We start from the raw sequence: 69,989 nt of genomic DNA on the forward strand, positions 1-69,989 counted from the left end.
TACTACTTATGGTATCTAAACCTTCTTAGTAGGAATAGCCCTGCTGCTGCCACGGAAAATGCTGTCGATATCTCTGGTTGGTACAAACCTCTCATGAGATTTCATTCTTGCCGTTTATAGCAGATTCTAAGTTGCTGATAGATGAACGCTATGCCTATTTTTCAGTGCATTCGAATTCTTCGCCTCGTCAACAGTCTATCGTAGCCAACAACAATCCTGCACAAGCTAGACCTACACCGCTGAAAGGTGTGCCCAACTCTTGTCCATGTTTGCTTAAAGAATCATGGTTTTTATTCTCCCTTTCAAGAACAGTATATATTGGTTATGTAATGTATCCTGTCATTTGAACTAAAAAAACACGCATTCATCTGTTCCACAGCTGGCAAAAACATTATCGGATCAAAGAAGGTGAGAACAGCTGTGGCCTTCCCGTTTGAGCTTATCAAGCCGTGCAGCTTCAGTGGCGACCTCACCTTGAACGACATAAACAAGAAGATCCACGCTCCGCCGCCGTACAAGATCAGGCACAAGAGCGATGAGGAGCCCAACTCACTCCAAGCCTCGGCTATGATGGGGAAACCTGTTTTCCACAAGACCAAGATCCACACCGAGGGTGGAAAGGGGAGCATCACGATCACCAGAATTAGAGGCTAAGCTAACCATTTGTGACGCGAGCACAGTGGCTATGCTAATAGTTGATTCGCCTTTGCATTTCTGGCGCTCTGGGTTCGTCCCCATTTGGTTTTGTGGCCGGAGAGATGCATGACCTTAGTAAGTAGAGTGCTTGTAGCATTTCCGTGCTTGCTGTTTATGGGATAGATATTAGGTAGCTGGGTGTTCGCTCACGCTTGTAGGGGTGTCGCAGTTGTGTGTTGTTTTCTGTTGTTGGAAAGGTGAAATAGTTGGGGTAGCTTGATTAATATGGACAATATTGATTTGGTGAGATTATATAAATCCACGAGATGTGAGCTTGACAGTCAACTTGGTTCTGTTATCTGGTTGGTTTTGTTTGCCTGAGCTGTTCTAAAACTAAAACCTGAAGCCCAACTGCAGAAACAGTATGGTCCAATCTCAGAAGAGCAACAAGGATTGGACCCACGGATGCTGCCCCCGTCTTGTGGTGTCGCTGCTCATCGGCAAGAGCCCCGACTGATGATGGACCAGCGAGGCACTTAGCACTCAGCACAGCAGGTGAGAAGTTGTTGTCCTGCCTCGCATCCGTCATCGTCGTCATGGTCACGAACCCCACCCTCTTCCTGTCCTGCTGCCCGCACCCTGGTCCCTGGGCTTGCTGTCTGTGATACCTGTCAGGATCCCGCAAGTGCGCCCAGATCACATTCCGGATCCCTGCTGAAATGACGACTGATCTGCGCCCGCCACAGCCGTCGTCCGTCCGTCCGGTCCGGGAGACGACCGACGCTGTTGGATTGGATAACATGACGCACACAAACGAGCGAAGCCGGAGTTGAAGCGCAGCAGAGACGCCTTGCCGGTCCCCGACGGACGCCAGCCATGGCCGAGCCTGAACACCGCGCGGCGCGCCCGTGGTCGGCCCCGTGCTGGTCCGCGCCATCGATGCCGCGCGTCCGTGCGCGCTGCACGGAGCCGGGACCTGCCCGCTCGACAGCGGCACGGATGAGTGATGACGCGTCGCGCCGTGCGCCCGTATACACTGGGGTGCGTGTCGCTGCAGCACGGCGATACGGGTGGCGCCTGGCGGTGCGTGCCTTCTGCCTGCCCCTGCGTTCCACTGCAGCAGGTCACAGGTGCGTGCCTGCTGGCTGCCGCCGCTCCGTTCCATCCACCGCAACCAGGAGATGAGCAGGAGATTAGGGATCCAATCAGAGAAAATCTACGGAGAAAACATGCCCGTTGGCTACAGGACACAGTGCCGTCGCGTCAGTCGAAGTAGAGGTAGAGCCGCCTGTCACTGGCTGGTGGCTGCCGTTTGGGCGCAGAAACGCCACTCGCTTGATGGACATGGACATCGATGGATCGCCTCCTAGTCCTATAGTAGCGTAATAAGTGGCAGTCGCAAGTTGTTGGCGCCAACTTCCAGTGGCCGTGACCGTGAGACGCCGGTGCTCTACGTATCGACGCTACGAGGGAGCACGAGCGGGGGATCAGGCGTCCGCCGCGTCCCTGCCCTGTGCGGCTGTGCCCAGCGCAGGCACGACATCGAGCAAGCGCGCACGCACGTGGCGTCGCCGTTGCCGTCCGGGAGCAGACGGCGGCAGCGAGCCCCCACACGCGTACGGCCACAGCCAAGCGCGGGGGAGGCTGTTGGCGCGGTGCCTTCGCGCGCGGACCCACCGGCTCCGGGTGCCCGTGGCGCCCAATCACCCGTCCCGACCACCTAATCACGGCTCGTAATTGGGGAGTGTCCCAGTTGATGCTTCGCTGCTCCTCCGATCCGGCCGGCAGATCCAATCCGAATGCCAGTTTTGGCACTTCTCCGGCGCGCGAGGCCGTCCGGCCTCGTCTTGTTCCATAGCGCGTCGCATCGCATTATTGGCGTCCTCCCCCTGTTTGCAGTTGCAGCCATCGCATGATGAGCACTGACAGTCCGGTAAGTAACCGGCCTCGTGAAGCAACGGTACTGATTCCCTGTTTGCTAATCAGAACGCCCTGTTCAGTTCAGACTCTAGATCTGCAGGAGAACGGCATACCAAAATTTATCTATGGGGACTACGTACTATACTACGCTGCCTCACCTAACTATCCTTGCCTTGGAGGCTTGGACACTGACACTCCTCTCATGGAGCAGTACTGATTATTCCCGGCCCTGTGCTGTAATTAATGACCTTAATGGCTAATCATGTAGGACTCCGGTTCAGACTGCATTGCAGTTGCAGAACAGCAGGACAAGTGAAATCCCCTCAGGGATTAGATTACGCGGCCTCACCTAACAATGCACGCTCCCCAATTACGCATGAACACTGAACAGTGAGGCGCCTGCCAATCAGCTAGCTTGCATCGCGCCATCAGCGCTGCGCTGCCATTGTAGATAGGTCAACTGAAGTGGTTGCAATAGCAAGCGACAAGGCACTGTACTAATTTTATAGCTAGTGTAGAGAGGAAGAGGACTCACTCCATGGCAGAATGCAGCGGGAGTGGGGAGCCCCTACCCATTTCCCCCCCCCCCCCCCATCGTTTCGCTGATTCGTTACGAGAGCAAAAGGAATTTGCTATATTTCAGGTATCTGAAGTATAGACTTTTCTTTAGGCGATAGCCATAGAATATCACGTGTATACTATGCGAACTTCATAAAATACATCCTAGAACATTAGATGTACACTACACGAACATCACCATACGTCGCCTAAACAGCAAACACAAATTCAGGCGACTGTCGTATGTACGTGAACATCGCAAAATATATCATAGAACATCACATATATATTACGTGAACATCGTAAAATTCATCATAGAACATCGCCTGAACAACAGACACAAAATTCAAGCGACTAAAGTATAGGAAAAGTGGAGAGGAAAACACTCTTCGTTCCTTAAAAAATACTGATGGCCTGTCCAAATTGAAAGCTTCAGCATACCACCAAATGTGCGTACGTGTGCGGTGATCTGCGTACATATACAATAGCACAATACATAATGATGCAGCCTGCAGGTACCTTTTCTGTCAGTAGAGACGTCGTCGTCGTCCTCAAACCAAACACCAAACTGGACCGGTACCATAATGTTGGTGATGGAGGGCGAATGGGAAGCTTCAACGGTAGAGTGAGCCACACCAAACGTTCGTAAACTTGGATTGTACTTCGTACTATTCTAAGATCGCTTTCTAGTAACGTAGAGATGAGAGGTAGAATCACGCAGGCACCGATGTTTAGTTTGACGAAGTTTTGAGTTGAGGAAAACGTAAAAAAACTCCGCCGTAGACCGTAGCTAGTGTGGTACTGTCTGTTTTTGTTTTGTGTCGAAACGGTTACAGAAAATAGTGAAGTGTTTCGAGAGGTTCAGCGTACTCTGATGCCTGGTTAACAGTAAAGAACGGACACATGCACGCACCCACTGTCGGCCTGCCGTTGCTTGCACGCACCACGCATAACGGCAGAAGCTGTTCAAGTAGCCACTTGCACGAATGTTTACTCTTCTTTGTATTATTACTATCTGTACGTCCTGTATAACTTTGCATTGCACTTTGAAATCTAACAATTGACGGATGATTGTTCTAAATGTTACGGCAGTCCGGCACACATCAGATACATATCGCTAGGTAAAAATCACGAAAAAAAATTCCAAACTAATAGCCATCCCGTAAAACAATAACTGAACACAAAACCTAAAAAACATTTGAGTGTTTTGGAGGCATTCAACAATTGATTCTTTTTTTTTATCACAAATGTACAGAGTCATTTGACCACTCAGCAACACTAGCTAGGTTATGATTCATGATAGACACTTACAAACTACTCTCTCTGTTCCAAATTATAAGTCACTTTGACTTTTTTTGGTACATCCATTCCGCTATGCATCTAGATATAGTAATATGTATAGATACGTAACAAAATGAATGAACCAAAAAAAGTCAAAGCGACTTATAATTTGGAACGGATGGAGTACAAGACATTTCGACGATGGTGTGCTGGTGTGCAAGAGAGCAGTGGTAGAGTGTGGAGTACTAGCGGAACTATGCCACAGAAGTGTGACAGCTAGGGATGACTAGAGAAGGGAGGGGAGGGTACTGTACACCTCAAGGAATGAGGTGTTGGTGGTGGAGACTAGGGAAAAAAATTTGCAACAGTGCCCCCACTAGGTTTTTTGCGCGACTCTCCTCGGATGTGCCATGCTTGGTTGTGTATTCATAATGAGGTGTTGCACTGCATTGTATGATGCGACATTGGCCTTGTTCGCTTGTCTTATAATCCGTACTTTTCAGCTTGTTTTTTGAACCGAAACAGTGTTTTCCTCTCACAACAAATCAGCCGGACCAGTGTTTCGGCTTGTTTTTTCAGCGAAGCAAACGGGGCCATTGTCACATAGATTTTTTTTTTCCTGGAGACGGTTCTTCTCCTGTGATGATGATGAATCGATTCATTAGGAAAATGACTCCCAAGCGAGCAATACTTTGATTTGACTCCTTGATCTCTAGTGGTCTAATTCAGAAAAAAAAAACAAAAGCAACAATACAAATAAAAAAACACATTTCTGGACTTAGTTGACAAAAACCAAGTATGAAAAATAATACTTCCTCCGTTCTAAATTGTATGATATTTTAGCTTTTTTAATATAGAGTTACACTATATTTTGATATATAATCTGAAAAAGCTAAAATATCTTATAATTTTAAATGGAGCGAGTAACATCAAGGTAGTACAACACACATGTAAGGATGAGGAAGAAAAATAGAAGTTCAAGATGAGCAGTCGAACTGCTGGATACATATGGCCACAGATTATTACTAATTTCTGCAATGGACAACCCCAACTAAACAATTCTGCTCGACAAAAAACAAGACAATCAAGCACTACAAAATAGCATGTTAAGTAATCATTTTGTACGTTTATATCGTCTTGGAAATAATATTTCTCATCTTTTTTTTGACACCTAAAATTGCGCGCTACAAATAGCATGCCCCCAACTAAAAAACAGGGGCGTGAAACTCACACACAAAAATATTCCCTGCCCATAAATAGAAAGGCCGGCGATTACGCTTGCATGGCACCTAGGTAATTTGGGCCCAAGTGTCCGCACGTTGCGGTAATTGTATATACGCCAGTTTAAAAAGCCCGCGAGACCCGCTCCAAGCTCCCCCCGTGTCCAACGCCTCTCCTCCCCCGTCCCCGCGCGCGATCCAACTCGGCCATAAGACGCCACCTCCCCGCATCTACCGCAACCTTATCGCCTCGCCTCCAACTCCGACGGGAGCCAGGCACCTACCTGCGGCGGCGGCCCAGCGAGATGGACGGCCGGCGGCCGGAGATGCGGCGGACGATGACGCTGTCCGAGCAGCTGTCCACGCCCGACCCGGTCATCCGCAATTTCCTCAAGATCCCCCACGACGCCGACGTCGGCGAGGGCGATAGCCCCTCGGCCGTGGACGCGCAGGGGGCCCGCAGCGGCGGCGACAGGACGACCGGCTGGAAGCCGCTGCGGGACCGGCTCCGGCTCCGGCGCGCGGTGGGCGCCTGGCAGAAGCCTAAGCCCGGCGCGGCCGCGGCCCACGCCCCGACGAACAGCGGCGACCTCAGCAACATCAGCAGCGCCAACAACCGCAGCAACAAGTACAACTACAACCCCGGCGAGGCGGCGGCGGCGTTCTCCCGCACCTTCTCCTGCGCGCCCTCGCTTAAGGCGACGCCCACGTTCTCGCGCGTCGCGTCCACCCGGGTCGGCCCCGCCGCCTCCCGCTCCAGCTCCAGGCGCCCCGCGACGCACGACTTCCGCGACGTCGAAGAGCGACGTCACGACGACGACGGGGAAGAGGAAGAGGACGACAACGAGGAGGAGGAGGAGGAGGAGGAGGAGGAGGAAGAGAAGGAGGAGGCGCCCGCGGCGCAAATGTCTCTGATGGCGCTGCTGGGGCAGACGGACGAGTGGGATGACGACGAAGACGAGGAGGATGGCGGCGGCGGCGGCGCGCGCAAGAAAGGTGAGGGCGACGACGACGAGGACGACGGCGAGGGGCGGGAGGAGGAGATGGTGCACGTGTGCTGCGTGTGCATGGTGCGGCACAAGGGCGCCGCCTTCATCCCCTGCGGCCACACCTTCTGCCGCCTCTGCTCCCGCGAGCTCTGGGTCAGCCGCGGCAACTGCCCGCTCTGCAACGGCTTCATCCAGGAGATCCTCGACATCTTCTGACGGATCGAGCTCGCCGCCTCCATTGTTTATTTACCTACTAGGCCCCTTCACGTACGTCCATGGCATCATCGCCGTCGGCGTCGATCGTCATCTTCATGCTCTGCTTCCTATCCTCGACGAGGATGTGAGTGGCCGATGCGCCACTCCGGAATCTGTGAAGCTGAAACTCGTAGATGAATTCGTTTTCGACCTGGCCAACACCAAACTGTTACTCTGGTGTTTGCTATACTACATACGGTTTTTTTCTGGGATGTCATTGATTGTTCAAGTATGTTGTTACAGTAAGTTGCAATAAAATGGTATAGTGTTACGCAATGTGTGTGTATTTCCGTATAGTCTTTCAGAGTGGTTAAGAGCCTATGATTAAGAGGAACTCCCGCTTCTGCATCCAACTAACCGGAGCATCTTTTGTTTAGCTGAGCCTGAGGCTCATAGGAGCCAGCATGATTGTATCCCAGTTCTCACTTTTGTCTTACTTGGAAGTTGGAAGTGGACTATCGAAATCGAAATTGTTCCTGTCACCATCTGATCAGACGATAAGGTTATTTGCATGGTCCAATTTGCAAGCATAAAATCTTCTCTGCCTTTTGTTTCTGGCCCATTTGGCGTTCACGCGCGTCCGGTATACAAAGTCCTCCCTTTGGCAGGCTGGCCCGTCTTGTTTCCGGTCCACCCCGTAGTGTCCAAGCCCATGAATATGGCAGCCCATCATTTTACTGTGGAAATACTGCTCCCCCTGCATTTGTTTCTCGTCATTTCCACTTTCTGTAAGCAGGATGCTGTCTAACGTACAACGGAAACGCATCTCATATCTTGGGCCGCCGCCGCCGCCGCCACCTCCACCACTGCTGGTCTCCTCCCCCTCCTCTCCGGCATATCGTCGGAGGCGAAAGGAAGTGGGGATCCATCGTTTTTAATAAGTTTTCTCACTAGATCGAGTCATTAGAGTTAGAATCTCTCCATGTAAGTTTTTTGGTTTTATGGATTTATTTCCTCCTCTCCGGTGACGGCGAGAGGACAGGGTGGAATTATTTTTCCCATGATGGCTCTATTGAAGATGCGGTCAACAACTACGGCGTCAGCATTCTCACCGGTTTGACGACATGGAGACTTTTATTTCCGGACGACGACATCAAGGCGGAGATGGTGTCACCGCCATGTGTCGGTGTTTCGGACCGGGGGTCCTCAACCGACTAGTGAATTTGTTCTGCATGCTTCCGATTCCGGATGGTGATGCAAAGAGACACAAGGTTTATACTGGTTCGGGCAATCGGCGCCCTACGTCCAGTCTGAGGGATAGAACATGTATTCCTTGCACCGAAGTGCTCGTAGTAGGGGGTTACAAGCTAAGGGAGAGCGGGAACTTGTCACAGGTCTCGGCAGGGTGTCGTGGGGCCGTCTGAGACATTGCTCTCAAGCGGCTGGAAGGTGTGCGTGTGTGTGTGTTCTCCGGCGTCGTCTCAAAATGGCCCAAGTCCTCTCCTTTTATAGTTGAAGGGGGGACAAGGGCAGTACATGTATTACTATGCGGCGTCGTGCCGCCAGAGACGGCATGTCCAAGCCCTGTGGCCTGTTCCTGTGGCGGCGTGGTCGTCGGAGTGGCCCATCCTTAGAGTACTGGGACGGCGTGGTCGTCCCATCAGATCCTGTGCGTCGTGGGAGCCCTAGGAATGCCTCGGAGTGGACGTGGCGGCGACCATAAGCCGCTGGGGACGGACTATGCACGAGGCCGAAACTTGGTCGGGGCCGAGGCTGGTACTGCGGTGGGGGGTCTCGGCAGGCGCGGACCCCAATATTGCCGAGGCCCTGATGTACAGCGCTGAGGCCTTAGTGTACAGCGCCGAGGCCTTAAGCGGGCGGCTGATCGTGAACACAGTGGTAGGACACAGTGGCCAGTAACCCCCGCCATATCCTGTCCCAGGTGCTGACGGCGGCTGATCGTGGTCACAGTGTTTGGACACAGTGGCCGGTAATCCCCGCCATATCCTGTCCCAGGCGCTGACGGCAGCTGATCGTGGCCACAGTGTTTGGACACAGTGGCCGGTAATCCCCGCCGTGCCCTGTCCTGGCCAGTATGGTGCTGATGCGACTTCGGGTCGCGTCGGTCTTTCTGTGACGTTGAGCCGCTGTTCGGCTGAGATCACGGGGGTGGTTGAAAGCATTAATGGGACGTGACCGGCTGTCGGGAGGGTCGGCCGAAGCGGGGGCGACGGACCGCGGGCGAGCCGGCCTCGAGCGACATGGAGAATGGGGCCTCGCGCGAGATGGGGATCAGGCTCCTTGCCGAGGCTTCGCGCGATACGGAGAACGCGCCTCCTGCCGAGGCCTTCTGTGGAGAGCCTCGGGCGAGGCGGAGACGGCGTTCCCTACCGAAGCCTTCCCTAGGGAGCCTCACCAGGATGTCGAGACCTCCTTCTCGGGGCTCGAGGCGAGGAGGAGGAGGACCCAGTGGGCCTAGTCGCGACGGGGAGGGGCCCACGACTTATCTTTTTGCTTTTATCATCGTTATTTTTTAGATGGGACTGGGGCAACCCATTTGATGTTTTGCTTGGGGTACCCCATTCTAAGGTACCCGACAGTAGCCCCCGAGCCTCGAGGGGAGTGCGCGCACTCCCCCTGAGGGTTTGCCGAGGCTTGGTTCATACCTGCCCCGTAGGAATTGGGGCTTGTTTTTTGAGGTTCTGGTGGGTGCACGCGAGCGCACCCGCCGGGTGTAGCCCCCGAGCCCCTAGGGGAGTGGAGTTACTCCTCCAGGGGCTTTCTTCATTTCCGTGTCTGAATGAGTAGTTCTTATTGCATTTGCCAAGCCCCCAAGCGCAAGTTCGGGTTGCGGGGGTCTCGGCGAGGCTGCAGGGAAAAAGGCCTCTAGCCTCTGCACGGAGCAAGAGGTTCGTCAGGGGCCCCCTGACTTTGGGTATGATCCTCACGCTTCCTTTTGCTCGGAAGGAGGGGTGGAACGTGCCATGCTACCCTCGATGGGCACAAGCATGGACACTTTCGGTGAGCTGTTAGCGGGTAGTCCGAGTGGAGGCCCGAGCCCCGTTCGCTGGGGGACGGCTAGTGGTCCAGGGACGCACTCCAAGAGTACCAAGGGGTTTCTCTAGTGGGTGCCGAGGCCATTCGCAGGCCTCGGTGGCTCGGTGCCTCCCTACGGTGGGATCCCATTCGGATACTTCCCCGCCGGTCTCGGACACGACTTAGGACGCCCCGAGCGACCGTTCGCTCGGGTCTAGGCCATTCGTAGGCTCGCCCCGATGTCGTCCCTGACTCTGTTGCCTTGGGGCGGCTGTCGAAACCTTTTGGAGGCCCAGCCTTCGAACCCCTGGACCGTAACGGGCTCGGCGCCCTTTTATCGTGTTTGTAGCAAAACCTCTAGCGCGGTTTTGGACTGTTTATCTTTGCCTTGGGTGTTCTGGCCCTTTTATCTGGTCTTCACGTGTCCTTTTCGTTCGGACGGAGGGTTAGTTTGCCGAGCCCATTCTGGTCTCGGCAAGGTTGCAGGAAGAGCCCCTAGCCTCTGCGTGGGAGGGCCGTCGGGAGTTCTCCTGACTTTTTATATGCCCTCGCGCATGAGGGTTTGTTTGCCAAGGCCCCTTTGGGCGCGAGCCCGGGTCGTGAGGTCTCGACATATTTGCAGGAGGAGCCCCGTAGCCTCCGCATAGGGCGAGAAGGCCATTAGGGGTTCCCCTGACTTTTTATGCGACCCTCGCGCTTCCTTTTCGCTCGGAAGGAGGGGTGGAACGTGCCTCGCTACCCTCGATGGGCACGAGCGGTGGCACTTCCGGTGAGCTGTTATCGGGTAGTCCGAGTGGAGGTCCGAACCCCGTTCGTTAGGGGACGGCTAGCGGTCCAGAGACACACTCCAAGAGTACCAGAGGATTTCTCTAGTGGGTGCCGAGGCCATTCGTTGGACCTCGGTGGCTCGGTGCCTCCCTATGGTGGGATCCCATTCGGATACTTTCCTGCTGGTCTCGGACACAATTTTGGGCGTCCCAGGCATTTTGCTCGCTTAGGTCTCGGCCCCATATAGGCTCGCCCACAGTTGCCCCTGACTCTGTTATCCTGGGGCGGCTGTCGAAACCCTTTGGGGTCCAGCCTTCGAACCCCTGGATCGTAATGGGCTCAGAGCCCGATTCCTTCCTATGAAAGGAACAGGCCGCGGGATATGTCCTCCCTATTGGCTCGGCCGCGGGTGGCGCACCTTTTGAGGCGGTTTCACGGGGATGCAAAACGACGCCCGCTGCCGTAGTGGGCGAGCGCGATGTGATGGATGGGACATAACTGTTCACGCATTTAATACGGGAGACGTGGGCGCGTGGGCCGCCAAAATCGGCTCGTGGTTAACCGCGCCGGACGGGGAAAACCTCCCTGATTTCATCGCCCGTTCGTTTCACCTCCTCCCTGCATAAATACCCGAAGGGTCTCGCCCCTCCTTATATTACCTTGCCTGCCACCTCCGTCGAGCTGTCGCCAGAGCAGCGGGTGCCGGGAAGAAGAAGAGAGAAGAGCGAGTCTAGGGAGAAAGCGAGAAAAAAGCGAGAGCGTGGAGGGGGAGAGAAAAACTCACCGCCGCGCCCGATTCCTCCATCGCATTCATGGCCGGCAACGTCGTTGTTGTCGAGGCGGACCCCTGGGGTCCGTCGGATGTCACTGAGGAGATGCTCCAGTCGCTTGTCGACGGTGGACTCCTCCGCCCGATGACAGACCCTAGCAGGCCGGAGTAGATTGCTCCGTACGGCGAGCTAGAGCCGAGGCCCGCGATGGCTACGTCGTGAGCTTCGTTTCCTTCCACGAGCACGGCCTCGGCATTCCGGTGGACCGGTTCATGCGGGCGCTCCCGCATTACTACAGAGTGGAGCTCCACAATTTTAATCCCAACTCCATCGCTCAGGCGGCTATCTTTGTGGCCGTCTACGAGGGGTATTTGGGGATCGCTCCCCATTGGGATTTGTGGCTCCACCTGTTCTAGGCGGGGCATACTACCAAGCCGACGGGCATGTCGGGCAAGAGGAAGGCATTGAGGGTCGGAGGCTGCACTCTCCAAGTGCGTCAGGACCGCCTGCACCTCTACATCCCGGCCCAACTCGCGTCCTCCAACCGCCGGTGGTACACGAGTTGGTTCTACCTCCGCAACGACGATGGGGGACTTCCCCCTTATACTGGGCAGATTGTGGGGAGTTGCACGGAGAAATGGAAATGGGGCATCCCGAAGGTCGACCAGCCCAAGCTGGAGCCGCTCCTGGAGGGGCTGGCGAGGCTGTGGAACCATGGCCTCACCGTCGCTGTGGTCGTGGCCGCCTTCCACCGCCGGAGGGTGCTACCGCTGATGGCTTGGCGGCGGCGGCTGTTCGAGATGAGGCCGGGTGAGCCCGTCGAAGGCACCCGGATGTCTTCCTCCGCCCTCTCCGACGAGAAAATTCACCGTCGGGTGGGGAAGACGGTAGATGTGAAGTTGAGGGGCGGCAACCTGACCCCCTTCGCAATGCGACCGTCGCGGGGGTTTCTTTCGCTGGTAAGTCGAGTGCCGTTGCAGCCTCTGAGCCTCCTCAATCTCCCTTTATCCCTTGTTTCCTTATGCGTGTTTGTGGTTTGTTCAGGGGATGAGGGACGTGCGCTCCTCCCCGCCGCCCGTTCCCAAGGACGTGGGGCAGCGGGTGATTAACCACGCTCACGCCGACGCGCAGAAGAAGCGGAAGGATGCTAAGGCGGCGAAGTGCACGAAGCACATCCTTGAGCGCGAGGCGTTGGATAAGCGCCACCGTCAGTAGCGGAAGGAAGGTCTCCCGTTGGAGGAGTCCCCATCGACGTCGTTGTCGACGGAGGCCTCAGACGGGAATGACAAGGGCGAGGTGGGGCGAGGCCCCCTAGACCACCTTCCGGACGTCGAGGAGGTGGCGCCCGGGGCATCGATAAGCAGCCTGGCACCCCCGGGAAGGGGAGAGGAAGCGAACCCGGGGCCGGCGGTGGCCCCCTCCGGGGCCGTGGCCGACACGCCCGAGGCACGGGCGTTAGGCAAACGCGCCGTCAGCCCGATAAGCTCGGCGGTCGCGGTGGAGCCGGTGGCGGTGGAGGCGACGCCACCGGCCCCGCAGAGGATCGAAGGGGCACCGGGGTCCACCGAGGACTGACCGGCGCTGGTGGATACGGTCACGACGCCCCTACCGCCGCCTCCGCCGTTGCGGAGGAGGTTTGCTGTGGCGAAGCTGGGGCTGCCCCGTTCAAGGTAAGTGTGTTTTTGGCGGGGTTATGGTGTCTTCCATTCACTTTTTTGGTCTTGTGCTGACCCTGTAGGTTGATTTTCTTCAGTCGGAAGTGGCCTGCGGATGACCTCCCCTTGGCGCCCCTTAAAGCGCTTAAGGCGAGCCCCGGCTCCTCTGCCCACTGGGTGGCGGAGGCACAAGCCGCCATCCAGCGCGGCGCGGCGTCGGCGAGGGTCGACCCACAGGAACCGGCTGCCCAAGGAAGGGTCGCCGAGGCGGCCCCTACACGGTCGGATGGGGCCGTCGTGCCCTTTGTTGCTGAGGCCCCGGGGCCTCCGGGGCTAAGGCAATGGGGGCCCCGGCGCCCATGACCGCCGAGACCGCAGTGTCCGCGGCCGGCGCTTCTACGTCTGCCGAGGCTATAATGACGGAGGCCGGAGCCCCCGAGACCGCCAAGGCCGTGACTGCAGAGGCCGGAGCCCCTGAGGTCACCATGGCCGTTGTGATGGTAGCGAGGCCGTTTGTGCAGGAGGCGGAGATGTCGGCGGCAGAGGCCTTGGCCGTGCCCTTGGCTCAGGGCCCGCCGTTGTTGTGGGAGAGTGCCCGGGAGACGGAGGTCTATCCGATCTCCTCCGACGATACTTCCTGGGCACGGGAGGTGGTTGGCACCGAGGAGACTGACGCCGTGGAGCAGCCGGCGCTACTCTTAGATGAGGGAAGCTCAGCTCTTGTGCGGGTATGACCCAAGCCCCGCGGGTGGGATCACCCGCGGGTACTGTGGCGGAGCCGGGACGACCCTGAGGGGGAGCCTTTGTTCGCCCTCGAGGACACGGCCGAGGGCGGGCGCTGGAGTACCTTCGAGCAGTACCGCGAGCTAGCGGAATGGTCGCTACGGACGGCGCTGTCCGTGGTGGCCGACGAACTGCCCAGAGTCGCTCAGGTTTGTGTTTTCCTTTCTCGCGCGACGTTGTTCTTTCCTTGGTTTTGTCGCAATCGACGACCTCTGCTCTGCCTCCTCAGGAGCTCGAGACCTGGTCCCTCGGGAAGTCGGTCTTCCTCCGGCGGGAGAGGGGAATCTGGGACCAGCTTCAGAGGCAGAGGGGCCTTCTTGCTGATGCTAACGAGCTTCTGTCGGCCCGAAGCGCGGAGGTGGAGGACCTTCGCCTTCGCTGTGCCAACGCGAAGGTCGAGGCGGCCACGGCCCAGACGCAGCTCGCCCCCTTGGCGGCGCGGATCAAGGAGCTGGAGGAGGAGCTTACCCACGCCATCAGAGACCGGGATGCCTTCAGGTCCCGGGCTGAAGAAGCGACGACCTCAGGCAAGGCCCTCGCCGGGCAGCTAGGGGTAGAGGAGAGTGCGCACCGGCTAACCAAAGGCACTCTGAATGAGGCCCTTGCTGCGGCTGAGGCCTCGCAAATCGAGGCTGTGGTTTTGAGGGGGACGGTCGAGGGTGAGTTTGAGTCCCCTTGTTTTGTTTTCTTCCCCTTATGTTCGCTTCCTAACTTCCTCGTATGGCGCAGAGCTGGGGAGTGAAGCCTCCAGGGTGGCCGAGGCCTCTCGAGTCGAGGCCCAGCGGTTGAAGGCGAAAGCCGAGGCCTGCCAGGCCGAGACCCGACGCTGGGAGCTAAAGGCCAAGGGTGAGCTCCATGGGCTCCCATCCCTAACTTAGGTTGTTTTTTCTCTAGCTCGACCTTATTTCATTTTCCGTGGTGCAGAGTCAGAGGCGGAGGTCATTCGGGCCGCCGAGGCTTCCAGTGCGGTGCAGACGGTGCTCGAGACCGAGATTGGGGAGCACGAGACGCTAAAGCGTGCTGCCCTTTTCGCCTGCGAGGCCCTGGAAGTCGAGGGGGGTTCAGTCGGGTAGCTCCCTGGGGAGCCGCTTGATTGCGCTGAGCAGCCAGATGCGCGAGCGGCTCCGAGGGGCGCTGTACATGGGTGTCAAGCGGGCGATGGCCATCATCTCCTCTCACTACCTTGGCATCGACCTCCTGGCCATCAGTGATGGCTACGTTCTGCCTGATGATGACGAGGAGGCCCACGCGGCAGTCGCGAAGCTGCTGGAGGCGGTGGAAGGCCCTGGCACGGCGCTGGCGACGCTCTTTGAAGACGAAGTGGTTCCTCCCCTACCCTCTGCTGGTGCTGGGGGCCCTGAGCCTTAATCTGGGCCCCGGGGGCTATGTAAAGATAGAATATGGGTTATTTTTGTATCACAACGTTTGTGGTCGTCAAGGCTTTTATTTCTGGCATATCTGTGTTTCTTAGTTGTTTTTCTCATGTTTTCGAGCCTTTGCCCTCTATTGCTCCTGATCCGATTTCGTTTGCGAAACACCCCTTTGGGGCCTAAGCCGTCCCTTGAGCGAGAGGTAGTGAGGGAGTGCCATAGCCTGGAGGCGTAGGCCGTCTCGCGACTCACCCGGCCTCTTGCTTAGGAAACAGACCTTGGTCTGAGGAGTCTCCACAAATGATTCGTCAGAGCCTGCTAGGGACTTGGCGTAGGAATTTTTTCGAAAAACAACTAAAAAAATGGTGCATGGGACCTAGGGGAAGTCCCCCATCTAGCCCCCGAGGGAGGCTTGGTTCTGCCAAGGCAGAGCCGAGTCTCCCTTATTGTGTTTATTGTACTGCCGAGACCTACTGTGGGCTCGGGGGGTTTCTCGAAAAGTAAAGACCAACTAAAGAGCGCTTTTTAATTGCATTTCGAGAAACGATATATACAATGCTTGGAAATTTAGGGATAAAAGCGACGTAGCTGTTCTATGTTCCAAGCGTTGGTAAAGATTTCGCCCTTCTCGTTGGCCAGCTTGTAGGTCCTGGGCTTCAGGACTTGGGCAATGATGTACGGTCCTTCCCATGGTGGGGTCAGCTTGTGGCGACCCTTGTTGCTCTGTGCTAGCCTCAGCACCAGGTCGCCTACCTTCAGGTCTCAGCCTCGGACGCGTCGGGCCTGATAGCGCTGCAGGCTCTGCTGATACTTGGCCGAGTGTAGTAGCGCGACGTCTCGGGCTTCCTCCAGCTGATCGAGGGCGTCCTCTCGGGTTGTGCGGTTGTTTTGTTCGTTATAGGCTTGCAGCCTCGGGGAACCATATTCCAGGTCGGTGGGGAGGATGGCCTCGGCCCCATAGACTAGGAAGAAAGGTGTGAACCCTGTGGCTCGGCTTGGAGTGTTCCTCAGGCTCCAGATGACCGATGGGAGCTCGGCGAGCCATTTCTTGCCATACTTTTTCAACGGCCTTGTAGGATCATGCCGTTGGCACGCTCTACTTGGCCGTTGGTCCTTGGGTGTCCTACGGCCGACCAGGCCACACAGATGTGGTGGTCGTCACAAAACGTTAGGAACTTTTTGCTGGTGAACTGCGTCCCATTGTCGGTGATGATAGTGTTGGGGACCCCGAACCGGTGGATAATGTCAGTGAAGAACAGCACTGCCTGCTCGGATTTGATTCGATTGATCGGATGGGCCTCGATTCATTTGGAGAACTTGTCGATTGATACCAGTAGATGGGTGTAGCCTCCGGGGGCCTTTTGTAGAGGCCCGACCATGTCGAGCCCCCACACGGCGAACGGCCATGTGATAGGGATGGTTTGCAAGGCCAGGGCCGGGAGATGTGTCTGCCGAGCGTAGTACTGGCATCCTTCGCAGGAGCGTATTAGCTTGGTAGCGTCGGTGACCGCCGTTGGCTAGTAGAACCCTTGGCAAAAAGCATTCCCTACGAGCGTCCGAGGCGCCGCATGGTGCCCGCAGGCGCCTGCGTGTAAGTCCCAAAGCAGGGCTTGGCCTGCCTCAGAACTGATGCATCGTTGAAGGACGCCTGAGGGACTTTGCTTGTATAATTCACCATTGTAGAGGGCGTAGGTCTTGGCTCGGCGCGCAAGCCGTCGTGCTTCAGTTCGGTCGTCGGGAAGCTCCCCCCGATCAAGCCAATCGAGGAACGGGACTCGCCAATCCGCGTCCTGATCATTCTGCGGAGGCTCGGCGTTGACTTCCATGACCTCGGGCTTGGTCAGGGGGGTCTCGGCAGTAGAGGGGGTGTTTGGCTTTGCCATGGGTTCCCCAGGTGGGCCCTCCTCTGTTGTCGAGGTGCAGCCAATGGACGGTTTGTGGAGGTCTCTGGCGAAGACGTTCGGGGGGACCAGGGCCCATGCTGAGGCCATCTTTGCCAGCTCATCGGCAGCCTCGTTGTACTTTCGCGCGACATGATTTAGTTCAAGACCGTCGAACTTGTCTTCTAGGCGTCGCACCATCTTGCAGTAAGCCTCTATTTTAGGGTCGAGGCAGTTTGACTCCTTCATCACTTGGTCTATGACGAGCCGCGAGTCACCTCGGACGTCGAGGCGCCGTGCCCCAAGCTCGATGGTGACTTGTAAGCCATTGATGAGGGCCTCGTATTCGGCCATGTTGTTGGAGGCGGCGAAGTGGAGCCACACCATGTAGCGCATGTGTACTCCGAGGGGCGAAATGAAGAGCAGACCCACGCCTACCCCGGTCTTCATCAGGGATCCATCAAAGTACAGGGTCCAGCACTCCGTCTGAATCTGAGCAGGTGGCAATTGAGTATTTGTCCATTCAGCCACGAAATCGGCCAATACCTGAGACTTGATCGCTTTTCGAGGCACAAAGGTCAAGGTTTCCCCCATAAGCTCGACAGCCCACTTGGCTATCCTGCCCAAGGCCTCCCGGTTATGAACTATCTCGCCCAGGGGGAAGGATGATACCACAGTCACTAGGTGCGACTCGAAGTAGTGGCACAGTTTGCGCCGGGCCAGGACCACAGCGTAGACTAGCTTCTGAATGTGGGGGTAGCGCGCTTTGGTCTCGGAGAGCACCTCGCTGATGAAATAGACCAGTCGTTGGGTAGGCAGAGTATGCCCTTCTTCCTGCCTCTCCACTACTACGGCGGCGCTGACCACTTGGGTTGTTGCGGTGACATAGAGTAAGAGGGCCTCATCCAAGGTCGGGGGTATCAGAACAGGAGGATTGGTGAGCAGCCTCTTGAGTCTGTCGAGGGCTTCCTCGGCCTCGGGGGTCCAGGAAAAACGCTCGGACTTTCTCAAGAGTCGGTACAGAGGCAAACCTTTTTCACCAAGGCGCGAGATGAAGTGGCTCAGGGCCGCAAGGCATCCCATGACCCTCTGTACTCCCTTGAGGACTCTGATTGGTCCCATGCTGGTTATAGCCGAGACCTTCTCTAGGTTGGCCTCAATACCGCATTCCGAGACTATAAATCCCAAGAGCATGCCTCGGGGGACCCCGAACACACACTTCTCGGGGTTGAGCTTGATGCCCTTCTCTCTAAGGCATTTGAAGGTCACCCTCAAGTCATTCACGAGATTTTCAGCCTTTCTGGTTTTGACCACGATGTCGTCTACGTAGGCCTTGACGGTCTGCCCAATGTTGTCGCCAAAGACCTGGGTCATGCACCGCTGGTATGTGGCACCTGCGTTTTTGAGACCGAAGGGCATCGTGACGTAGCAGTACATGCCAAATGGTGTGATGAAAGAAGTCGCGAGCTGGTCGGACTCTTTCATCTTGATCTGATGGTAGCCAGAGTACGCATCGAGAAAAGACAGGGTCTCACACCCTGCGGTGGAATCAACGATTTGATCGATTCGAGGTAATGGGAAGGGGACCTTTGGACAGGCTTTATTCAGACCGGTGTAGTCTACACACATCCTCCATTTCCCGTTTTTCTTCTTGACTAAAATGGGGTTAGCCAACCACTCTGGGTGGGATACTTCCTTGATGAACCCGGCCGCCAAGAGTTTCTGTACCTCCTCTCCGATGGCCCTACGCTTTTCTTCGTCGAAGCAGCGCATGCGTTGCCTCACTGGTCTAGATCCAGCCCGGATGTCCAGGGCGTGCTCAGTGACTTCCCTTGGTATGCCCGGCATGTCCGAGGGACTCCATGCGAATATGTCGGCGTTCGCATGGAGAAAGTCGACGAGCACGGCTTCCTATTTGGTGTCGAGGGTGGCGCTGATCCTCAGTGCTCGGTCATCGGGGCATGCGGGGTCGACCAGGATGAGTTTGATGGTTTCAGCGGGCTCAAACGCCCCCGCGCGACGCTTGGAGTCAGGCACCTCACCACTGAGTTGGTCGAGGTGGGCGATGAGGGTCTCGGTCTCCGCAAGAGCCTCAGCATACTCGATGCACTCGACGTCGCAGTCGTATGCATGTTCATACGTGGACTCGATGGTGATGACACCATTAGGGCCTGGCATCTTGAGCTTGAGGTAGGTATAGTTGGGCACCACCATGAACTTGGCATAGCACGGTCACCCCAGAATGGCGTGGTAGGCTCCCCCAAACCCGACTACCTCGAAGGTGAGGACTTCCTTGCGGTAGTTGGAAGGGGTGCCGAAGCAGACAGGAAGGTCGATGCGCCCGAGGGGTCGCATGCGCTTCCCTGGCACGATGCCGTGGAAGGGTGCGACATCGCCTCGTAGCCTCGACCGGTCGATCTCCAAGAGCTCCAGGGTGTTGGCATAGAGGATGTTGAGGCCGCTGCCTCCGTCCATCAACACCTTGGAGAGTCGGGTGTTGCCGATGATCGGGTCAACGACCAGTGGGTACTGCCCGGGATTCGGAATACGGTCGGGGTGGTCACCTCGATCGAAGGTGATTGCCTCTCGAGACCAGTCGAGGTACTGGGGGGTGGCCACCTTGATCAAGAAGACTTCTCGGCGTTCCCTTTTGCGCTGCCGCGCCGTAAGACATGCCGAGGGCCCACCGAAGATCATGAAAGCGTTGCGTACCTCGGAGAACCCATTGTCCTTGTCTTCGTCCCGACCGCCGGTGCCTTTCTGCTTGGCGTCGTTGTCGGGGAGCCCGAGCCTAGCGTAGTAGTGCTGTAGCATGGTGCAATCCTCGAGAGCGTGCCTGACCGGGCCTTGGTGGTAAGGGCAGGGTTTCTTAAGCATGTCATCGAAGGGCCTAGGCCCTTTGGGGCCTCGAGGATTCTTGCTCTCTATGGTCACGACCAGGTCAGCCTCCAGGACCTCCTGCCTCCCGAGGCACCCCTTTTTCTTTTTCTTAGGGAGGTGGGAGGCTGAGGCCTCGGGGGCCTCTTCCCTCCGCTTACCCTTGGTATCGGCGTCGGGGAAGATGGCTCCGACAGCCTCTTCTCCTGAGGCGAAGCTGGTAGCGATGTCGAGGAGCGCGGCAGCAGAGCGCGGGACGTTGCGACCTAACTCTCGGACCAAGTCCCAACAAGTGGTGCCAGAGAGGAAAGCCTGGACGATCTCCGAGTCACCGACGCTGGGTAGCTCGGTGCATTGTTTGGAGAAGCGCCAGATGAAGTCTTGGAGAGACTCGTCCGGCTTCTGGCGACAGCTCTTAAGATCCCAGGAATTCCCAGGGCACACGTACGTGCCCTGGAAGTTCCCGACGAAGATCCTAACCAAATCGCGCCAGTCGTGGATTTACGAGGGAGGGAGATGCTCGAGCCAGGCTCGTGCCGAGTCTGACAAGAGCAAAGGGAGATTGCGGATGATGAGCAGGTCATCATCCGCGCCACCTAGCTGGCAGGCCAGGCGGTAATCGGTGAGCCAGAGCTCTGGGTTGGTCTCGCCGCTGTACTTCGCGAGATTGGCCGACTGTCGGAACCGGGCAGGAAAAGGAGCTACGCGGATGGCCCTGCTGAAGACCCGAGGGCCTAGCAGCTCAGGGGAAGGACTATGGTCCTCGCCGCTGTCGTAGCGACCGCCTCGGTGTGGGTGGTAGCCCCGAGCGGGCCCCTCGTTGTCGTGGCGTCGTCGCCTGCTGACCATCTCATGGTCTCCCTGCACCTCGCGTCGACCGCCGAGGCAGTCCAGAAGCACAGGGACCCTATGGGCTATCGGCGCTCGGTCGGGGTAGGACGAGACGGGGCTTCCCTGTCCTGCCGAGGCGGTGCCGTGAGAAGGTTCGAGGGGCCCCCGCGCCGTCGGGAGGCGGAACTCTTGGCCTGCTGAACCGCAGCGGTCTCTAGGAGATCGCGGAGCTCACCGCGGACCCACCGCCCCTCTGTGGTAGAAGGCTCGGGCATTGCGCGAACCAGCATTGCCACAGCCGCAACGTTCTGGCTGGCGCGATTGAAGACTGGGGGTTGCTCGCTCCCTTCGTCGTCATGGATGCGGTGATACACATCGCGAGCTCTTCGTCGGGCTCCCCCACCTTCGCCGCAGCCTCGTTGTTCCTGTTCGAGAGAGCCTCAAAGCTACTGCAAAAGGAGTTGGTCTTGCTCGACCTTGGCCTGGAGCTCACGGAGTTGCTCTAGGTCTGGGCGCTGAGGTCGTGCAAGAGCAACGTTCTCATTTCGTGCGGTCGGCAGGGCATTGTGTGGGGGCGTGACGGTGCCCGCCCCTGGACGAAGTGGGGAGCGGCTACCTGCCCCCTCATCCTCTTCGCCTGCCCTCGGCATCCCGAGCCCGACGTGAAAACACTCGCGAGTGGGGTCGTAAGTGCCTTCGTCGTCGGAGTCGGAGTAACCGAAGCAGTAGTCGCTTGCGGCCAAGAACTGGCGCAAAGTCCTAGGGTCGTGGAGCCCGGAGAAATCCACTCTGGGCCATGCCTTGTCCTCATCCGAGGAGTTAGCGTGGGTGCTTAGGTCGAGACCGAAGCGCTGGCAGCATTCTGAGGGACCCTCATGAGCAGCAGCGTATGCGTAGGTGTAAGAAGCGGCGGCATTTTTCAACCCACAGGGGTATGGGGATGATGTCGTTGCCAGATTCTGCTCCGCCGGGGTCGGTTCTTCAGGGAGTGGTGGAGCGGAGCTTGACGACTGGGCATCACCGCGAGCCACCGGTGATTTTCCTTTGTCCAAGCTCAGGCCAGATAGGTCCCCAGCCAGGGACCCCGTACCAACAGCTGGTCGTAGGGTATCGGTGGGGAGTGGCGTGCCGCCCTGGGTTCGCGTAGTGTCGGGGTGGTCTTGCTCGTGTCGTGCCTGGCGAGTGCGGCGAGAGCGGTCGCCCGGGCGCCGCCTGCGCCTGGGCTGCCGGTGCGTAACTTCATCGTCGGGCGGTGGGGCTCAAGGAGCGAGGAGTACCATGTCGTACTCATGCCCTAGAGACATGAACTCTAGGCTCCCGAACCAAACTACGGTGCCGAGACGCAATGGTCGCACGGGGTCTGCCATCCGAAACCTGCTGGGATGACAAAACTAACACGCAGACAACCCCTACCTGGCGCGCCAACTGTCGGTGTTTTGGACCGGGGGGTCCTCAACCGACTAGTGAATTTGTTCTGCGTGCTTCCGATTCTGGATGGTGATGCAAAGAGACACAAGGTTTATACTGGTTCGGGCAATCGGCGCCCTACGTCCAGTCTGAGGGATAGAACTTGTATTCCTTGCACTGAAGTGCTCGTAGTAGGGGGTTACAAGCTAAGGGAGAGAGGGAACTTGTCCCAGGTCTCGGCAGGGTGTCGTGGGGCTGTCTGAGACGTTGCTCTCAAGCGGCTGGAAGGTGTGCGTGTGTGTGTGTTCTCCGGCGTCGTCTCTAAATGGCCTAAGTCCTCTCCTTTTATAGTTAAAGGGGGGACAAGGGCAGTACATGTATTACTATGCGGCGTCGTGCCGCCAAGGACGGCATGTCCAAGCCCTGTGGCCTATTCCTGTGGCGGTGTGGTCGTCGGAGTGGCCCATCCTTGGAGTACTGGGACGGCGTGGTCGTCCCATCAGATCCTGTGCGTCGTGGGAGCCCTAGGAATGCCTCGGAGTGGACGTGGCGGCGACCATAAGCCGCTGGGGACGGACTATGCACGAGGCCGAAACTTGGTCGGGGCCGAGGCTGGTACTGCGGTGGGGGGTCTCGGCAGGCGCGGACCCCAATATTGTCGAGGCCCTGATGTACAGCGCCGAGGCCTTAGTGTACAGCACCGAGGCCTTAAGCGGGCGGCTGATCGTGAACACAGTGGTAGGACACAGTGGCCAGTAACCCCCGCCATATCCTGTCCCAGGTGCTGACGGCGGCTGATCGTGGTCACAGTGTTTGGACACAGTGGCCGGTAATCCCCGCCATATCCTGTCCCAGGCGCTGACGGCGGCTGATCGTGGCCACAGTGTTTGGACACAGTGGCCGGTAATCTCCGCCGTGCCCTGTCCTGGCCGGTATGGTGCTGATGCGACTTCGGGTCGCGTCGGTTTTTCTATGACGTTGAGCCGCTGTCCGGCTGAGATCACGGGGGTGGTTGAAAGCATTAATGGGACGTGACCGGCTGTCGGGAGGGTCGGCCGAAGCGGGGGGCGACGGACCGCGGGCGAGCCGGCCTCGAGCGACACGGAGAATGGGGCCTCGCGCGAGACGGGGATCAGGCTCCTTGCCGAGGCTTCGCGCGAGAGGCCTCGCGCGATACGGAGAACGCGCCTCCTGCCGAGGCCTTCTGTGGAGAGCCTCGGGCGAGGCGGAGACGGCGTTCCCTGCCGAAGCCTTCCCTAGGGAGCCTCGCCAGGATGTCGAGACCTCCTTCTCGGGGCTCAAGACGAGGAGGAGGAGGACCCAGTGGGCCTGGTCGCGACGGGAAGGGGCCCACGACTTACTTTTTTGCTTTTATCATCGTTATTTTTTAGATGGGACTGGGACAACCCATTTAATGTTTTACTTGGGGTACCCCATTCTAAGGTACCCGACATCATAGAATAATTTTCTCTGGTCTCTTCTCTATTTTATTGTGGTTAGATCTAGCCACAATGAAGGATAAGTTTCATATCAGTCTTTCTTATTCTTCGGTGGTAAAAAGAAGAAGAAGGAAGACACCAGAAAGAAGTTTCTCAACTTCGTCTACATGAATGTTGGCCGTCATTCGTTGGGCATTTGTTCTCAGGCCTTTTGTTGAGTGTTTGTCTATGCGGTCATCCATACTGCAAAGCGTCGTACATGTTTTTGTTTTGAGATCTGAAGCTATTCACAACGTGGGTATAATTTAGATGAAACTCAGTTTCTGGATATTTGTGTAATCCAGAGTGCTTGTATCACGTTCATGTACCCAGCTATTATCTAATATAATTCTTCTTTCGTCGCAAAAAAAAAGAAACTCTTTTTCTTTTTCTTGCAAGTTGCGAGAGTGTAGTGAAACTACTGCAATATAATGTTTGAGCATCTCCAAGAATTCCATAAATCACTTCCTAATCGTTGGTTTTTAGCGAGATAAGAAAAACCCCCTCTCCAACAACTCCTAATCTTTTAGAACTTGGAAAAGTCACATTGTTCCACGTAAAGTTACACGCTTTCGAGTCGTGAGTATCTTCTCTCTCCTGCTCGTGTTTGTCGGCCAATCTAAAGGTGGAAGGTTGTGTAAAGAATAAAGGCTCCGTTCGCTGGTCTGAAACTTGGCTGAAACTGGCTGAAAAACACTGTTCTGGCTGAAATTGTTGTGAGAGAAAAACACTGTTCCAGCTGAAAAAATAAGCCGAATATGGGGTAAGCCGAGCAGGGCCAAAGAGTAGGAAATGGTTCCTGATGCAAATGTACATAAGAAAAAGAATATATAAAAGTGGTTAGAATAATTTAGAAATAGTTTATGAATTCTGATGTAAAATTGTCTTCTATATTTTAGAAGTGGATTATTAGAAATTCTTGGAGATGATCTTTTTTATTCCTTCCAATATTTTTTAGGAGTTATAAAATTTCATATTTTTAGAAAAAAATATATTAAATACTCTTGAGATGCTCTAACCACGTTATCCCAAAAACTCGTATTAAAGGAACTCGTTTAAAACCGATCTGGCTGCGTGCGCCGCGCCCATCTGAACTTATCGGAAACGGGATAAAAATGATGGCATTCAGGTTTGGATTTTCCGGCGCAGTATATGAGCGCATGGTCCCTGACGCGCGAAATCCATCCCCGTGGAGATGCCGACTGGCGCTGGCATGATCGCGGAACGTGGCACGAACACACGGTCGCACGGTACAACACAGAGAGGGACCACGTCGGCACAAGCGTACACGCCGCGTTAGTCCACCACTAGAGGGCAGGCGCAGGCTTCGGAAGCCCGGCCGGCCGGCTGATCCCAGCCTATCCTGTATCCACGGCGGCGGCAGGCATGGAGCGGGCACTGCCAGAGACAGAGGAGGAGAGGGTGCTGCAATTAGGGCTCCCGGACACCGGCGCTGGTCCAGGCGCAGGGACGGACGAAACCACCGGCGTCAGTCCGTGCATCGATCCGCATGTCTGCCGTGCCGTGCCACTGCCGCGAGCCCCGCTGGCCACGGCCGAAAGGCGTTGGGGTTCGGGTGGGTACCAAACCCAACACCAACCAACCCAACCCAACCCAACCCGCCCGCAAACCACTCCGCCAGTCCGCCCCGTCTCTTTCCTTTCCTACCCCCACCCCACACAGCAGAGCAGTCAAGCAGAGGCCGGCCGCACTGCACTGGCACACCGCGGCCATGTCAATATAGTAGTGGTAGCGATAGCAGTAGTGTATGCCATGGTAGACTGGTAGTGGCACCACCACTTCTACGCCTGCCTATAGTATCCCATCCCCCGTATCCGGCTGGCCTCTCTTCTCCCCCTGCACTGCCCCCAACTGAGCGGTGTGTGTGGCGACCAGTGGCCGGACGGCGGGGACAGTAGTGCGTACTGCCGTGCTGCGCGCGCGCGTGCGGACCTAACGCGCCCTTTCCGCTGGAGTAAAGCCTCGCCACCTGCCCTGCTATCTGCTCTGCTTGCTCCACCAGCAAGTCAACAAGAGGCAGCGCCGGACCCGGCCCCGGGCAACCTCGTCGCTTCGGTGCGGTCTCGGCTCAGCTGGCGAGGCCGTGGGCAGCAGCGCCATGAGCAGGGAACAGCAGATGCCGTCGCCGCCGCGGCGGTTCATCGCCATCCGCTTCTCCTCCGGCTGCCGCTCCCAGTCCAGCGTCGACGTCGTCGACACCGCGCGCCACGGCAAGAAGCCCCACCCGCAAGGTGCGTGCGCGCGCGCCACAAGTTCTTGGCTCGATTCGCTTCGCTTCGCTTCTGTTCTGTTCTTTCGACGGGTGACAAAAGTTGCTGAAGTGTTCTGGCTGCTGTGGCAGGGGCTGAAACAGGGGCGGTGCCAGGCAGCGCGTCGGTGAGACCGCCGGCCCCGGCGGCGGCGGCGTCTGCGGCAGGGGGCAAGGGGGAGTCGCTGGTGGCGCGGCTCCTTCGCGGGTTCAAGAACCTGTCCCAGATCTTCGCGGTGTACGAAGAGGACGAGGAGGAGGAGGAGGAGCGGGAGATGGTGATCGGGCTCCCCACGGACGTGAAGCACGTGGCCCACATCGGCTGGGACGGCAGCACCAGCACCACCACTAGCCTCCGCTCCTGGAACCGCACCGCGCCGCCTGCACCGGCCTCCTCCTCGTCGTCGTCCTCCTCGTCCGCCGCCGCGGCGCCCCCGCAGCCGCAGGAGCAGTACCCGCTGCCCCTGCCGGCGCTGTCCATGCGACAGTTCGAGCTCGCCATGGCCGCCCAGGCCGCTGGAGGCGCCACGACCACGAGTGGAGGCGGAGCTGCCCACCGGCGTCACAGCTAGCGTCAGACAGAGCGAGAGGTGGTGGTACACGCCTACCTACGCTACGCTACGCCCTTGGTGGTGGGCTCGTCGTCGTCAGACACCAGGCTTCACAGGCCGTCGTCCGTTTCTGCCGCCCCATGCTCGCTCCCATGTGGAGAGAAGAGAAGGGTGGGGACTGGGGACGGACGACGCGGCGCGAGCGCCTGGCGTCTGTCCGTCCTCCTCCTCGGCTAGCTCTACCTCCTTGCCATCCGTCAGTCCGTGCTGGTCGTCGCCGTGTCGTCGGAGTTGGTGCGTGCTTCGTTTGCTTGTGCTTTGGCGCCATCGCTGCGGTGCGCTGTACGTAGCCATTTTTCCCCGGGGATCTCTCTGCTTGTTGGCTTGCTGCTACTTGTTCCTTACCGCCGTTACGAAATCTTAATTGCTCGCTTTACACGCTGCTCCATGGGGGGTTTAGTACGTGGCGCCTCTGGTCGTCACCACCTTTTTGTTTGCCTCTCGTCTCGCTCTCTGTCTGTGTACTGTTATGCCGCCGCCCCTCGCTCGCGTCGCCTCGGTGAACGGTGGTTGGGTTTGGGTTTGGACGTTTGGTTCGGTTGCGGTAGCTATAGGCTGCCGTGCCAACTGCCAACCTGTTGCCGCGCTCGACGGCCGGTTGATTCCTCTCTCCGGCTCCCGTGATCTCGTGCCATCCCGCCGCCCCGCGCGTCAGCCTTGGCGCGGCGACGGCCGGGCCAGCCTCGCTCGTGTCCGCTTCGCTCGCTCCGCGCCCGTCCATGTGACGGGTGTGAATGCGCGCGCGTGCGGCGTGCACGGCCACTGTTCGCGCTTCACGGAGCCAATGGGGGCAGCCGGGTAGGGGATGTAGTCCCAGTCCGGTCGTGTGATCGTGTCGCGGTGGTGTGTGCTCGCAGCGAGCGCTTGTTTTACTCTTGATTTATCCTTTGGGCGCCTGGATTAAAGACCCCGTCGTGTATAGCTCTCCCGTTCCCGTCTCCGCGGGGGAAACTTTTCCCCGTCAACGTCAACGTCAACGGCAAAGCTCACGGGGACTGTTCTCTCCCCGTCCTCAAACCTGAGCGGGGAAAGCATCCCGACGGGTCCCCGTCTCCGTCCCCACAAAAACAAGTGCTCCAATCAACGATCCAGAAGAAGAAATGTCAAGTACAAAACACAACATGAAATAAGATTGCTTAGTTTACAAATCACAGCTCCCTTGCTTACCCAAATTGCAAATAAATCAGAGCTCCTTTGATTACCAAAATTGCAAATAAACTGAAAAAAAATCTAACAAGTACACTAGTGCTTGTGTGGATGCGGATCTGTGTGCTTGTGTCAGGCAAGAACCACCTTCAGCCTTCTGCTGTCCCCAACCAGGATGAGAAACTGGAGTGGAGACGCAAGATTCATCTTCCATACAGACCAAAGTATGAGCAGCAGTGCGGCAGCTAATCTCCTGTCAGCCTGATCGGCTGGGCTTATTACCTCGTAAACGATCGTAAATTTTCAGCCGGAACAATATTTTTCTCTCACACCAAACCAGCCAGCAGTACTTCTTCACGATCCAGTAACGAACAAGCTCAGCCAAACGAACAGGCTATGTGTCATCACTACAAGCACAGGGCATCCTGCACGCCGAGGATAGACGACTCAGGCTCACTGGCTGGGACTCTACGAGCGTGGCGGCGCAGACGCACGCTAGCGCTCGCGCGATGGCGTGAATCACGTCCGAACCGCTGGCGGCGTCCGCGCTTGGTGCTCTAGCGACTGCGGGAGTAGCCGAGTGGGGGGCTGGGGGACTGAGAAGGGCTGAGGGATTAGGGTTAGATTTTGCATATATACTCAAGCCGGTGCTGAGCCTTCATGGGCCGATTTGAGTTGCGTCTGAACCTGTGATATTCGGGGCGGGTTTACGAGGATCAGGGTTCCCATCCCCGTCCCCACCAACCCCGACGGGGATTGTTTTGCTACCGATTGCATTCCCGTGAGGAATAAATTGACTCCATCCTCATCTTCTAATAGGGAAATTCCCCGCGGAAAATCGGGGATTGGGTCCCGTTGCCATCTATAGCCTGGATCCACGCATGCCGTTTATGGGTGACGTCTCCAGGCTCGTGGTGCCTGCCGGTGCAAGCCAAGATTGGCTTCGGAGGTTGATTCTTTTCCCAGACTAGGAATCATTCTTCCTCGCTCCGTTTCCCTGCCTGCCTGTCTACGCTCCTGCTCCACGGAAATGTTCATGGCGGTCGGTACACCGGTCCATTGTGCAGTGTACGTACTAGTCGTTTGGCCACTCGGATTGTACGCCTGACTCGTATCCAATATTCCCGTCTCCCGTGGTGGATGGGATCTGAGGAAGCGAACAAACTGCCCTGCCAGGGATTAGTCATCCAGTCTAGGGCGGCGGCCTGGCATCTGCCGCGGAAGGCGGAACTGGATAGAACAGTCTGCCTGCCCCTGGCACTGCCGGTAGTGCTGGCTCCTCCTGGCCCCGGTCATTCGGACGGACCAGCGTGGGTCGCATCGTGCGCGTCGGCGTCGCACTCCACTCACACTCTGTGGCTCTGTGCATGTCCAATTGCGCGCCGTGCCCTGCCCCTGCCACCCGCATCCGCTCTGTCTGGGTGGGTTGGCTTGGACTCTTGCGCTTCACGTGACCCGATTGCCGTTCGGTCGTCGTCGCCGTTTCGTTTCGGATCGCAGGGCACAATGTTTGCTAGTGCAACTGTGCAAGCCAGTTACTACGGCGGACCAGCGCTGTAAGGATAAGGCCCCGATTAGATGCGAAATTTTTTGGCTTTTGATTACTATAGCATTTTTGTTTGTATTTGGCAAAAATTATCTAATTATGAACTATTTAGGCTTAAAAGATTCGTCTCGCCAATTACGGACAAACTGTGTAATTAGTTATTTTTTTTACCTATATTTAATGCTCTATGCATGTGCCGCAAGATTTGATGTGACGAGAAATCTTGAAAAATTTTGGATTTTGGGTGAGATCTAAACAGGGCCTAATCTGTTGCTGTGTTGCAAAGATGAAGAAAAGAAGGTCAATCGATCCACGGCACTTTCCAGTGAGGTGTTCCAGCGTTTCCAATCCGAGCCCTCGCCACCGAGAAGCTGGCCCGGGCGAACGTCACTGTACATTGTTCGTCTGTTGGGTTTCATTTCATGGCCCCCGTACGTACGTACGTACGTGTCCCGTCCCACGCGTCGGCGTTGATGTACTCGCTGTCGTTGCCGAGTTCCCGTCGCGACGGGAGCCGCGCGCCCGCCGTGGCACGCCCGTGACGGCAATAACCATCGCCGGATCGGACGAGCCGCCGTCCGCGCTGCTGCGTGACTGATGACTCCGGGACGGAGGGCCACTCAATGCGCCTCCCGTCCCGTGTCGCGTCCCTCTCCCCCCTGTCCTGCCGATACGATCCGAATCATCAGGCCGGCGCCATGAGCTCATGACCCCATGAGGGTTGTTAGCTACTCCTAGTTCCGTGCGATTAATTAGGCCGGCCGGGCCGTAGAATCGGACGGGTTCGTGTGGCCACCGCTGCGTTACGCGACGAGATGCTGCGTGATCCGGGGGCAGGGCGCGACGGGCACCCGCGTCCGTCCAGCGTCATGTCACCCGCGCCGGCCGGCTCCAGCAGCGCTTCCGTTCGTCTAGTCTACGACCGGTCACGTGGTGGAGGTGGAGGATCATCCCTGCACTGCATACAATACAACACACACCTGGCTGTAACCTGTGGGCGGTGGCGCTGTGCCGGTGTGCCCCCGTCCGTCCGTCCGTCCGTACGGAGCGGGACTGAAGCTAGCGTCCCTGATGGCTCGGACGGGGCCGTTCATGATTGGGGATCGCATTTCGTATGATATGGGGCTTGCTTGATTCGCGACTAAAATTTGTCATGCCAAAGTTTAGACAGTCAAAAGTTAGGTAAAAAAAAGTTGTCAAAGATTTGGCAAACCAAATGTGAAAAATTGACAAGTTTTGATAGGCATCCAAATTCTAACCAAAATCATGGCATGCCAATTCTTTGGTTTGGTAAATTTTGGAAGTAAAGCAGGACCATGATTCGGCCGTTAATCAGCGATTCAAAGTGGTGCTTCGGTTCTGCGGCTCTGCCGAGGGGCCGAGGCGAGTCGCGTGATATGATACGATAATGATGATGATACAGTACGATACCAATGGGTTGGGTCCAGAGGAACAGTGTCCGTGTATGTTGGGTTCAGCAGCATTCGGCAATCAGCAACCTCTGAGTCTCAGGGTTTGGTAGCCTGCCTGTGCCTGCCTCCTTTTGTGACGCTCAATCAGCCAGCTAGGACTTATCCGTCAGTAAATAGTATTTTTCTCTCGTAATAAATCAACACAGATAGGATTTATTAGTCCAGAAACCAACTAACGAACATGCTCAATCAGTGGGTTGCTACTACCTACTAGTGCTAGCTAAGCTAGCTGCTACTGCTACTACCCAGTTGGCTACTTGGCGCTTGCAGCTGTGCTCTTGTCTCATGCACCAGCCGCGTCATCGGTTCCTGTTCCGAAAAATTTGTGTCTTGGGCACGGGCGTTTGTTGGCTTCCGCTTTGGTCTTTCCGCCACGCTGCCTGCTTCGCGATGCGCACATGGATTCTATTCCAACCTGCTGCTCATCTCTTGTTTAGTACTAGTAATATTGCTCATCTGATCATCTCTTGTTTAGTACTGCCCGTAGTGTGTCACGTTTCTTGGTTGGTTGCCGCTTCTACTACGGTCCTGCGTTTTCCTCCGGGACAATACACAAGACCAGACAGAGCGCCAGGGATGCAGTCCTATCAGCTCTGACTGTCAAACTAAGTTAACAAACATCGCGCCAAGGCACGTTCGGGGGAAAAGAAAAACTAAGGTAACAAACAAGTTAAACTAAGGTCATTCGTTGCTGCACACAGACACAGCTATCCAGTCGGGGCTTTAGGTTTGATCAAGTTTCAGACACCAACAGCAGCTCAAGCAAAGGTAACAAAGCCAAGTTGTGACTTATCAAGCTCACGTCTCGTAAGCATGGGCAAATGCACCTCAAGGAGCGAAAATAATGTTACAAAGAATTGGTTCGCGATCAAAATTGACAGCGCCGTACGTGACAAACTGGAATCACGTGATAGACCCCAAGTCATCGCTGAAATAATCGAAAATGCAGGTGCGAAACGTTTAATTTAAACTCCGGAGTCCGGATGAGAGAATTATGGCCTTCAATTTACACTTACCCCGTAGTTCATGTACTTGAACTTACATGTCTCCTCAAAGAAATCAGCAGCAACTTCATGACAATTCTTCATCTGTGAGATTCGGATGACCATGGTCTGCAGCTTCACACATGTATTTCACAAGCGACTCAGTGTTCAGCTTCTGTTCAGCATTGAGAGGTGAGCACAAAGTGATCAGAACCTCTTCCAAGCAAGGGATTGTTGGACTCCCAGGACACCACAATTTGGAGAATTGGAGAGTAGGTTTCAGATGGCAGCACTTAGACAGCTGCTTGTTGTTCCATATATAGAAGAGCAGCACTTGGTTACAGAAAAGCATAACAAGTAGAGTGCAAATTCAACAACTAAAGTGCTTAGAAGATAAGAAGCTGAGATCAGGTCTAACAAACTAAAAACAATTGGAGATAGAACTCATAGAAGCACATAGGCTTATAGTTTCAGGGATGAGGAACCTTGAATTCAACTGTATGCACAATTCAAGCAAATTAGCTATATAGCACACTCTAGCATACCAATCAAATTAGAAACCAATTTCAATGCAGTAATAGGAACGACCTCCCACTCACAATATTCAGGCTATTTTTCTGGCACAGGGCAGGGAACATGGCACCATGGATCTCAAGTTTGCAGATCTTGGGGTGTTTGTCCAAGAAGCAAACCAAATCAACCTCCGGGAACAGTTGCAGTGTGTCCAAGTCATAGAAGAACTCCATCTTCATCAGCAGATGCTTCGCCTTGCTCGCCCACACTGAACATGATTTTCCTTATTGAAAGTGCAATGTGACTTGGAGGGGCCACATAACATGGACATGGGTTATACTGAGGCAAATCCAATCAAGAACCCCATCAAGGTCAACTTTATTACATGAACGAAAATTTCTTCAATCTGAATAGTGTTTTTATTAAAGGAATTACAGTTTTCATCAGGTCAGCTGACCCCAGTAAATAAGCTAAATTCGCCTGGTTCTACTTTTTAAAATGCTACTCCCTCTTTTTTACCTCTGTTGTTGAGCAGACCTACTGTGTACAGGGACTTTGTAGTATCTAAAATGAAATGGCCTTTTATACGGACAAACTCTGGCTTATTTCTAATTATCTTGTTTCAGCAACAAAGTTTTTGCACAAAGCCATCTCATTAGGTCCAAAAATGCATCGAACGGTGACCTATGTACTTACAACAACAACAACAACAACAACAACAAAGCCTTTAAGTCCCAAACAAGTTGGGGTAGGCCTTCAGGGGCAATTTTCTGTCATGCTAATTCATAGCAAGAACTATGGTCATTTCTGAAAAAAAAAACACTAATAAAAGTAATGAATTTATGTAACTTACAACATTGGAACCTAATCAGTAATCAAGATGTTTTTTTTCACATATTTGTTTTATGCATAAGGGAAAGTTAAGCCTCTAAACAATTCAATCGAACACTCGAACAGGTTGCGTGCATTGGTGCATGAACATATGGGGGATGTGCTTACCTTGATACAGTCCCATGATTGAACTTTCTTGGATGATTCACATTTGGGAGTGTTTGCTTAGTGGATGATTCACATTTGGGAGTGTTTGCTTAGTGGTTCCGAGTTGTTGATGCTTGCTTGGTGGCTCCGACACCCATTCATCTGCAGGTCATGGCCTGTTCCATCTGGATATGGCCTGAAACCTGAGCACCAGCTATGATGGTACAAATCTCAATCCCCTTCCTCACCTTATGGAAATGGCAGTGGCATGGTGATGGGATGAGACTGCGCAGAGAGAACATGGTGTCCTCATCAGTCATTAGAGAGGGGATTTCCACTCTTAGAAGCTAGTGTCATGGTTTCAAAGGCGACTAGGCCATGTGCTGGGTCCGTCTGGACGCCAGCAGCGCCACTGTTTCCCAAGGCGAGCTGGGTACTCAGTCAGCACTCATCCTTTAGAACTGCTATCCAGTAGCTTCATCTACCGACTGTAACCTTTTTGCCTTGGCCAGTTCTCAGATGGTTAACACTGCTCAGGCTCTGCCAGGCCAGCCAAGATAATATGTTTCTTCCTTTTAAAAAAAGATAATATGTTTCTGAATTGACTTACATATCCTTTCATAGTGATTTTTCAAGTTACATATACGTTCATACTAATTTTTCATTTCCTTGGAGGATAAACTCAAACATTAGAAGATCAAGACACTAACTGCCAGCAGTTTGTAATGGTTTGGATGCTGACAAATAAGAAATCTTGATATCAAGTGATGAGACCCAGAGTGGTAGGGATTTCATTTGAGATTCTAACGATGCGGACGTCTTATGACCTTATATCAAATATAGACATTCTTGTTGGTGGTCCGCTGGACTTGTACAAGTGCAAAAAACTAAAGGTTTACAAAATAAAATGATCTATTGCATAGGACTCTTTCATTTTTATTTTTGTACTACACTCACATCACAGTGGTGCAAGCGGTAGAGTCTTACCGCCTGTGACCGGAAGGTCCCGGGTTCGAGTCGCGGTCTCCTCGCATTGCACAGACGAGGGTAAGGCTTGCCACTGACACCCTTCCCCAGACCCCGCACAGAGCGGGAGCTCTTTGCACTGGGTACGCCTTTTTACTCACATCACAGTGTGTAGTTAGCGATAATCATGTGTTCCTTGAGCACTTGAGCAGAACGAACACTTAGCATCTACTAATCAAGAAGTGGGTACTGTTAATATGTACTTTTTTTTTATCTACAATTTGTTGAACTTGTATGGTACCTTTAGTTCACTATAATCCAACTCAATCTCTAGTGGAAATAATATAACATCAACACATTTCAAGCTCTTCAGCAAATTATTTTATCAGAGCAACAGCCAGGTACCTAGTTGACAACTTGCAATCTACACAGTGCAACAACAATGTAGCCTTTCAGTCCCAAGCAAGTTGGGATAGGCTACGGTTGAAACCCACCAAGAGCCCCCTAAAGAGGATAAATTTAGAATCTTGATCAACATTGCATTCAATCAAGCAACGCACGAATATATCCAACTACAGGATCACATCTGCTCAATGAACTTATCTCCTTCCGACAGCAATGGTGGCGGCCAAGTCGACGTCGTTGTGCAGCTCGAAGAAATGCCAGCTCGTCTCGTTGAACGCGTGGGCGAACCAATCGTCGTCATTCAGATCACCCGTGTCGCCGATCCGCTCCTCGCGCGCGAACCGCTCTGCCGCGAGGACATGCGGGGCCTTGGCGGCGGGGCCCGAGCGGTTCTCCTCGGCCTGGAGCGCGTACCGCCGGAAGCTGTTGCCGAGCACGCAGACGCGGCGCAGCTGCGCGGGGGAATCCCAGTTGGCGGCGAGGAGCGCGTCGTAGAGAGACGCCTCGCAGTGGGGCATGTAGAAGAGCGTGGGCTCCTCCGCGCGGCGGCGGCACCCGTCGTCGAGGCTCGGGACGGAGAAGCCGAGAGCCGCGGCGGCCGCGCACTCGACGGCGGAGAGGACGGGGTCGAAGAGGTCCGCGGAGGCGGCCTCCGGGAGGAGGTCGCGGCGGAGGAGGGCGGCGAGCGCGAGCTGGAGGCGCGCGGCGGGGGAGGACTCGAAGCTGCCGACGCCGAGGAGGGAGAGGCGGGAGGGGGCGAGGAGGCCGAGGCGGCGGCGGAGCGACGAGGCCTGGAGGAGGAGGCTGCGGTAGAGGCGGGAGGCGGCGACGCGGGAGATGGCGGCGTGGGCGCGCGCCACGAGGCGGGAGACGCGGGCGGGGTCGAGGGAGGAATCGTAGGGGGACCAGGGGATTGGGATCACGGGGAGCGGCGTCGGGGCGTCGGGCTGGGAGGCGGGGCGTGGGTCGTCGCCGCGGCGGCGGCCGCGGCGGCGGACTATGGTCCAGTCGCTGGCAGCAGTCGCGACGGCGACGGCGGCGGCGGCGGCGGACATGGGTTGGTTCGGGACTCGGAAACTGGATCAGGATGCTCTGCCTCTGCGTCTGGTAGGAAAAGTGCCCGCGACTGCTGACCACCTGGCGCTTGCCAATGGTCGGCACTCGGCAGATCTGAAATAGCATTTGCATCACTCGGCCACTCTCTGAACGCCGACCGGTCGTGCCCGTGGACGACCGCGCGACACGGGCCAGGCCACGTGCGGTGACGGCTAGGGTTCTGACGAGGAGCTCCTCGGCGTGAGAGTTTTGAGGTAAGGAGATATATTCCCCGACAGCCTTAGAGTTTGGGGGCGGCGGTCGTGACACGGTGGGCGAGACGGGGGAGGGGTGCGCCGGGGCGGCAAGAGACGACGGTTGGGTGGGGCTGGCGACAGGTGCGTTGCGTTGGAGTTTCATCGCCGTCTGGGATTAGGGGAGGGCATGGTTGAGGGACGGAGGCGGGGGCGAGGACGAGGAAGATGCCGCCAGCGCACCTCCCAGTGATTACGGAGGATGGGGTCGAGGGGTGAGGGGAAAGGTGGGCGGCATGGTGAAGCAGCGGGAACCGCTGGACGCTTTAGGTGGAGGGTGGGGGAGGGGCGGAGGAGGGGCGCCCGGAGGGAGAAGAAGACAGGTGTCGGTGTTTCGGATCACCGACTAGTGAATTTGTATCTGCGCGTCTGGCCCGGATGGTGTGCTCGGAGGACACAAGGATTTATACTGGTTCGGGCGGAATGTCTAGTCTGCTGCTGCTCGTGTTACCGACACTAGTTCATAGTAGGGGTTATAAACGGGTGAGAGAGGGAGAAGTTCCCAAGTCTCTAGTGAAAAAATCGAATGGAGTCGAGTCTTGCTGAGCTCGTTCAGCTCTGTGTTCGTTCGTCGTCCCCCCTCTTTGGGCATCCTGCTTTCCCTTTTATAGGTGAACGGGAAGGCGCAGGTTACAGAGAGAAAAAATAAAAAAGCGAGGGAGAAGAAGGCCTCCAGGATCGCCGGGTCCTTCTTTTTCCTTTATGCGGGTCCCGCTGATGTTGTAGATGGTGACGGGGATGGCTCCACGTCGGGCTCTTGTTCACCACTGGTGCTATGCCCCAACATCATCAGTTGGTCATGGCGTCCCATCCTGTCCCTGCGGACGACGTGGCGAACCAACGGTCAGCGGCCGTATGGGGAGCAGGCAGCACAACGATCTCGCACCCATCACTATTGGCGATGTGAACCCCTGGGCGTGACCTGACGTGGCCATGGGTCACGTCGAGACGTGCCTGCTTCCCGCTCAGTGTTAGAAGTTTGACCACGGGGTCGTACCTTCTGACCCGTAGCGATTAGAGGTGGTATGGGTCCCCATCAGGCGAGATGAAGCCCACGTCCCAGGGGTCGGGCGGGACGGAGCCTGTGCCCTCAGGGTCGGGCGACACGGGGCCCGTGCCCGAGGGGTTGGGTGAGACAAATGCGTCCTTGATTATCTAGGCGAATCATCGTCCGTGGTCCTCAGATCCCTTCTTTGGGTATCGCTAATACTGATACCCGACAGTAGCCCCTGAGTCTACGGATGAGTAGGATACCCCTTCGTAGGATTTTTCAGATGGAGGGACTTCGAGGGCTTTGATCTTCTGCTGCCCATGGGATGCCTTGGTGGGTTGTAATTCTCTTCTATCACGATCGGACTCCTTGGGAACATGTAGCTGCGGGATTCGAGGGGCCAAAAAAGATTTCTCTTGATTCTGATCCCTCCCTTGGACCCGATCGACCCGTCGTCGTCATGCGACCGCGTATTCGGTCTCCTTACGAGTCCAACTTCCCTTGAGCCCCCACGCATAGCAGGGGTCCAGTCGAGGGGTTAGCTCGTCTTGTGATCGTCCTCCCCCAAGTGTTTTTTTTTCTGATAAAATGGAGGGGCTGAGCCGTGCCATGTTTTCCTCGATGGACGAATCATGGTACTCGATGAGCTGTTAACAAGATAGTTCGAGTAGGGCCCTGGCTTCCCATTCATGAGGGTCCGACATGGGTCAACTGGTGATCGACTCTAGATTCTTGGCGGCCAATCCATATAGTTCTTGGGTCCGTTCGACCGGTCCTAAGGGCTCACTGCCTTTCTTTGAGGAAAAACCATGGACTAGGATCCGACCAAGACTCGAACATGGGCCAGGATACCTACGATGCTCGTGCGCCCAGGTACTAGCCGCTAACGGGCCCATCTCTTTCCACCCCTCACTCTAAAGGCGCCCCGGAGTAGTTGTGAACCCGTCGGTGGGCCAACCTACGAACTCCTAGGCCTAAATAGGCCATGGAAGCATTTTTAGCTCTATATCCCTCCTTACCTATGGTGGTTCTTGGCCCATCAAATGGGGTGAACCATCATCCGGCGTGTGCTTCGAGGAAGCGACCAGAGGTGGCATGCGCACGTTTCTCAGAGAGGCGATGTGACGTGGCGCGGCGGGCGTGTAGATCTAGGCGAACGGTTCACCTCTCGCTTCACTCCGCCTTATAAATAACGGCCTCCCCCTTCATGTTTCGTCACACTAAACCATAACCTTGCCTTCTTCTCCTTTCCACCACTGTCGTTCAGATTTGCTGCCCTTGCTAATCTGTCGTCAATGCCCTAGATTAGTAGCCTTTGGTTCTCTGCTGCAGCCAAAAAGTACTTGCTCCTCTGTCTTCGCTTTCCATGGAGTCGTGGTACTGCTCCGACATCACCCACTGAAGGGTCGAGATGGCGACTAGAGGGGGGTGAATAGTCTTTTCTAAAACTTAATTACGTCGGCTAACCGATACAAATGCGGAATTAAAACTATCGGTCTAGCCAAGACTATACCCCACTATATATGTTCACTAGCACCTTGCAAAGATAACAATTATGCAACAAAGGTGCCGGGCTAGCTAGAGCTCTCCTAAACAATTCTAGGAGCAAGGTTACACAAACCTAGGCCACTAGTACTTTAAGCGATAAGGGAGCTCCTACACATGCTAGTAAGCAAAAGCACAAAGCTAACGATGCTCACTAGCAATGCTCAATAACAAGGCAACCAATGCCTAATTAGAGAGCGCAAATACTTAGCTACACAAACTAAGCAATGTGACTAACAAGGTTACTAAAACCAAATTAGCCACGCAAGGGAGCTACTTCTATGCTACACAAGCAAGAAGGTAATTAGTAAGCTACACAAGCTATCTAATTACAAGAGCAACTACACAAGCTTAATATGTATAAAAGTAATTACAAACTTGTGTAACGGGGATGCAAACCAACGGGAAGAATAAGGTTGACACGATGATTTTTCTCCCGAGGTTCACGTGTTTGCCAACATGCTAGTCCCCGTTGTGTCGACCGCTCACTTGGTGGTTCGGTGGCTAATTAGCATCACCCGCTAAGCCCGCACGTCGGGCGCCGCAAGAACCTACCCCTTGAGTGAGGGTAGCTCAATGACACGCTTTACTAGAGTTGCTCTTCGCGGCTCCCGTGGGGCGAGCACAATGCCCCTCACAAGCACTTCTCCGGAGCGCCGCACAAGCTTCTTGCGCGCTTCGACGGAGACCACCACCAAGCTGTCTAGGAGGTGGCAACCTCCAAGAGTAACAAGCACCACCGGCTTACAACTCGATCACCTAGTGCCACTCGATGCAACCTCACGATGCAATCGCACTAGAATCGCTCACTCACATAATCGAATGATCACTATCAAGTATGTGTGTGATGGAGGGCTCCCAAGCACTCACAAGCATGGACACTAAGTCCCTTGAGGTGCTCAGCACCAGCCATGGCCGAAGGCCACTTCTATTTATAGCCCCAAGGGCTAAACTAGCCGTTACCCCTTCACTGGGCAACGGTCAGGCCGACCGGACGCTCAGGTCGTGTTGACCGGACGCTGGACCTCAGCGTCCGGTCGCTCGCAGACGACCACGTGTCCCGGTTCCAACGGTCACTTGACTTGACTGGACGCAGCAACACTCAACTGACCGGACGCTGGACCCTCAGCGTCCGGTCGTTTCCAGTAAGCTCCCGAGCATGACCGGACGCGTCCGGTCGAACGCGATCGGACGCAGCCAGCGTCCGGTCACACTCCAGCTACTGCGTCACCGTATGTCAGCCTGACCGGACGCAGCCTTCCAGCATCTGGTGCATTCAGATCCAGCGTCCGGTCAGTTGACCGACACCGGCATCTTTGCGACCAACTCGTTTTCACTTCTAACTTCTTCAGCCTTGCACCAATGTGCTAACCACCAAGAATTTGCATCCGGCGCAATAGAAAATAGACATTCCATTTTCCCGAAAGCACCGAATCCCGCCTCGCAAGCTCGGCAGGAGGGAGAGAGGGACCCAAACCCATCTCACCCCTACAAACACCACCGCCTTTGTAAATGTGCCAACACCATCAAGTGTACACCACCATGTGTATGTGTGTTAGCATTTTCACAATCATTTCCCAAAGGATGTTAGCCACTCAACTTGCCACGCCACTCGATCCTAGCGACAATGCAAAGTTAGATCACTCGAGTGGCACTAGATGACCGATATGCAAACAAGTTTGCCCCTCTTGATAGTACGGCCATCTATCCTAAACCTGGTCATAAACTTCTCTACACACCTATGACCGGTGAAATGAAATGCCCTAGGTTATACCTTTGCCTTGCGCATTCCATTCCATCTCCTCCAATGTCGATGCAACACATGCACCAACACGATCAACAATGATATGATCCACTTCATATCATCACATGATCATATTGGTTCATCGATCTTGACTCTACTTGCTCTTCACCATTGCCATCGTCCATCGGCGCCAAGTCTTGCTCAAGCTTCACCGCCACGCGATCCATCACTCCAAAGCCTTCGACTTGCCCTTCACGCTTGCAACCGGTCCATCAAGCCAAGTCTTGTCTTGATCTTCTCCACCTTGATCACATGACTCAATGTCATGTCTCATGTGCAATAAGCTCCTTCATCATCACATGTGTGAGCTTTGCAATATCTCCAAGCCATTTTTACCTTCATGGCATATGTTGCTCACACACATGTACCTGTGGACTAATCACCTATGTATCTCACATAAACACAATTAGTCCACCTAAGTTGTCACTCAATTACCAAAACCAAATAAGGACCTTTCACCCATGCACGCATGAAGGGCCTTGTCAAGCATGGTCTTCTCCATGGGAGGACTGATGCTATGGAGTGGCTTGTGCCCGGTCACAAGGATGTGCTGACGACGCAAGATTTCTATGTCGTGTCCTTCACACCCTTCCACTGTTGCACCACTACTAGATTGAGCTGTAGCATCTAAACCCCAATGAGATCCAGCACATCGCGGCCTTCATCACGCTGTGTGAGGGATACCTGGGGATCAAACCCCACTTTGAACTGTAGTGGTACTTCTTTTCTGTCTCCCTACTTAAGAAGAAGGACATAGGTAGGGAGATCCCGGTGCCGATGGGATGCGTGGGCATCCACCTCCGGGGGCAGCGGGTGGCTGAGTACATGCCCTGCCAGCTGTCTAGATCCAACAAGGGGTGGCGCACGCAGCGATTCTACTTGAAGAACGACCCCGCTGCCCCCTTGTCGATCTTCACTGGGCGCCTGATCGAAGAGGCGCCACTGACGTGGGCATGGGGGCCACCTGTCAAGGAAAAGAAGAGGATGTATGACCTCCTCGAGTCTGTCGTGTTCCTAAAGAACCACAGCCTCTGCGGGGCTAGTGACATTAGGGCATATCACGCGAGGAGGGTGGCACCGCTAATGGCGCACGCCCTCCCGCTGTACGGGATGCCGCCTGACATGCAGCTCGATGGGACGGTGCTCGCCCAAGGTCTGCTCCACGACAGCGAGGTCGCGCAGCGCTTCAAGGAGGCAATGGAGGAGTCCGATGCTGTGTTATCGATCCTGGGACATCCAGCGATGCGGCCGGACACGAGCTTCATCGAGCTATCGGCGGGGTTGGGCTTTCGAGACTCCATCGCACCGCCGCCAGAGCACGTGGCCATGAAGGCGGCGAACCGCGCCGTGGATGAGCGAAGGAAGAAGGATAAGGACGACAAGAAAATGAGGCGGTGGTGAAAGATCCTAATGGCTAGAGGGGGGTGAATAGCCTAATAAAAATTTCTATAACAACACTTAACAAACCGGTTAGACAATTATGAGGCGAAGCAAGTGTTGCGCTAGCCTACTAAAGATGCAAGCCATCTACCACAATTTTAGTTTCTATTGTCTCTAACCACATAATAGCTATGGCACTATACTAAGTTAGTGTGCTCTCAAAGACTAACTAAAGAGCCACACTAACCAAACTAACAAGCTCTCATAACTAGGTACACTAAAGAGCTTGATAACTAGTTTGCGGAAATGTAAAGAGAGAGAGCAAGATAGTTATACCGCCGTGTCGAGGAGTGAATCAATTAATCACAAGAATCAATATAAATGAAGACCAATCACCTCGGAATCAAATGATGAACACAATGATTTTTTACCGAAGTTTACTTGCTTGCCGACAAGCTACTCCTCGTTGTGGCAATTTACTCACTTGGAGGTTCACGTGCTAATTGGCATCACATGCCAAACCCTCAATAGGGTACCGCACAACCAACACAAGATGAGGATCACACAAGCCATGAGCAATCCACTAGAGTACCTTTTGGCTCTCCACCAGGGAAAGGTCAAGAACCCCTCACGATCACCATGATCGGAACCGGAGACAATCACCAACCTCCGCTCGACGATCCTTGCTGCTCCAAGCCGTCTAGGTGGCAGCAACCACCAAGAGTAACAAGCGAATCCCGTAGCGAAACACGAACACCAAGTGCCTCTATATGCAAACACTCAAGCAGTGCACTTGGATTCACTCCCAATCTCACAAAGATGATGAATCAATGATGGAGATGAGTGAGAGGGCTTTGGCTAAGCTCACAAGGTTGCTATGTCAATGCAAATGGCTAAGAGAGTGAGCTTGAGCTGGCCATGAGGCTTAAATAGAGAGCCCACATGAATAGAGCCGTTGTACCCTTTTACTGGGCACGACACGGGGTGACCGGACACTCTAGTCATATCGACCGGACGCAGGACCCCAGCGTCCGGTCGTGCGATGCACGCCATGTGTCCTCTCTCTTCAAATACCGAGCACCCAATCCCAATGGTTAAGTGATGACCGGACGCACTGCTGCAATGTGACCGGACGTTGGACCTCAACGTCCGGTCGTTTCTAGTGAGCATCCAGAAATGATTTTTCATGACCGGACGCGTCCGGTCATGCTCGACCGGACTCTCACAGTGTCCGGTCACTCGGCATCTCCTCTATGCACTGCCACATCAGTGGGACCGGACGCAGCCCTCCAGCGTCCGGTCACTAAGTGATCCAGAGTTTGGTCAGAGACCGACGCTAGCGTCTTCGCTGGTTCTTCTGACCGGACGCGCCGGTCCTTCTGAGACCAACGTCCGGTCACTCACAGTGACCTTCTTTTCTGTATAGGGTGCTAGTGGAGTTCCTAACCTTTGCTCAAATGTGCCAACCAACAAGTGTATCACCTTATGCACATGTGTTAGCATATTTTCATAAATGTTTCAAGGGTGTTAGCACTCCACTAGATCCTAAATGCATATGCAATGAGTTAGAGCATCTAGTGGCACTTTGATAACCGCATTTTGATACGAGTTTCAACCCTCTTAATAGTATGACTATCAAACCTGAATATGATCACACTCTTTAAGTGTCTTGATCACCAAAACAAAATAGCTCCTACCATTTATACCTTTGTCTTAAGCCTTTTATTTTTCTCTTTCTTCTTTTCAAGTCCAAGCGCTTGATCATCACCATGGCATCGCTATCATCATGTCATGATCTTTATTTGCTTCATCACTTGGAATGTGCTACCTATCTCATAATCACTTGATTAACTAGGTTAGCACTTAAGGTTTCATCAATTCACCAAAACCAAACTAGAGCTTTCAGGCGGGCGAAGCAGCGAGTGTCGGTGTTTTGAATTACCATCGACTAGTAAATTTCTAATATTGCATGTCTATATCAGATGGTATGCTAAGAGGACACGAGGTTTATACTGGTTCAGGCAGAATGTCCCTACATCTAGTTCGTTGCTGCTGCTCGTGTTACTAGCACTGAAAGTTTATAGTAGGGGTTACAAATGATCGAGAGAGGGATAGGTCATAAGTCTCTAGTGAGAGTAGCGAACGGGTGCTGAGAGCTCGATCGCTTCTTGGCTATGTGCTCTAGTCAGTTTTGGGTTCTATGGATTTGAGTCCCAATTGATGTAATGTGTTGCGATGCCCCTTATGGGATGCCCTGTTTTCCCTTTTATAGGCCAAGGGAAAAGCACGGGTTATAGTGGAGGAAAAACAGGAGGGTGAGAAGGAGAAGAAGTCCTCCAGGATCTCCAGGTCCTTCTTTTCCTTCACATGGGTCCCGCTGACCCTATAGACGTCAACAGGGACAGCTCCACATCATGGCCCTGTTTGTCATTGGCGCCATGCGTAGGTGTCGTCTCCAGGTCGTGGCGCTTCACTCTATCTTGGCAGGTGTTGTGGTGAACTGATGCACCTGTCCATGCTCGTATGAGGGTTAGGCAGAATAGCACCGGTACACCCGACGCTATTCCTAATGTGAATCCCTAGGTATGGCCCATCATGGCCTTGGTGTCTAGCGAGGCGGAGCCCACCCTCAGAGGTCGGGCGAGTCGAAGCGCAAACCCAAGGGTCGAGTAAGGCAGAGCCTGCCCCCAGAGTCCGGGCGAGGTAGAGCTAGCCCTCAGAGGTTGAGTGAGGTGGAGCCCACAGCCTCAGTGTCGGTCGAGGTGGAGCCCACCCTCAAAGGTCGGGCGAGGTAGAGCGCAAACCCAAGAGTCGAGCAAGGTGGAGCCAGCCCTCTGAGGTTGAGTGAGGTGGAGCCTACGACCTCAGTGTCGGACGAGGTGGAGCTTGCCCCCAAAGGTTCGGCGAGGCGGAGCCCGCCCTCAGAGGTCAGGCAAGGCGGAGCCTACAGCCTTGATGTCGAGCAAGGGGAGGTCGAGCTAAAAGGTCCTTGTGTGGTTTTGATAATTGAGTGACAACCTAGGTGGACTAATTGTGTTTATGTGAGATACGAAGGTGATTAGTCCACAGGTACATGTGTGTGAGCAACATATGCCATGAAGGTGAAAATAGCTTGGAGATGTTGTAAGGCTCACACATGTGATGATGAAGGAGCTCATTGCAAATAAGGCATGACATTGAGTCATGTGATCAAGGTGAAGAAGATCAAGACATGACTTAGCTTGATAGACCGGTTGCAAGCGTGAAGGGCAAGTTAGAAGCTTTGGAGTGATGGACCATGTGGCGGTGAAGCTTAAGCAAGACATGACACCGATGGACGATGGCAATGGTGAAAAGCAAGTGAAGTCAAGATCAATGAACCAATATGATCACGTGATGATATAAAGTGGATCATATCATTGTTGATCGTGTTGGTGCATGTGTTGCATCAACATTGGAGGAGATGGAATGGAATGCACAAGGCAAAGGTATAAACTAGGGCATTTTATTTCACCGGTCATAGGTGTGTAGAGAAGTTGATGACTAGGTTTAGGATAGATGGCCGTACTATCAAGAGGGGCAAACTTGTTTGTGTATCGGTCATCTAGTGCCACTCGAGTGATCTAACTTTGCATCATCGCTACGATTGAGTGGCGTGGCAAGTTGAGTGTCTAATCCTTTGAAAAATGATTGTGAAAATGCTAACACACATACACATGGTGGTGTACACTTGGTGGTGTTGGCACATTTACAAAGGAGATGAAGTTGGAGTTGATGTGGATCAACTCGGCGATTGAATGGAGGCGAGAAAGGTTCAAAACTCCACCGGCGGAGTGTCCGCCCGTGGAGTGCGGATAGTCCAACGGTGCCACCAGCGCCCTGTATAGAAAAGATAGTGTTTCATAGTGTGCACCGGATGCTGGGGTCCTATGTCCGGTCAGTGGTAGTAGTAAAGGCGCAGGCATCGGTCTTTGACCGGATGTGGGGTCACTTCATGACCAGACGCTGGGTGGCTATGTCTAGTCCTGCTGATGTGGCAGCACAGAGAAGAGGAGAAAATGATTGGACGCAGAATGTGGCAGCACAAAGAAGAGGAGAAATGACCGGATGCTAATGCTGCGTGCGATCATGACCGACCAGACGCGTCTGGTCATGAATTTTTACCTCTGGAAGCTTATTGGAAGTGACTGAACACTGGGGTCCTACGTCTAGTCACTTTGAGCAGCTACATCCGATCATCACTTGACCGTTGAGATCAAGCGATTGAGGTTGAACAGAGGCGACACATGGCGAGCATCCGTTGACCGAACGCTAAGGTCCTGCATCTAATCGATATGACCAACGCGTCCGGTCAACCCAAAAACGCCTAGTAAAGGGGTAACAACTATTTTAGCCTGTGGGGCTATAAATAGAAGGAGGTCTCAGCCATGGCTTGGGTTGAGCACCTTAGGGGACTTTGTGTCCATGCTTGAAAGTACTTAGGAGCCCTCATCTCACATATAGTTGATAGTGTTCATTCGATTGTGTGAGTGAGCGATTCTAGTGTGATTACATCGAGTGGCACTAGGTGGTCATCTTGCAAGCCGATGGTACTTGTTACTCTTGTAGGTTGCCACCTCCTAGATGGCTTGGTGGTGGTCTCTGTCGAAGCCCGCAAGAAGCTTGTGCGGTGCTCCAGAAAAGAGCTTTGTGAGGGGCATTATGCTCGCCCTGTGGGAGCTACGAAGAGAAACTCTAGTTGAGCGTGTCATTGAGCTACCCTCACTCTTAGGGTAGGTTCTTACGGTGCCCAACGTATGGGCTTGGCTGGTGATGCCAATTAGCCGTCGAACCACCAAGTGAGCGGTCGACACAACGGGGACTAGCGTGTTGGCAAGCACGTGAACCTCAGGAGAAAATCTCTGTGTCAACTTTGTTCTTCACGTTGATTTGCATCCTCATTACACAAGCTTGTAATTACTTTCATATACATTATGCTTGTGTAGTTGCTCTTGTAATTAGTTTGCTTGTGTAGCTCACTAGTTACCTTCTTGCTTGTGTATCATAAGTAGCTCCCTTGTGTGGCTAACTTGGTTTGTGTAAACTTGTTAGTCATATTACTTAGTTTGTGTAGCTAAGTATTTGTGCTCTCTAATTTGGCATTGGTTGCCTTGTTATTGAGCATTGCTAGTGAGCTTAGTTGGATTTGTGCTTTTGCTTACAAGCATGTGTAGGAGCTCCCTCATTCCTTGAAATACTAGTGGCATAGGTTTGTGTGACCTTGCTCCTAGAATTGGTTAGGTGAGCTCTAGCTAGCCTGGCACCATTGTTGCTTAATTAGGATCTTTGCAAGGTGTTAGAGAACATAGATAGAGGGGTGTAGTCTTGGCTAGACCAATAGTTTTAATTCCACACTTGTTTCGTTTAGCCAACATGATTAAATTTAGAAACGACTATTCACCCCCCTCTAGTCCCCATCTCGATCTTACACGGGCGAGGCAGAGCCCGCCCTCAGAGGTCAAGCGAGGCGGAACCCACGTCCTCGGTGTCGGGTGAGGCGGAGCCCACCCTCAAAGGTCAGGCGAGGCATAGTCTGTAGCCTCAATGTTGGGCGAGGCAGAGCCCACCCTCAGAGGTTAGGTGAGGCGGAGCTTGCACACCTAGGGGTCGATTGGAGCTATAGTCACGCTCTTGACTGCTCAGATGAATCAATGTTGATGGTTATTAGCTCCTCCTCTTCGGCACCCTAGTATTGGCCCCCGACAGCGGGCGAGGTTAAACCGAGGAAAGTGGCGGTAGGGTTTGGAGGAGGAAGAGGAGGAAGAAGAAGAAGGCAATGGTTACGGGTCGCCCATTCAATGGGATAAGCTGGGCGGCAGGGATGGTTTTGGGTCGCTCGTCTAATAGGATGAGTTGGGCGGTGGGGACGAGGATCCATCTCTACCGTAGGCGGGGCCTTTCCCATGGCATGCCCTAGGGCAGAAGGGGGAGGACATGTCCCTAGAGCCAGCGGAATCAAGTCGCCCCGTCTCATCCGAACCTCCCACGACGCCCCTGGAGTTGGTGGGAACCGGCCGCTCTGTTCCATCTGGACCCTCCAAGCAAAGGGAGGGCTCAAAGCGGCAACGTGCTGACAAGGAGCAGCCGATGTCGGGCAGGTTGGCCCCAAAACATCATTGTCCGATGGCGTCAGGGTGAGTCAAGAGTTTTTTTGTCCTTTTTTTCTAACAAATTTTTGTCGTAAACTGACCGTCATGTCCTTTGCAGCCTCAGAGGACATGGGACTCTCCTGAGGCTTATGCTGAAGAAGAACCTCCTCTGACAGACACGCTAGGAGCCAGCTGGCGCCACGCTTGAGGTGAGTAGGAGTGGCACTGGGGTGGCCACAGCATCGACTAGGGAGGCGCAGCTGATGGCTGCATCCATGGGAGAGCAGACGAAGGAGGGCATGTCCGGGGTGCCCATGGCACAACCGGGTGTGGCCACGATGTCGTAGGTAGAGGTGGCACAACCGAAGCCATCATCCACGTGGATGGCCGCGTCTATGGTGGGGTGAACGGAAGAGGGCGTACCTGAGGCGTCCTTAGCAGATGTGGCGATTGGGCCGGCCTTCACATCCATGTCTCCTACCTCCTCTACCATCGGAGGGTCCGCTCCGGAGGAGTTGCTGCCGCAAGGGGAGTCAGCGTCATTTGGGATCGGCATGGAGCTATCTCGGTCTCTGGTTTGGGTGGTTGACCTCGATGACATAGTGGAGGAGAGGGAATGGGGGAGCATCCACACGAAGGTTGGGACCATGGTTCATGCCCTGACCACCGTGCTGAGCTCGATGTGCGACATTGTCACCCTGATTGGCTAGGTATAATTTGGCCGTGCTTTCGACCCTTATTTTCCCTCTCCGGGCCTCTAAATCTTGTCCTCTCCGCAGTCCCTTATGGTCCGCAGGTAGGAGAAGTCCCAATTCCTCGCTGAGGAGACATGGCGGAGTGAGGGGCTGGCCACATAGCTCACTACCGCCCATTAGGAGGTGGCTGAGCTTGCCCCTGCCGCTCAGGAGCTAGCCGACCTCTGAGTTAGGGAGAAGGATGCTCATGATGATGCCCATGAGGCCAAGGAGAAGCTCATGGCCTTGATCGAGAGGGCACGCACGGACATCGTGGAGGCTGAGCGGCTATGGAAGGACCAGGACGATTGCTTCGGGCCATAGAGGGGCTCCATACGGAGCGTGACTTGGCTCGCTAGGAGAGCATCGACGCCCAGTAGCGGATCGACCTCCTCAAGGGTGAGCTTGAGGGGGAGAGGGACATGAAGGTTGCAGCCAAGGGAATCTCCGCCAGGCTCGCCGTAGAGGTCGGTCAACGCCAGGAAGAGGTCCGGTGCCTGGAGGCCAAGGTGACACGGTAACGCAATGAGGTGCGCAGGCTTTGGGCAGACGTGGACGGTAAGCCTCTGGTTTCCCTTGTTGTCTTTCTCCCTAGAATCCATGGTAGGCCTTTTGACATGGTCAGTATGTGACTTGGACAGGTCTCAACGACAAGCTTGGGGCAGAGGTGATGAAGAGGCACGACCTAGAGAAGGAGCTCAACAAGGTGAAGGCCTCCCCCTCAAAGGAGAGCGACAAGCACGATGCCCTACCCATTGCCGTCTAGCTGATCTTCGATGACCTCAAACTGGCCCTAGAGGCGAAGATGAGTTCGTACATGGTTCGTACCGTCCAGATCATGGATCGAGCGCATGAGATCACAAGGGAGGCGCTTCGCTTTGGCGTTCACCTATCGTTCGCGATCGCTCGTTCTCACTATGAGAACATCGATCTAGTGACGATGAGCCAAGGCTTCACGCCTGTCTACTCTGACATCAAGCTGGAAGACATCGAGAAGGAGGTGGCCCCTCTGGCACATGACTTATTTGCCAAGATAGAGGATGAGATCACCCCCCAAAAAAATAGTTAGTTAGATAAGCCAAGCGACAAACTTATAATAAGTGGACAAGTTCTTAACTTTTGTTATGGCTTTTGGCTCTTCTCCTTTTTTACATATAAAAAGGTTAATGCGTTCTAACCCTTTCCGTTGTTAAGATTGTAAAACTCGGGGTATGGATGAAAAAACTCTGATCACGCTGGTGAGCAAAAATACCATAGCCGCTAGGGCGTAGGTTTCTTGCAGCCCGGCTAGTTTTACTCAGCGTTTGTTTTCGCAACCCTTACTTCTAGATCTTAACATGAGAAAGGGTCAGGCACAGAGAAAGTCTACTGGGTAGATATACTCTTATCAGCGAGTGAGGCCCGACCCCTTGCCATTGCTGGGGTCGAGTGTCACTAAAGATCAAGAAGACAATATCAAACCCGATAAGAGAAGGTGTTTTTCATTTTAGAAACATCATTCTTAATTTTCATAAGTACGCACATAAATTAGGGGTAAAAGCGATGTAGCTGCTCGATGTTCTAGGCATTGACAAAGACCTCGCCGTCGATGGTCTTGAGCTTGTAGCTGCATGGTCAGAGTACCTCCACAACGATGTACGGTCCCTCTCATGGAGGTACCTACCATAAAACATTCTCGCGAGGGGTGATGGCTTCCCCTGCTGGAGTCAGAGTTAGAGAGCGACTCTGGATCTCCTGCGAGAAGGTCGTGGAAAGATTTCATGACGTATTCGGTCATCTCCATGAACTCATCATTCGTAGGGGATGGGTGCATGCGCTGCGCCATGAGGTGGCCAATGGTCTCTACGGCGTTGCGCAGACCGAATGGGAATGCTGTCGGGGCGCTTTGGATGAGGTATTTTGGGGAGAGCGGGTCCCCTCTGGTAAGTTGCGTCATGATGTTGGCGAACAAGAAGGTGAAGCAGCGCAGGTCCTCTCAGGATGGTCGGGGTCCTAGAAAGGCGTTGAGCTGGCGCTCTAGCCTGTCGTAATCGAAGCCAAGGAGCTGGTCGCTCCCAAGGGCATGGGCCTCTGGCGCGTGTAGCTGTAGCTCCTCAAATGCCTCGACGATCGCATCGAGGCCGGTGGAGTGGAGAGGTTAGACTGTGACGGGAGCCTACGCCAACTCTCCCTTCATCATGACAATGAAATCTAGGTTCCCGAAGCACACGTGCACGCCCGGAACCTAGCTGACACCATGACCAGCCATCCAAAGCCTGATATGAACATCGAGACGCGCAAAAATCCCCTACCTGATGAGCCAATTGTCAGTGTTTTGGATCATCGGCTAGTAAATTTATATCTACGCGTCTGGCCTGGATGGTGTGCTCAGAGGACATAGGGATTTATACTGGTTCGGGCGGAATGTCCCTACGTCCAATCTGTTGCTGCTCGTGTTACCAGCACTAGTTTGTTGTAGGGGTTACAAACGGGCGAGCGAGGGAGAAGTTCCTAAGTGTCTGGTGAAAAGATCGAATGGAGTCGAGTCTTGCTGAGCTTGTTCACCTGTGTGTTCGTTCACCGCCCCCCCTCTTGGGGCGTCCTGCTTTGAAGGGTTGAGATGGCGGACTAGAGGGGGGTGAATAGTCTTTTCTAAAATTAATCGTGTAGGCTAACCGAAACAAGTGCGGAATTATAACTATCGGTCTAGCGAAGACTATACCCCTCTATCTATATTCTCTAGCACCTTTCAAAAATACTAATCAAGCAACAAAGGTGTCAGGCTAGCTAGAGCTCACCTAACCAATTCTAGGAGCAAGGTTACACAAATCTATGCCACTAGTACTTTAAGCAACAAGGGAGCTCCTACACATGCTAGTAAGCAAAAGCACAAAGCTAACTAAGCTCACTAGCAATGCTCAATAACAAGGCAACCAATGCCTAATTAGAGAGCGCAAAAACTTAGCTACACAAACTAAGCAATGTGACTAACAAGGTTACTAAAACTAAATTAGCCACACAAGGGAGCTACTTCTATGCTACACAAGCAAGAAGGTAATTAGCAAGCTACACAAGCTATCTAATTACAAGAGCAACTACACAAGCTTAATATGTATAAAAGTAATTGCAAGCTTGTGTAATGGGGATGTAAACCAACGGGAAGAATACGGTTGACACGATGATTTTTCTCCCGAGGTTCACGTGTTTGCCAATACGCTAGTCCCCGTTGTGTCGACCGCTCACTTGGAGGATCGGCGGCTAATTAGCATCACCCGCTAAGCCCGCACGTCGGGCGCCGCAAGAACCTACCCCGGAAGTGAGGGTAGCTCAATGACACGCTTTACTAGAGTTGCTCTTCGTGGCTCCCGCAGGGCGAGCACAATGCCCCTCACAAGCACTTCTCCGGAGCGCCGCACAAGCTTCTTGCACGCTTCGACGGAGACCACCACCAAGCCGTCTAGGAGGTGGCAACCTCTAAGAGTAACAAGCACCACTGGCTTGTAACTCGATCACCTAGTGCCACTCGATGCAATCTCACGATGCAATCGCACTAGAATCGCTCACACACACACAATTGGATGATCGCTATCAAGTATGTGTGAGATGGAGGGCTCCTAAGCACTCTCAAGCATGGACACAAAGTCCCCCAAGGTGCTCAGCCCCAGCCATGGCCAAAGGCCACTTCTATTTATAGCCCCATGGGCTAAACTAGCCGTTACCCCTTCACTGGGCAAAAGTTGGACCGACCGGACGCTCCGGTCGAGTTGACCGGACGCTGGACCTCAGCGTCCGGTCACCCACAGACGTCCATGTGTCCTGGTTCCAACGGTCACTTGACCTGATCGGACGCAGCAGCTTCAACTGACCGGACGCAGAATCCTCAGCGTCCGGTCGTTTCCAGTAAGCTCCCCGAGGCGTATTTCTTCGACCGGACGTGTTCGGTCGCACATGATCGGACACAGTCTAGCGTCCGGTCACACTTCAGCTTCTGCGTCATCGTACATCAGCCTGACCAGACGCACCCAGCCAGCGTCCGGTGCTTTCAGACCTAGCGTCCGGTCAGTTGACCGACACCAGCGTCTTCGTGATCAACTCGTTTTTACTTCTAACTTCTTCACCCTTGCTCTAATGTGCCAACCACAAGAATTTGCATCCGGCGCAATAGAAAATAGGCATTCCATTTTCTCGAAAGCGTTGAATCCTGCAAACCCATCTCAACCCTGCAAACACCACCTCCTTTGTAAATGTGCCAACACCACCATGTGTATGTGTGTTGGCTTTTCACAATCATTTCCCAAAGGATGTTAGCCACTCAACTTGCCACGCCACTCGATCCTAGCGACGATGCAAAGTTAGATCACTCGAGTGGCACTAAATGACCGATATGCAAACAAGTTTGCTCCTCTTAATAGTACGGCCATCTATCCTAAACCCGGTCATAAAACTTCTCTACACACCTATGACCGGTGGAATGAAATGCCCTAGGTTATACCTTTACCTTGCGCATTCCATTCCATCTCCTCCAATGTCAATGCAACACATACACCAACACGATCAACAATGATATGATCCACTTCATATCATCATGTGATCATATTGGTTCATCGATCTTGACATTACTTGCTCTTCACCGTTGCCATCGTCCATCGGCGCCAAGTCTTGCTCAAGCTTCACCGCCACACGGTCCATCACTCCAAAGCCTTCGACTTGCCCTTCATGCTTCCAACCGGTCCATCAAGCCAAGTCTTGTCTTGATCTTCTCCACCTTGATCACATGACTCAATGTCATATCTCATGTGCATTTAAGCTCCTTCATCATCACATGTGTGAGCTTTGCAACATCTCTAAGCCATTTTCACCTTCATGGCATATGTTGCTCACACACATGTACTTGTGGACTAATCACCTGTGTATCTCACGTAAACACAATTAGTCCACCTAGGTTGTCACTCAATTACCAAAACCAAACAAGGACCTTTCATGCTTCCCCTTTTATAGGTGAAGGGGAAGGCGTGGGTTACAGAGAGAAAGAAGGAGAAAAGCGAGGGAGAAGAAGGCCTCCAGGGCCGCCGGGTCCTTCTTCTCCTTTATGCGGGTCCCGTCGACGCTGTAGATGGTGACAGGGATGGCTCCATGTTAGGCTCCTGTTCACCACTGGTGCCATGCCCCGACGTCATCAGCTGGTCGTGGTGTCCCATCCTGTCCCAGCGGACGGCGTGGTGAACCGACATGCCGGTCAGCGGCCGTACGAGGAGTAGGCAGCACAGCGATCACGCGCCCATCACTGTTGGTGATGTGAACCCCCGGGCGTGGCCTGACGTGGCCATGGGTCACGTCAAGACGTGCCTGCTTCCCATCCGGTGTCAGAAGTTTGACCCCGGGATCGTACCTTCTGACTCGTAGTGGTTGAAGGCGGTATGGATCCCCATCGGGTGAGACGGAGCCCACGCCCCAGGGGTCGGGCGGGATGGAGCCTGTGCCCTCAGGGTCAGGCGACACAGCTCCCGTTCCCTTGGGGTCGGGCGACACAGGGCCCGTGCCTGAGGGATCGGGCGAGACGGAGCCCGTGCCCTCTGGGTCGAGTGGGACGGCTCACGTACCCTTGTGGTCGGGCGACACGGGGCCCGTGCCCTCGTGGTCGGCCGAGACAGAGACCGTCCCTTCGGGGTCGGTCGAGACTGAAATACGTCCTTGATTATCTAGGCGAGTCATCGTCTGCGGTCCTCAGATCTCTTCTCCGGGAGGCCGCGTCGCGGCGGAGAAGACGGGTCGCGCGTTTCCCAAATACGCTACCGGTCGCGTGTTTTCCAAACACGCTATCCGTCGTGCGTTATCTCTGTCCCTCTCTAAAAGCCTATAATTTAGTTTGTTTTTGCACAGCAAAATTGCGTACCAATTCCTACGTAGCAATAGCACTAGTGAAAGTCTTGCAAGAACAACATGGTGAGCTGAACCTAAATAAAAGTCGATAGGCTTAGTGCTAGCAATTCTTCAAGTACTAAAATACACGACAAGAAGTACTTTCAAAGTTTCGGTCTCGGTCAAGCGAGGCAGCACAGGCAGCACAAATGACAACAGAGTACTCCCTCCATCCACAAAAGAATATAATTATATAATCCGTGTCATTCAAACTGACTCAACTTTAACCAAATTTATAATAAATAGTATTAGCATTTGTGTCTCCAAATAAATTTACTATAAAAATATATTTTATAACTAATCTAATAACAATTATTTTGTATCATGAATGTTAATAATTTTTAATATAAATTTCGTTAAAGTTCAAACTCTTTGATTTCTCAAAAAGCGAGAATTATATTCTTTCGTGGACGGAAGGTGTAGAATACAAAATCATGTGTTAGATCTATAACATAAATAAGAAAAATAACGATGAACCTTAGCACTGGTAGTAAAATAACGGAATCTCCTAAGCTTGTGAGATCTGCAACGTGTCATGAGGATGGAAACGGCCGGAAAACCAACCTAACTGTTTTCTATTCACATTTTTATACATAAATAGAAACCGAATCAAAGATGCCGGCTGGGAAAATAGAAACGGGAAATTCAGGACACGAGAAACGATACAATGCCGTCAAATACACGTCCATAATGTCGGAAAGATCAAGAATTTTTTTAAATTTTTTTAATAATTAATTGCAAATATAGAAGCTGTTATACAAAAATAATAGATAGCACCCGCGTGGATGTGTCAGCCGACGCCCGCCTCCGCGTAGCCGATGCCCGCCGCGCCGGCTCGCAGTCGGTTAGTGGACGACCTACAGGATAGTCGGTTATCTAGCTACCGACAAGCCTGTCCCTGCAATGCCAATTACACTATTTCATGTTGTATTCCTTTATTTTGTCGGCCCAGAATGCAAAGGATAAATGTGACAACTAGTTGGAAAGGCTAAATAACGATGACGTGACAACTCACTTCAAAGGCTACAACGTATATGCGTACTCGGATTCCTTTGTTGAAGTGACGGTACCCTGAATAGGGTACCAACTTGCAAAGCCAACTTCGTTTCTCTATTGATTTGTCCTTTGCCTCGATGGAGGCTAGGACTCTACTAGACCGTTGCCTCCAGTAATTTGTTAGAAAATGACTAATACGTTTGGAGTCTTTAGCAATCCAAGACTACATTAGTTCACGTCCATGGAAGCATACAACCATACCAACAATACTAGTCAACCTCCTCAACGACCATGCTTCTCGGGCTGTCCTCCTCGGTGACGAAGTTGGGCCATAGGGTAAGTCCACTAGTCTAGAGGGTGGTGCTGTCGTGCCAGTTGGGTCGACTCCGTATGTCGAGGACCTGCGTGGACAGGGTGGGGGCGGCGGTACGCCCTCCGCCGGATCTGGCGGCTGCCAGCGAGGGGAGGCCGCCCACGTGGCTAGGTGGCGCCAACAACAGCGGGTGAAGGCGGGGTGGTGAGAGAGAGGGAGCGCGTGAGGGGGAGAGAGAGAGTGTGTGAGGGAGAAGACGGGCTATCAGGGGCCGATATGGCCCGCTGGGCTGTCATATATGGAGTCCAGTCGGCTACTGGTTGTCGGCCCTCCAGCTGCCAATAGGATCCCTATCGGTCATCTAGTTGCCGACATAATACTATATTTACGATTCTTTGATTCCATATGCTAGATTTGCAATTAATCATTAAAATATTATTTTTTTAAAAAAAAATCGAAAGATCAACGAACCGAGCCATAAAGTAACATCAAACGTTACTTTTAAATTGTCATAAAATCTTTAGAAAAAATAAAATGCAAAGGATGTATTATCATTTACTATTATCATTTACTTTTAAAATGCAAAGAAAAATTAAAATAGAAATCTCAACCTGCTCCTTGCTTTTATTGGCCACCATACACATTTGGCGAAAATAAGATCAGAATCACAAATGGAATTAGGATATGTGGATCCAAAACAGAGAAGCACGAAAGAAAAGCCAGAAAATTAAGTCAATGATAAGGATGTATAAAGTCACACAACACTACACACTTATGAGCATACTAGTATAATGCCCGTGCTAACGCAACGAATTTGTCTTGGAGACGTACATGAAAACAATCAATATTTTTTTTCATAGTTCAACTTTTACACAATATCTTTGAGTATGTATACAATCCGGGAAATTAAGAAGTCATAGTAAAGTTTTTTCTCATATAACCATTTAAGTTACATTCTGTCTAAGTTCTTAATCATGACTTGGAGATCTTCAGAAAAGTTGTCAAAACATTCGTTTGTATGGCTCTTAAGAATGTCCCAAAAAATTCCATCCTCAGTGAATTTAATAGCTGTGCATGGTAGATATAATAAGTTAAGTTATTTATTTTATATGTAGTGTACGGAATATAGTTAGAGAATATATGCTTACAGTGTTGATCGGTGGCAATCTTACACCATCCCATGACTTCATAAAATTGTATACAAGGAAGCCTCATAATTTTCTGGAGATGAGCATTTGTTTGATTTATTGTACATAAATCAAATAACTATTTTGTGATAATAAGAAAGATAAAACATATTATAGGTGATTACCGGTCTTTATGTTTTGGAACTTTTGTAACACATGCAGGGAATATTCGCTTCCAGTAATAAATATTGCCGTCCCACTTAGAATTTATAAGTTTCATAGCGAGACCGAACCTTTTAGTAATAGTGTGAAATGTAGCTATATATGGCATGATTTGAGCATAACCCTTGTAACATACATTATCTGAGAGTGGATCCATAATGTGCACAGTTTTCTTTTGCATGTCCATTATGAATAAAGTATATAGTCCATCTCGATAATATGGCAGTAGAATCTAAAAACATAGACATAGAAGTGTTTTAAAAAAGTATAATATATATAAATAAAATATAAAGGAGTACACTGAATATATCTTACATTGTTGTAATCTTTAATTTTGTATTCCATGTCAGGCCAGCACTCGAGCACTTTTGCCAGTTTCTTGTGGTCTAGTTTGCCACAACATCGTGGATCTCGTCCAAACTGGGTTAATGTTGAAAGTGTCCTATTGTACCCCTCAGAAAAAAATAATTGTTGTCACCAAAAGGAAATGCATGTTTCAGTTCCGCCAATGAGTTATTTTTAGGTGTTATAGAAATGACTAACTGCTTTATCTTACTGGTATATTGCCCGTGCTAACGCTACGGACCACATTACATCCAAAGTTAACTTTGCCTTTGTATCTAAGATCACGCCCAGAAAGACATCTAATTAAAAAGCGCATAACAAGTTGACAAAAACATACTATTGTATTTGCCAACATGACAATTATATGAGCAAAAAGATACTATGTTCCTTACTAAGTTGGACTGAATCCTCTGGAGATGAGACCGGTACAACTTTTCTCATTTTTGCTGCCTATAATACATGGTAGACAGCCAGATGCCAACAATAAAGAAAACAATACAGGCTTTCCTGCTACTGCTCCTCCAGAAAGGTTATTTCCTATTCCATGTAGTTGAAGTGAATTAATTGTCTTTGTTTCTATCAACTGAACAAACCATCCAACTTTGCTTGTCGAGGAGTTGGTGGCGGGGCCAGCGACGCCGCCCCGACTATGAGGTGCGGAGTCTCCATGACCTGCTACGTGCGCCGCCCGTTCGCCTCCTGGTCCTAGGCTCCTAGCTATGCGCGCTGCACCTCCCGCTGATTGCCCGGGTGAGTGAGGGCGTGAGGCTGAGAGGGGGCCGAGGACGCCACCGAGACCGGGAGGGGTCCGAGCACCGCCGGCTGGGGGAGGGGGCGCTCTACGCCGCTAGGAGACTTGGAGGTCGGAGTGGCGGCGGATGCTGGCCGGCCTGACTTCCTGGCCGCCACCGCAGCCGCCCCGGCCGACCGCGGGTCATCGGGCGAGCCGCGAGTCTGGCCACGCCCCCGGCTGGAGGCGACGGCTGTGCCCCTGGCTTGGCTGGAGTCCGCTCAGCTGGCCGCGCCTCCTGCCTTGTCCCCGTCCTCGATCTAGGGTTCAGGCAAGCGCGATGCGCGTACGGCGGCGTCGAATGAGAGGTTGAGATACCGGCAAGGGCACGGCATTGAAAGGGAGGCGGAGATCCGCACCGGGAGAGAGAGAGGGAGAGAGAGAGAGAGAGATGCACGCGGGGCGGGGGTGAAGGGCGCCGCATGCGTCGACTGGGGAGAGGAGGCACAGCGGCAGACAGACTAAATAATTTGGATGAGTAACGAGAGAAAATGACTCAGAGATAATTTGGTGTATTTGTTTTGATGGTGTTATATTTTTTAGTTGTATTTATGAGTGTAGATGTAGCATAGGTCATGACTATAGAGCATGCATTTATTGTATGGCTATAAATTTATTCTAACTGATGTATTATAGGGTAGGGTAGATTCACTTGAATGCACATGGAAGTTCCACTTAGAAGAAAAAAAAAGTAGATGTACTAACATAACGTAAGGACAAATAATTGTTAGGCATATTCTGAATAGATTGAAAATGGGTAAATGCATGTTCGCCCAGAATGAAAATGAAACCCCACAAAAAAAACATCCTCTCCCGTATCCATAAATACAAAAACTAGATCCCGCAAATACGAAAAATATGCAAGAGAAAAGTAGAAATTAGATCGGGTCAGGACAAGATTTTTTTCCATCCATTTTCAGCGCTTCCAGGATGCTTCAACGCGTAATACAGCTAACCGCCCGTGGCCCATGTGCATTTACCTATACAAGCCTGGCCTGCTCCTCCGACAGAAGCGCTATCCACGTCGCCTTAATTTTTTTCGGCCATTGGATCTGCAAATCAACGGCTCTGGTTCTCCCCACAAAATTCTACAGGGATCGGCTTCTCCTTTTATTACTGTATAGCTTCTACCTGTTTCCCTCTGTGAAAATCGGCTTCGCCGGGCTTCTCATCGCGATGCGAACAAACGAATATATACTCAGCTTCCATTTTCGTGCGTTGTCCATATCCTTCTCAGTCCCTCTCGATAAAAAAAAAAAGAAAAAACCTCCCTCTCGCTCTCTTCCCTCAATCCCTCATTATCCCGACGCCCACAGGGGCGACGACGACGGCGCCGGCCACGAGCGCCGCGCCGCGCCGCGGCCGCCCTCCTCCTCATCCGCCTCCTCCTCCCATCTCCCCTTCCCTCCCGAGACGACGACAGGCGACGGCGGCGGGCGCGAGGCGACGCCGCCGCCTGCAGCCGGCGTGCCGACGCGAGTGGAGCCCGACTGCCCCTTCCTCTCCCTCATCCTCCTCGTCGCCTCCTGGATGCCTCCTTCCACCGGGCCGGCTGCGCTCCTCCGGCCGGCGAAACCCTAGGTACCATGCCGGATGAGCCTAACCCTAAACTCCGGCCTGCACTCTCTTCCCTTCTCTCTCCCCTTCCCTAAACTCCCTCTCCTCACTGCAGGGATCTTCGCCCCCCCTCCCCTCTTCAGTGCAGCGAGCAAGCTGGCCCAGTGTCCATGTTCTCGTGTTGTTCTCTATGTAAAACTAGTATCCTTCCATGTACAGTGATGATTAGTTATTTAGTTGTTTCATTCATGTTATCTACTGGGGCTTGGGGATGATGCGATGATGATGTTTTTTAGACTGAGGCAATGGAATTGTGATGTAATAATGATTATACAGTTATTTCATTCTTAAGGAATCCGCCTATTTTTGTTCTATTAGTTGCATATTTTATCCATTTTTTAGTCACCATACATCCATTGTCGATGAAGTCTTTGGTTCATACAGTTTATGGGTTCCTCTAATACTGAGCACACCCCATTGCCAATGATGGGTTTGCGGTTGGCCTTGCTACAAAGGTAATTTATTCCTTAGTGAGCTGTAGTATGAGGCTCTGTATTCTATTTTATTTATAAGCTATGCATTGCCTTCGTTCTTTCAATCCTATTCTATGACTCCTACAACGGGCATGGCTTTCCTGTCAGACATATGCTTCTCCTTTTACCTAATGTCAACTCTGTTCCTGTCAGACATATGACTTTCCTGTCAGACATATGCAACCTTAATATAACTTTGGTATATGGATGTTCATATTCTTTTACCCTTGCAACAAACCGAATTCGTATTTCTCAACCAAGAGGAGTACAATTGGAAAATTCTAGATTGGGATATGTATGCTCATGGCTCAGCGCCTAAACATGAGATGGTACGCTTACATTTGTTGTACAAAAACTGCATTGATTTCTATTTGGTGATCTCTCTTCACTTATGGTTGTTGGTCTTTACAGGTCTGGACCATCTCGGCCTGAATGTTTTGTGGATTCATCGCGTCCCAGGGCTTACATGATTTATTACTGACTTCATGTCTTCCAAGGCTTACATGATTTTGTGCTACTGCTTGTGCCATTCTTAGCTTACTCTTAGATAACCATGTACGAAAAGGCTGGAGTGGGAGGCAGCATTGTGCCGCCGGCTAATCTTGTCCCTGTCAATTGCATCGATGGCGTGGTAGGATTACCATTATGATGCTTCCTGTGATCCTAAAGGTACATCCGCTCACATACCTTAAGGTTTCCTCTCCATCTCTCCTATTTGTGGTCATGTAAATTATTAAGATCCAATGCTAAAATGCCGTCAGTTTAGCAATACCACAACAAGTGTTTTGGTTAAGTAAGACTAGCAAATGTTCTTTGTTTTCTCTTTGTGATAATTTCAGAGTTCATAGTTCATTAAGGCTAATCTGGGTAGAGCAGCTTCCTTGCATGCCAGATCATTATCTCCGCAAGGTTCTGATCTTATCTCCAAATTTAGCAAGAGGATTCATAAAAAAACTGATTATGCATGTGAGGAATCCCATTGCTTTTTTTAATCGGATCTTACGATATGTAAAAGTATGTTTGCTGATGGATCCGTTTCTGAATTTGATTTCTTAGCGATAAGGTGGATGCACGAATGGGCTGAAGCACACCGTCTGTTGAAAACAAGATTACTTACGCCTACCAAAAAAATATTTTTTTGTCGAGCATGAATCTTCATCTTCAAAACTATACAAGGTATGCCATGGAAAATATTTATTAGTGTTAACTAACACACTGCAACCTCTGTCAATAAGGAAGTGATAATGATCTACACAATTTTTTTCATCATTTGGGATACATTCCTCCTTAGTCTGTAATCCATTTCAGAAATATAGGGTGTGTAAAATAGATATGGTGCAGACGCGCAATTCAACCTTTGCATCCATTTTACCTGTCAATTCAGATGCTCTCTGAAAAACACATGTCAATCATTATATATTCTACGAGCTGATACAATAGATGCATCCATCCTGATGCTTCCATCACCTACTGTTGGTTATCGTGAGTTTGTGCAGCTTGACAACCTCTAGATGGCCATGAACTTTTTATATATCTGCAACTTCAATGAAAAAAAAGCACAAAGTGATGTTCTGCAGGCTACAAAAGATCTGGCCTACTTCATGCATACATGCTTAATTTACATTTTACCTGACATTTATTATGTTTCGATCACTGCAAGTTTTAGGAATTATCGGGAATACATAGCCTAACTTTTACAAACTAATCAAGATATCCTATGAGGTTTATGCAGCATGACAAATTCTGGATGCTTCCTGGGCTTCATCTCAGGTAACAAACTGTTCCACTCTTATTCCTATTCCATCTCGCCTATGCATGCTTTCTGCTGTTCTGAATGGTGATGGTTCAGTAATAGTGTTAGCTGTCCTTGGCTATCTGCGACATTTAGTACGCACTTCAACTTTAGGTATTCATCGCCAGACTCATAGCTACTGTGGCCTGTGAGATATCTCAGAGTGGATGCCTAATTTCGCATGGAAATTGTACAGTGCATACCTATGTCAATATATACATCGACTTTCTATGCTTTTGTTAAAGGCTTACTTTAGTTACTATTAAACGACACGCTTTTGGCTTCCATGTTTTTTTTGAGATTTCAGGCTCACTTCCCATTCTATGTAAATGATGAGCTCACCTATGTTACTTATACCAAAATTTAGTCAGATTTGAGTGAACTGTGATATTAATCCAATGGCTGTCTGATGATCCAAGCAAGTTTGGTGATTCCAATCTCTAGTTCAGGTGTGTACCTAGGCAGCTTGGTACCTAGATGAGGCAGTATATTTTAGATGGAGTGCTATAGTTACTAGATGTACACTGTAGTTTTATTCATAGTTTCCTCTCAGTTTTCTACTTTAGCTTTTCACCTTGCAGCATGTAGCAGGCGCTCAAATGAGCTTTTATTTATGCTGCCCGTACCAAAATTGACTTTGAGCAAGCTTGGTTTGATGATCTCAGTGGCCATCTGTGACTGACATTGTGGATAGCCTGAAGGCCTCTTCCAGCCCTTTGAAGACTGTAAACAAAGGTTATTGTAGTCATGCACAGGATATAGAATTTATTCTAAGTCGAAAAAGAATATAGCCATACTCTGAGCAGCTTATGTATGTTCTGTTTTCTCTGATGTAACATGTGTTTATGTATATATCATTGTAATGTGCCACCACCAAATATTATGTCTTCGAGTCACATGTATTCTTTGTCATATGGATATCGAGATTATTCCATTTATCAAATAGTCAAAAAAAAAATACCAGGTGCAAAACCACGTTATTTAGCTACTTGACAACAGAGTCCACACGCTTTCACGCTTTTCAGAACGAGTGCGCCCCTTATACTAATGGACCAATAAACCTAAGACTGGTACCAGTAATAACATATGTTTATTATCGCATGTCTACCATTACTTCACTACGGACGCGCGAGTGCGCGCGCGACGATACTAGTATCTATATATGCACACCTAATTGGTTGTACCAGTAGCACAGCTTCGAGCAGTTAGTCCCACCTCGGGCAAGCGATGAAGCACAGGCACCCAGATGAACTATAAAGACGAGCAAGGTTTTATCTGAGCTTTTGGATCATAACTAAACGGGGAAATTAAGGGAAATAAAACGGGAAATCTCGAGTTAAAACGGGATCCATGCAAACGGTCAGGAAAAACAGTCAACTGTTTTTGTTCGTGTTAGTCCGTGGGCTTGTTATCCGACCGGATGGACCTGCATTGCCATATGAATGCCAACATTACAGTCGCCAGATTCACTCTGCATCTACCGGAGACTCGGCAATCAATCCGGCGGTCATGATCCATGTACATCTTAGTTCTCAACTGCAAATTGCTACTTTGATCCGAGCACTATTTGAAGCCTTCCAATAATACAGCTGTCAGATGCTCAGAAGTCAGAACACTAAGGCTGCATCAAGTGTATATATATTTTTTTCAGATAAAGAGTTCCTGCGAGTGCTCCGTCTGTCCATTTTATGCATAATTGTTCAGTTCTTCATTCTCATCTCCTTCCCCACTGCCTTTGTGCAGGAAAGTTGCTATGCTGCAGTTGCACCAGTAACGATACCTGACGACGACGACGACAACAACAACATAGCCTTTCAGTCCCAAGCAAGTTAGGGTAGGCTAGAGTTGAAACCTACCGAGAGCCCTAAGTCACGGTTCAGGCACTTCAATAGCTGCTTTCCAAGTACTCCTATTCAAACATACCTGAGTCTAGCAAAAAATAGTGTGACCTTAGAACTGCTTCAAAATAGCATGACCTTAGAATTGCTTCAGCATAGGGGGCAAGCAAAACTTCTAGTGAGCACACAGGGTGTATGGCATCATCACTTCGTCAGAAATACCAAAGAATGAAAAATCATCACAAGCTGAAACTGGGCAAAGGGCCATGAGATTATCACAAGCAATTCTCTGAATTACTCAAGCATAGACCAAGAAGCAGTGAGACAACAAAATAGAATGCAATATCAGATGAGCTGAGTCTGATCTAACCGAAACAAAAATGAATCTACGCCTGCTAATTCTCTTTAGTACTTAACACAGGGAAAAGGGGGAAACATGAATACAGTGATCTGTTGAGCTTGTAAAACACTCCCTACCACATGAATGCCAGATAAAGTACTTGGATCCAGATAAAACAGTTACATCTACAGCCAGAACATGAGTGACATTAGTTTCTCTCATTAGTCACCAGTAGTTAACACGTTCCAGTTGCACACAAATTCCTACACAGCAGCAGTATAGCACCATTGAGGCAGCAAGAATACATGAGTAATCAGGCCAAACTGGCATGAGTTGAATCTAGCAATTCTAGGATTGCTCATACAAGTACTTTCAGTCAATGCAGCAGAACAACAAAGCAGAAATGTAGTAGAATGCAAAATCACAAGAGCTAAATCCAGTACGGGCAATTCTAACCAATCCCTGCCATATCATAAGTGCTTGCTTGGGTCCAGATGAAAAGGTTACATCAATAACTACAGCCTGAACATGAGCAGCATTAGTTTCTCTCATTACAGTCACCAGTACAGCTACAGCTACAAGGAGCCTACATTATTATATCAACACAAGAACAACATTCGCTGAACACCCAGTTCCATACATCGGCATTACATGTCCTTAGTGACTGTCACAACCAGAGGTCCACATTCTATTGGTTCGGCCATCTTGAGGCCCTTCACCACCTCCAGCATAGTTGGCCTCTTCCATGGCTCGTCCACAGTGCAGTCTTGGGCAATGGCGAGCACACGGGCCATCTGTTCCCGCCACACACTTGAGACATGCAAACAAGGATCAAACAGCTCATCCTCCTTACCATGTGTCATCATCCATCGCACCCAGCCAACAAGGTTTCCACCCCCTTCCCCTTCCTCTTGCCCTGTAGGTGGCCGCCCTGTGAGCAGCTCAAGCATGACAACACCGAAGCTGTAGACATCACCTTTTGTAGAGGACTTCATTGTCTGGCCATACTCTGGAGGTATGTAGCCAAATGTACCAGCAATGTCAGTGCTGACATGGGTCTCGCACGCACTGATTATCCTTGCAAGGCCAAAATCAGAGACCCTTGGCTCAAAGTTCTCATCCAATAGAATGTTGCTTGACTTCATGTCACGGTGGATGATATGGGGCACAAAGCCATGATGCAGGAATGAAAGCCCGCGGGCAGAACCAATACATATCTTCAGACGGTCTGGCCATCCAAGTGCTTCGATGGCATCAGCCCGGTTCCTGAGCCACATCTCAAGACTCCCATTCTCCATGTACTCGTATATCAGGAACCTTTCATCACCACATACACAGTAGCCAAGTAGAGGAACAAGGTTAGGATGTTTCACCTTTCCAATTGTCTCCATTTCAGCCAGGAATTCACGATCACCTTGGAACTGATGGCCACCATGAAGCCTCTTGATCGCTACTCTCCGACCTTCAGGAAGTGCTGCCCTGTAGACAGTGCCAAACCCACCATCCCCAATAATGTGCACTTTACTGAAATTCTCCGTGGCTTTCTGAATATCATCTGCGGTGACCCTCAGAAGTGCATGTTCAAATGTTGCAAGATTGATACTCAAGGGTTCTCGAAACTTCTTCCCTAGGAGCTCATCACTTGAGGTTGGTTCAATGGTAGCCTTGGCCTTGCTGACAGGTACAAGAGCCAAGGGTCTGCTTCTCAATAGCTTCTGTTTCAGATAAACCACCAGAAGAACTAAGACAATGATGACAGTGAGTATACTAACACAAATGATTGCTGCTCTTCGAACTCTACCAGATGAATTAAGTGCTTTCCGATCAAAACCCTTTCCAGTACAAAAGCCTTCTGCAACACAATCCGCTAAGCCGCTCATGCCAATGTGATTACCAGAGAAGTTGGCAAATGTGAGGCCAACTATATTGCAGATACCACAAGGGGCGGGACCATGGAAGTCATTGCTTGAGAGGTCAAGATAGTTTAAATAACTGAGATCAGAAAGTGAAAAGGGCAAACTTCCAGTGAGGCTGTTGTTGTGGATATCAAGAAAAGACAGTTGTGTGAAGTTTGAAATAGACTCATCTAGGTTCCCTGAGAAATGGTTACTGCTCCCATTGAACAATATCAGGGAGCTTGATGCTGCTTTTTCTTGAGGACAAGAGAATGGGATTTGTCCAGAGAGGCTGTTATTACTGATATCCAGATAGGTTAAGTAATTGATGCAGAGTAAAGACTCGGGTAGTGTTCCAGTAAGTGCATTACTGGATAAGCCTAGCTTTTCGATTTTGGGAAGTATTTGGCCTATCTCAGCAGGAATGGAGCCATCTAAGTGGTTATTAGAGAGAAAAAGGCCTTGCAGTTGTACCAATGGTGCAGACCAAGGAAGCATGGGGCCAACTAATGTGTTAAGAGAAAGGTAGATGGTTGTAACATTTGGCAGTTCTCCAAGCTCTGGTGGAATGGTACCACTTAGCATATTTCCTTGGAGGTTGAGGACGGTAATCATAAAACAATTCTTGATCGCTGTTGGGATATGGCCAGTCAATCTGTTGTATGACAGATCAAGCAAGCCATGATGCTGAACAAACTCTGAGTCAGGGTGAGCTGCACTCCCAAATCCAACACAGATCTCAGCAGGTATAGCACTGGACAGCTGGTTACTAGACAAATTCAAGCTGTTGAGAAATGTCAAGTGAGATATGGCACTCGGGATGTGGCCAGACAAATTGTTAGAGCTTAGATCCAGGGTGACAAGGTTTCTGCAGTTGAAGAGCTCAAGTGGAATGTTCCCAGACAGTCTATTGCCCCATAGAGAGAGATTTGTCAGATTCCTTAGAGCGCCGATTGACCGCGGGATAGGCCCTTCTAAGTAGTTACGGTCGATCTGTAGCCTCTGCAAGCTGGAGAGCCTACCGATGCTTTCAGGTATAGGGCCAGTAAGCTTATTGTAGCTGAGTGTGATCTCCAGAATAGTTGATGATTCCCACAATTTCTCTGGCAGCCTTCCTGTGAAGTTGTTTTGGGACAACTCAACTGTTACTAGTGGTAGCTCAGACAAGTAATGTGGTATCTCACCATGAAGATGGTTTCCTTGCAGGTTAAGTTCCGTAAGGTTCTTGCACCCTTTAAATGCCTTCATGATATTCCCATTCAGATTGTTGTTGTGCAACCTGAGTGACTGCAGTGAATTGGCCTGACAAATCTCACCAGGAATAGAACCTGATAGCATGTTGGTTTCTGCAGAAAAAATAACTAGATGCTGCAATGGCAGTACTGGCAGGGGTCCATTGAACATGTTCTGCCCCAGATATATTGAACGAAGATTCGCCCAATTCCGGATCCACTCTGGAATGTGACCAGATAGATTGTTCCCTTGCACATCTAATGTGACAATGGCTTCTAAACCTGCAAGTTCTTCAGGTATAGGGCCAGAAAAGGAGTTGCCATTGAAATCAACAAGTACAAGCTTCTTGCAGTTACCAAGTTGTCTCGGAATATTCCCAGTAAGCCCAGCACTCCTTGCAGATAGACGAGTCAGATTTCCCAGCGTGCCAATAGATGCCGGGAGTTCAGTATCGAAATCATTCCCTGAAATATCAAGCTTTCTCAAACTTCTGAGATCACCAACTGTCCAAGGGATGCCTGTGAGCTTGCATCCAGGGAGCTCAAGCACTTCCAGCAGCTTTAGTTCACCGATCTCTTCTGGAATGCTTCCATTGAAACCATTATGTCCCAATATTAACAGTTGAGCATTCTGTAGCTGACCAATCTCCCTAGGTAGTGGCCCCACCAAAGCATTTGAAGAGAGATCAACTGTAACTAGGTTTGTCATTGCAGTTATTCCTGGAAATATTGAGCCACATATATTATTCTGGCTGGCATCAAGGTGCAAGAGCTGAGACAGATTACCCAAAGCTGCTGGTATCGACCCATTAAGTGCGTTCATGTGAAGGTCCAGGAACTCCAGATTCTGCAGACTGCCCAACTCTGGAGGAATGGCGCCAGAGATAGAATTCGAGGATACAGAAAGCTTCTTGAGGTACTTAAGCTGTGCAATAGCGGGGCTCAATTGCCCGGAAAAGAAATTATTGTCAAGCACCATTTCTTTCAATGTCTTCAGTCCATACAATGAAACAGGAAGGGCCCCTGTAAGCTGGTTATGGCTCAAATCAAGCTGTTCAAGACTGTGCAGGTTCCCCAAGGCATCTGGAAGCTCACCAGAAAACCCACAACCACTAAAGTTGAGACGAGCAAGTGATTGGAATAACCCGACACATGACGGGAATGGGGCATAAATTGGCACAGAGGACAAGTCTATTTCCACTACAGTATGTTCCACACAAGTTATACCTGACCAACTGCATGGGGCTTTTTCTGAATCAAACCAGTCACGGAGAAATCCTTTCCCTTCAGTGACCGTGTCCCTCAGTTTGAACAAGGTATTTATATCATTATGTCCAGCCAAAGCAGAGCTGGGGGTGAAGCATATCAGTAGGGTCAAGATGAAGAAACAATGGGGTCCCATTGCTAGCAGTTCAAATTGTAATCTGCACAAAGAAAATAGTAAAGTTAGCAGCTACAAAAGGACCACACAGGATCAACATGAGCTGCAGGAGAAAAGATGTTCCATAGTTTTTCCTCAGCTTTACAAAAGAAGTCAATTAAAGTGGCAATCTGGTTTCAAATGTTTTGGACCAAGCCATATCCTGAAACCAAATAGATAGTTTATGCCCTGGAACAGATCTTTAAAAACTTGGCTCTGTTGGTTGGTTATTTAAAAAAAGAAAGAGCACAAAGACAAAATTAAAATGACTAGGAAACCATTAATCATACTTTTGTTTAATGCCTAAACCCTGAACTACACATGGAAAATTTTAAGGTGCTCCAAAACTAGCAGGCTCCAAACTAATCATGCTTTTGGAAAGATAGCATGCATGAAATAAAATATTTATTTGTTGCCTAATATAACCATAATCATGCTTTATTTGTTACCCAATTATACCATGCACCAAGCAGGTGCGCATATAAACTAATATTATGCATATGTACCTAATATAAAGCATTCGTGTGCTACCGTTTATGCAACGTTCTTTCTAATCTTTTCATTCGTATCCAACATTACAAACATTTATAGCAAGAGATGAGATACTACTAATTCAATTGGTGTGAATGTGACATGCACCATACAACATCTGGACGTGACAAATTATTTTAGAACACATACTGTTTACTGATCTAACACACAGGATGGCAATGACATAGAGCTAAAAGTGCTAATTGGATGTCATTTCAGAAACTAATTAAAGAATACAGTTTCACAGAGGAGTGACATTGTGACAGCTGATATTTTTTTCTTGAACGACGCAGGAGAGCTGCGTGTCATTTCATTAAGAAGAAGAAAAAGGGGGCTACAAGGGAGAGGTCATAAAAAAATGTGATCAGAGGTAGGTCAGCTGATATAAAAAATGTGATCAGAGGTAGGTCATAAAAAAATGGAAGTCCACATTCAGACATCAGTTACTGGTTTTGATTCCTGTACTTTAGTAGTTTAGTACAGCATGTTTGGCATTGCATAGAGCTGAGTACAGCATGTTTGGCAGAGCATAGAGCTGAGTACAGCATGTTTGGCAGAGCATAGAGCTGGGGCACATGATGGTGTTTGGATGAACCATCTTGTGTGTGTTTTAGACTAAAACAGGCTTAAAACTACTTTGTGGAGCTTAGAGCTGTAACCTTGCCAAACAAAGCTTATGTACTTGTGGATCGTTTTGTACCAGCACA

The 69,989-nt window shown here is 51.8% G+C and overlaps 5 protein-coding genes and 1 long non-coding RNA gene across 8 annotated transcripts in view; 3 read left to right on the top strand and 3 right to left on the bottom strand.

Annotated features, from left to right (window-relative positions):
- Positions 1-994, top strand: part of LOC136459745 (protein XRI1-like) — a 9,509-nt gene extending 8,515 nt beyond the window's left edge. The window contains exons 7-9 of one of the 2 annotated variants that reach the window (XM_066459583.1): positions 33-76; positions 166-246; positions 380-994. In XM_066459583.1, coding sequence (XP_066315680.1) covers positions 33-76; positions 166-246; positions 380-654 — 400 coding nt within the window. In that variant the 3' untranslated portion in view covers positions 655-994. Of the gene's footprint in view, positions 1-29; positions 77-165; positions 247-379 lie in introns of both variants that reach the window. The other variant, XM_066459582.1, reaches the window with a different exon arrangement.
- A 4,782-nt stretch (positions 995-5,776) lies between these two features.
- LOC136459746 (uncharacterized) lies at positions 5,777-7,268 on the top strand. The gene has a single exon (XM_066459584.1). It carries the CDS (start codon positions 5,921-5,923, stop codon positions 6,818-6,820), a length of 900 nt encoding a protein of 299 aa, XP_066315681.1. The 5' UTR covers positions 5,777-5,920; the 3' UTR covers positions 6,821-7,268.
- Positions 7,269-25,380: 18,112 nt separating this feature from the next.
- Positions 25,381-26,922, top strand: LOC136459747 (CRIB domain-containing protein RIC4-like). Its single transcript, XM_066459585.1, has 2 exons — positions 25,381-25,906; positions 26,017-26,922. The coding sequence occupies exons 1-2, from the start codon at positions 25,774-25,776 to the stop codon at positions 26,493-26,495; spliced, it is 612 nt and encodes a 203-aa protein (XP_066315682.1). The 5' UTR covers positions 25,381-25,773; the 3' UTR covers positions 26,496-26,922.
- Positions 26,923-31,741: 4,819 nt separating this feature from the next.
- LOC136459748 (protein SENSITIVITY TO RED LIGHT REDUCED 1-like) lies at positions 31,742-35,755 on the bottom strand. Of its 2 annotated transcripts, none has more exons than XR_010760268.1 (2): positions 33,194-33,221; positions 31,742-31,982 (listed from the first exon to the last, which is right to left on the bottom strand). XR_010760268.1 is itself a non-coding variant. In XM_066459586.1 (2 exons), the coding sequence occupies exon 1, from the start codon at positions 35,596-35,598 to the stop codon at positions 34,738-34,740; it is 861 nt and encodes a 286-aa protein (XP_066315683.1). In that variant the 5' UTR covers positions 35,599-35,755; the 3' UTR covers positions 31,742-31,982; positions 34,544-34,737. The 2 variants fall into 2 exon arrangements, 1 of the variants encoding a protein (XP_066315683.1); XM_066459586.1 differs by lacking the exon at positions 33,194-33,221 and adding an exon at positions 34,544-35,755.
- Positions 35,756-56,531: 20,776 nt separating this feature from the next.
- LOC136459749 (uncharacterized) lies at positions 56,532-57,204 on the bottom strand. The gene is made up of 3 exons (XR_010760269.1): positions 56,973-57,204; positions 56,809-56,881; positions 56,532-56,728 (listed from the first exon to the last, which is right to left on the bottom strand). It is a non-coding gene; the product is annotated as an uncharacterized lncRNA (long non-coding RNA).
- A 7,450-nt stretch (positions 57,205-64,654) lies between these two features.
- The window catches only part of LOC136457050 (leucine-rich repeat receptor protein kinase MSP1-like), a 7,566-nt gene continuing 2,231 nt past the window's right edge, over positions 64,655-69,989 (bottom strand). The window contains exon 3 of the mRNA XM_066457092.1: positions 64,655-68,755. Coding sequence (XP_066313189.1) covers positions 64,852-68,733 — 3,882 coding nt within the window. The 5' untranslated portion in view covers positions 68,734-68,755 and the 3' untranslated portion in view covers positions 64,655-64,851. The remainder of the gene's footprint in view (positions 68,756-69,989) is intronic.

This window comes from Miscanthus floridulus, chromosome 6 (genome assembly GCF_019320115.1).
Source record: "Miscanthus floridulus cultivar M001 chromosome 6, ASM1932011v1, whole genome shotgun sequence".
Classification (NCBI taxonomy): domain Eukaryota; kingdom Viridiplantae; phylum Streptophyta; class Magnoliopsida; order Poales; family Poaceae; genus Miscanthus; species Miscanthus floridulus.

What these genes read in the sequence shown, in the direction of transcription:
- LOC136459747 (XM_066459585.1), top strand. Translation starts at nt 25,774, where the DNA reads ATGAGCAGGGAACAGCAGATGCCGTCGCCGCCGCGGCGGTTCATCGCC. An exon ending in CAAGAAGCCCCACCCGCAAG is followed by an intron (nt 25,907 to 26,016) that starts GTGCGTGCGCGC and finishes CTGCTGTGGCAG; the next exon opens with GGGCTGAAACAGGGGCGGTG.
- LOC136459746 (XM_066459584.1), top strand. Translation starts at nt 5,921, where the DNA reads ATGGACGGCCGGCGGCCGGAGATGCGGCGGACGATGACGCTGTCCGAG.
- LOC136459748 (XM_066459586.1), bottom strand. Translation starts at nt 35,598, where the DNA reads ATGTCCGCCGCCGCCGCCGCCGTCGCCGTCGCGACTGCTGCCAGCGAC.